The sequence below is a fragment of the Aquila chrysaetos genome, chromosome 12, assembly GCF_900496995.4.
Source record: "Aquila chrysaetos chrysaetos chromosome 12, bAquChr1.4, whole genome shotgun sequence".
Classification (NCBI taxonomy): Eukaryota; Metazoa; Chordata; class Aves; order Accipitriformes; family Accipitridae; genus Aquila; species Aquila chrysaetos.
The window spans coordinates 23,000,535-23,072,623 of record NC_044015.1 but is presented as its reverse complement, the minus strand read 5'-3'; the positions used below and the strand labels follow the sequence as shown (position 1 = coordinate 23,072,623).

General features: G+C 41.1%; 1 long non-coding RNA gene across 1 annotated transcript; it reads left to right on the top strand.

Moving 5' to 3' along the window:
* Positions 1 to 35,459: 35,459 nt before the first annotated feature.
* On the top strand, positions 35,460 to 57,596 carry LOC115349113. The gene is made up of 3 exons (XR_003926002.1): positions 35,460 to 35,542; positions 56,145 to 56,263; positions 57,458 to 57,596. It is a non-coding gene; the product is annotated as an uncharacterized LOC115349113 (long non-coding RNA).
* Positions 57,597 to 72,089: the final 14,493 nt, after the last annotated feature.

Sequence of the window (72,089 nt, the reverse complement as noted above, 5' to 3'; positions counted from 1 at the left end):
TTTTTTTTTTTAATCCCCCAAACTTTTACAATAGCTGCAGTGGGAAGAGCACACTCACGGAGTTTTGGGGAAAAGGAGTTTGTCCTGGTTTTATTTTAGTTCTGAGTAGGCTTCAGGAGGTTTGTTAGTAACTGTGCTGAAAGCATGTTTGTAACTGTGTAATAATGGTGTGCTCTGTTGTCAAAAACCTTAACAAACCTTTAAGTGAGTCTAATTAAAGCAGCTTTTGATAATGGCAATAATAAAGGATTACTTTAATTTACACTGTAATGAAAGGATTGCGCCATTAAATGTTACAGGAAATAGTGGAACTACTTTTCCAGAGTAGATAGAAATTGCATGCTGTGCTTTTATGATCTCGGTGAAGTCCAAGTGATCCTCTTTCACACTACCAGCAAGAACTTCAGAAATGAGGTAGTTTCTCCCTCTTCTGAGAGATGGACCTGTGTAGTCCAGTTATCCTGTTTGGTGTTTCCAGTGTGTGTTTGTTCTGTAAACCTTGCGCGTATGGCCCAAAAGCCGATCATTTTAACGCAGATCGAGCCTGACAGCTTTTGTGGTGTCTGAACACCAAGCTTTGGGCTGGAAACATTATAGGTTTTGTTTGTTTGTTTGTTTGTTTGTTTCCCCTTGGAGTTTCTTTAGCTGTACTTTGTTTCTTGGCATCTTGTCCATTAAGCCAGGATTGTTCCAGAGACATGAAATGACAGCTTCTTTTTCGGAGCACGATTCTAGATACCAATAGGATTGCCCTTCTCAAGTAAACAGGTTGCCAGCCTGTGAATAATGGCATGGTATGATAGACATGTCAGCAGGACATATGGCTTTACGCTGCAGGTTAATCACCAGAGAGCCTCATGTCACTTCGCTTTTCTGCTGCAGGTTCTGGTTTCATTTTTGTAGTTTACTGAATTTTGTATTTATATTCATGGGACCCTGGATGGAGCCTGAGTTTTGTGTTTTTGAGAGGGGAATCCAGAAAAGAAAAGTAAGCAACACATCCCACATTACTTCCTAAGGTAAATTACAGCCTTGAAGTTAAGTTATATTTAATTTTCTAAACTTCAAGTGTTCCAGTGAATGAACACATGAAGTGGCTGAAATATGACCAATTGACACATTGTAATACTCTTTAAATGATAAGCTGTTAGAAGGACTAAAACCATATATGTTTAAATATTGAGAAGCAAGAATAAGATAAGAATCAGCAACCTCAGAGCGGAATATAAAATGCTGCTGCTGCTGCAGCTGCGACTCATGCTGAGTCTGTGTATGGTAAAGAAAACACCATAATAACAATATTAAAAAAAAAAGGATAAGCAACTAAACTGTGGATTCCAGGTGCACTTTTCAGTTCTACCTAACTCTTCATAACTTTACAACGAAAGATTCAGAAATTGGAGCCAATTACCATAATATGTGGTGGTTTGGTGGGAGCATGTTCTACATCAGACAGTTAAAAGGTTTTATTGCTATTAGGAGCTTGTTAATGCCCTTGATAATGTCTCTAGTTGCTTTGTAATGTCTCTTGTTGAAGTATAGAATTCTTTTATCTTCTTATTACATTATGCAGAAACTTGAATTGAAACGATATTTGCAGGAACATTTAAAGTACTGCATCAATCAGTTTCAAAGAAGAGAAAATGTTCTCAGAATAGCTTATAAAAGGATAACTGTCAGTTTTATTTTGGATGAACAAAGAAACCGATGTAAAAAGCACTTTATTGTAAAAGCACACTGTGCAATTCAATAAATATTCCGTATAAATATAAAGGAAAAGAAAGTTCATAATTATCTGATGACTTGAATGTAATTTAAGTAATACTTCCAGAATATAGCAAGCAGTGAAGCACCTTCTTCTTTCCTGTGTATTCCTACCCCCACATCAAGTCCTCAGTAGGAGATAGCTTAAATCATCTTGTTAATGATTTGAATGGATAAAGTATAGTTATAATTTAACATTTTCTTCCAGGAATGTAAAGCTCCTCACAAACCACCTCACTGCATGAGAAAAATAGCAGCAGCACCTTCCCTCACTGTTCTTGGTGGTTTTTTTTTTTTACCTTCCCCAGACATGATTTCTTGTTATTTGTTTTCCCTCTAGCATTTCTTACCTGCTTTAGCACAAGGTTATTTGAGTATTTATGCATTTGGATTATAAACCTTCTATATGACTTGGGTATAAAACACTTGCACGTGGTCGTATTATTCAGGAAAACAGTTGCAAATAGTATGCTCCCTGAACCAGCAGTAGCTTGCTAGACCACACAAAATATGGCATGTTGCAAATCCCGTCTTGTAGCCTGTAAACCAGAAGCAGCTCTCCCCCCTTCTTTATTTTCTAAAAAAAGAAAAAAAAAAAAAAAGAAAATGCTGAAGACTGCACATAGAGGGTTGTAAACGCTCTGCTCATGCAGCAAACACTTCCCAGAGAAATTTGACCGTGTTTTGCCCTTTGGATCTGTTGTCTTTTCAGAATCCAGTGTTCACCCCTTGACTTCAACAGAGCGGAATATTTCTAGTTTAATAATTGTATGTTTATTTCTGGAGAGTTTACTAAGGCAAAGAAGTAATTGACTTGAATTTATTTTATTTTATTTTATTTTGGTAACTAAATTCTATGCACAAAGGATTTCTAACTTATTTTTTGTAATTCTGAAATTTTTGTAATGCAGTGTACACCTGCATTATTAAACTGTTTATTTTTCACTTCTAAAACTTTGAAAAGAGCATTTATTTTCATTTAATAATCATACCAAAGTAAATCCACCTTGTTCATGCCTTGTTCTCAGTCCTCAGCTTCAGCCTAGGTATGTTTTTAAACTTGCGGGTAATTTTTAAACTTACATGCTATTAAAAAAAACCCCTATGGGTTTTAAGGACTTATAATAGTGGCTCCAGTGGCTGCTATAATTGATCAATGAAGTCACAATATTCACAAGGTATTTAAGTTGAAATTGTATTTCCATGGTACATTTTTCTACACAGGACATCCCTCCTTTAACTGCTTCCCTTTATTTCTGTGGCTGCGCAGGAGCGCCGAAGCTTGGGGTGCCTAATGGCCTCTGCTCCCCAGCACACCCCACCTCCTGCCCCATCACTCCCCTTTTCTCTCTGGGCAGACAGCTGCCTCTCTTGGCACAGGTGGAACTACAATACCCCCAAAAGGAGTGTATTTAGTAACACTTCAAGCAACTTCTGGAGAGCAGCCCTCGTAAGTTACTGAACCCTTGAGAAAGCAATAATTTACAATGAGCGAGTTGGTGGGTTGCACACATCTGTGTACTCTGCCTGGGAAAATAAAGGTGGTTCCCATGGCAACCACCACATGCTACGTACGTAACATACGTTACTGGCGAGGTGGGGGCTTCATGCGAGGCGAGCCCTCCCCGGCCCTCGCGTTGTGGGGTCTGCGCCTTCTTGCCGCTGCACGGCCGGGCTGGCGTGCGTCTCCATCCCTGCCTCGCTCCTACGCCGCTCTTCCCAGCGAGCACAGTCTCTCCCTTAAAACATGCAAAAACCAGCCCTGTGTTAGAAACCCCAAACACCCAAGGTAAACAAACATCACGGTTTTTAAAAAAAACCTGCACAGAAATTGCAGCCAAGCCCATGATAATCTTGGGATCTTCCTATCAGGAGGCACTGTTCTTCCAGAGCGTCAGCTCTTTCCTCGTTTGGGAACGTATATTTATTTGCCTCAAATTTATTTGTCTTTTAACCTTAGTTATTAACGAAGCAGACTTTGCTGGCCTGAGGGCACCGCAAGGGGAAAGCGGGGGAAGAGCGGTGCTTTCTCCGGGAGCATACATCTGAAACCTGGCTGGAGAAATACATTGAAAGCATGCAGAAAAAGCAGCTTACACTTTATCTAGGATCTGTTCCAAAACGTAGGTTACTATGACTAGTGTGATGTTGACTGCTTTCATTTTGCAGGGGGTACCTGGTAACTAGACGCAATGCCGTTTCAGAGCAGGACTTTGGTTCGGGGTGTCGCTGAACTCTGCTTTCCACCTAAAGGCGTGAGAGGGGTGAAATACAGACTGGCCTTGGGGAGGCAGTGGTCAGGGGTTTCTAATCCAGTATGGTTTAAAGAGAAGAGACCTGTGGCACATAAGGAATCACACAAACGTATGTAAAATTGTTGCTGGTTGAGCTGGAATGCCTCTTGTAACATGTAAGGCTTTAAATAACTCTGAAAAGAAGAAAGGAGGAGGAATCTGGCTTTCCTAGACAGGAGCATTTTCAGATATGAACTGGGAGGAGGAGTAGAAGTTACGAATAGATATGACAAAGGCAACAACAAGATAGACATTTGCATAAAACACAGAAAGTTGATCTATAGGAGAAAACACAGTGGCTTGGGTGCCAGTAGCGTGAACCATAAAGAACCTTAAAACTAAGAGGTTTTTCTTGTTTTACAATATGACAAAAAAAAAAAAAAAAAAGGCATGTAGCAGTAGCACCCGCAACACCCAGCCAAGAATGAGAGACATGAGTGGCTGTTCCCCAGTGTACCAATTTCTAAATCAAAATGGAGGGGAGGCTTGAGGAGGTAAACCACTAGACTGAGGAGCCTTGCCCGGTGTTTATGCTGGCTGCTAATAATGCTCCTACAGGTGTGACCCGACTTACGGTACAAAACCTCTGGCCCAGGTATCAAGCATTGCATCGCTATGGCAGAACAGGGTTCAGTTGAGATTGCAGCAGAGGAGAAGTGATGTCTTAGCAGAAGAATTGAGTGGGAAGTGACAGCTCTTGCTGTAAAAAAAGTGGAGAGTGTCTAAGAGTTAAAATAGATTCTTCTCTGAAATGCCCATGTAGCTTCAATAGCTCCGCGGGAGTTTTAGGATTACAAATGACAGCAAAATTTGTGCCATTCTGCATAACTGTATTCTCTACAAAGAAAGTTTCCTACATCTCCTAGCAAAGATGGTACTTTCATTAGAAGGAAAATAATTTCAAAAAGACATCTCTTTGTGCCAAGGATTAGAAAGGTCTAACAAGCAGTTCCAAAAAAATAATGAAGCATTTACATTGAATCCTTTGGTTTTACAGGTAGAATAATGACACAAAAATAAAAGAAAATTTTAATTGGTGAAGGGAAGGGGAAACATCTTAGTTCCTGACTTGTCACTATGTTCATCCTCTCTCATAGCTCCCACCATTTTCACTGGCAATATACAGAACTATATTTGTCTTTACCGGGGTTCAGCTCCGTTAAAAAAAATCCCGTTTTATCTCTCTGCTAATGTATGATTTCAGCCTTCCTTAATATGGGCCTCCAGTCAACAAGGATGAACCCAGAATATCTTGGTTTGGCAATGGTTCAATCCTTTGTAATTTTATTAATTTAAATTTAGTCGCAGGCAGCACACTTAGGAAATGCCATCTCTTTTTGCCCCATTGCAGCCTAGAAACTCTCTGTGATCACTCAGTTGTCATAGCTGGAGAGCACGAACCCTCTGTGCTCAGCTTACAGTTCCGACTGCCATGTATGGACATTTCTAATTACTTTGGAGGTGCTCCATTTTGTAGTGCATGCATAATTAGTTAGTTATTTACATTTTATTTTAGCATCTTTTCTAGCCGGTGCGCTAATGAAATCCTGGTGTGACATCAGAACCTTCCTGTTGAAGTGGGTCTTCCCTTCAGGGATCAGCCACCCTTTTAAATTAATGAGCCGCTTTACAGAAATGGCTTCATAATTTTATGTGCCGTGTCTGCAAGGAAATTTATAAATGGCTTGACTGTCTTCTTAGGGTCTGATCCAAAATCTGTTGAAATTAAAAGGAAATCCCCCACTAGTATTGCATGCTCTGGGTCATCTCCTACATGGATTTTTTTATTCCACAGGTTTACAATAACTCAGTAAGGGAAAAGGGTCCTTCAGCCTTCACACACATGAGCAGAAGTACGGGTGGGAAGGAAAGGATGGATGTAAGAAAGCTGGTTAGCACTGGAGCCCCCAAAAGTATAAGGTGGGCTGTAGGTAAGAATTAGTAACATCATATTATTAACAAACAAACTTGTTTTTCATTTGAAGACTGAGAAGTATATAGGAAATACAATTAGTCTCCCACACAAGTGAGCTTCTTTTGAGGCATTGTTTTGCTAAAAATTTTGAATTGTAACTTCTTTTTGTTAGAGAATCTGTGATAGCATTAGTAAAACTTTAAGCAATATCTCTCTCTCTGCTCACATCCAGCACATCCTGGATTTTTAAAGTGTAATTGAACAAAAAAAAAAAAAAAAAAAGAAAAAACCAAAAAACCCGAAAGAGACAGAGAAAAGGTGTTGCTTAGCAACAGCCTCATTCAAATTATCAGAAATTGGTATACTTGCTGGAATTTGGGAGACATCTCAGGGAGCTTGCCAGTTACACGGGCTAAGGAGAGAAAGGAGCCAATGTCCAAAATGGAGAAGGAAACCTCTGCTGTGATCAGTTTAAGCATGTATGCTTGATTCAACTTGGTTTGAAATACACTTCTGGTTGCCTAGGTTAAGCACATTTGGGCTTCCTTGTATGCCCTTGATCATTGTTTCAGTAATGGAAGACTTATTTTGTGGCAGGTAAACGTGGATAGTTTCTTTGTGATGTTTGTAAACATGTATATTTTCCTTCATTTTTAAGTATGCTTATCTTCTCTCTCCTCAGCCTGGTTTACTTGACAAGCAAGCTTGTCCTGAAGACGGCACTTTCCCTTTGGTAGAGTGGGAGGACCTGCCAGGTGATGCGTTTGCAGCACCAACTTCTGCCTTGCGTTTTCTTGCCTGAATTCCCCTTTGAGAGTCCAGCTCAGTGCGGAAAAAGAACAAAACCGCAAATGCGTATACCTGTCTGTCAAGGTGGAGGAGTATCTGGAAACAAGTAGGGGAGAGGAGGGCTTGAGAGTGATGATTCACACGTGAAATCCTGCACATGCCATTTTCTCTTTCTCCTGGGAGAGGCAGCCCTTGTGCTGCAGGCCTGGGAGAACAACCTTGTTGCTGGGAAGGATGTCCACAAGGCACAGTGTGTTTTGGCCACGAGCTACAGCCTTAGGTGTTTTTTTGTCTCCATGTAATGCTGTCACTGCTTTGTGCACTAGTAGTTGACCACCTCACTTTTGGGCTGCCGTGTGATTGTTGTTTTGTGACTTGGATTTTTTTTTCTTTTAACCTTTTGAATTTCCCTCCCTTTCTTTCTGTGGTGTATGAGAAAGGAGAGAGAAGCGACTCAGTAATTCCTCTCCATGTAGTCTTGATTTGCTGTTCAGCAGCCTGGGGAAGGATCTCCAGCCGCCACGTGTCCTTAGGTCAGGCAGGATGAAGAGAACCTGTGAGACCGGCACTCCAGATACCTGGACTTCAGGAGAAGCACCCTTGAGGATGTGCATTATCCTGGTGTCATGGGCTAATTAAGCTTCTTCTGGTTTCCCAAGTATCACTAGGGATTTCTTTAATATCACTGTACATAGTATTTGTAAGACTGGTTGTCCTTCTCTCTGGAACCTGACGGGTGGATTTCTGTGCGCTGCAAGAGCCGGAGCATGTTGCCTCTTTGTGGCAGCATCGCCTTAAGTATATACACTCTCTTGTACGATACAAGGAAGGAACTGCAGGAGTCTGAATGAAACACCACCTCTATTTTGAAATGGACCATTGCTTCATTCCTGCCAGTCTTGTTGCTTTTTGGGAATGGCTGCCTTTCCCACACAGCTCCAAGTAAAAAGGCATGCAAAGGAAAAATTAGCAATTTTTCCCTCGCACGTCATGAGGGAAGAGCTCCGAGAGAGGAAAAGTCACCAGGGCTCACAGGCACTAAGAAGGAAACTAGTTAAAATTCTGCAGCTCCTTCACTTTGTAGGGGGAGAATCCCATCCCTGTGTGGATTGACTTGCCAATTCATTTGCAGGAACAGTTATAAAATGCAAATATTTATGAATCACTGTATATGTTGTAATCTTATTTCCAAAACAAACATTGCTTTGTACTGTGGCTCCTAAGTGCTGTGAGTCGAGACATTTTCCAGCATCTATCCCATTTCGAGCAATAAGCTGCAGGGAATAAATGCTGCTAGTCAGATCGAGGGGTGATGCAGCGACTCCTGGAGCATTATGTGCTCCTGGCAAGTTGTTGTCTCCACTCAACAAGTGTAAAAAATATTCAAATTAGAGTTAAAACTGGGGTTTTTTTGTATTTCATTTTTATTTAGGCAAATGTCATAGCCAAGCAGGTGGTAGCATTCTTGTTAAATGTGGCTTGTAAGCCCTGGCCGGGGTCTTTGCGCAGGCTGCTCTCCGTCTCGCAGGCAGGAGCCTCCCTGCCGGTGGCCACTGGTATGGCTTTTGTCCTGAGGCTGGGTGTGGACCGCAGGGTGTGGGAGACTGTCCTGGTTTCAGCTGGGATGGAGTTAATTTTCTCCCTAGTAGCTGGTATAGTGTGTTTTGGATTTAGTATGAGAATAATGTTGATAACCCAGGGATGTTTTCGTTACTGCTGAGCAGTGCTCGCACAGAGTCAGGGCCTCCTTCTGCTTCTCACCCCCCCTCCCCAGCCAGCAGGCTGGGGGGGCACAAGAAGCTGGGGGTGGACACGGCCGGGACAGCTGAGCCCAAGTGACCAAAGGGATATTCCGGACCCTGTGACGTCACGCTCAGCACATACAGCTGGGGGAAGAAGGAGGAAGGGGGGGGACGTTTGGAGTTACGGCATCCGTCTTCCCAAGTAACCATGACTTAGCGTGATGGAGCCCTGCTTTCCTGGAGACGGCTGAACGCCTGCCTGCCAACGGGAAGCGGTGGATGAGTTCCTTGGTTTGCTGTGCTTGTGCGCGCGGCTTTTGCTTTACCTATTAAACTGTCTTTATCTCGATCCACAAATTTTCTCGCTTTTACCCTTCCGATTCTCTCCCCCATCCCACCGGAGGGGGCTGGGCGAGTGGCTGTGTGGGGCTTAGTTGCCAGCTGGGGTTAAACCACGACAGAGACACCAGGCATCTCTCCTGTCTGCTGAGAGAGCTCAAGGTAGAAATAGCTGAGAGGGGAAGAGAAGATGGGAAGAAGACTGAGGGGACTGTGGAGGTTTAGGATTTCATCTCCTGTGCGGTGAGGCCCCAGGATGGGGAATAGAGCACTTTGCGTGCTCGGTGTTTTTAGGAAGGCACGGACTTGTAGTCAGGATGGGCTGGATCCCTGCCAAGTGGGTGCTCGCGCCGGCGTGAGGTGGTACCTGGCTCTTTGGTGACGGTGGCAGGGCAAGCCCCTGTGCCACCGCCACTGCCCCTCACGCCCCTTGCTGGCAAACCATCCCACCGTGCGGCACTGAACAGGGGACTCTCCCCGTTACTGGGTGTATTGGAAAACCTTGTGAGGAAAAAATCAGTTGTACTGATTTTGAGAAAAAGCAACTTGTGATCCGATATATTGGCAACCGGCAGGAAATAAAGCTGCTGCCATAAAGTTATACAATGAATATCGCTTTGCCAGATGAATTCTAGTGCCTTGTCTTGATTATATTTCTCCCTATAAGAGAAAATATTGAGGCTTTTTAAAAGGGTAGCCTGGCTGCAAGGAGCTGCTTTATTTCTGCAGCAGTCGGTAATATGTTTGTATACAGATACTAATGGTTTGCGTGAAACCTGAGTATTTCAGGAGCTGGGTTAGTTACAAAGATTAAGACCAGCCCTGATAGGCATGTACAATGTCCTTTATCAAAATACAACACAAAAATAAGAGAGAGTAAATCAAAGTGTATGGAGGAAGCGGATTCTTTCATTGTGGAAAATATCTCAAGCATTAATCACTAGCTTCCTTTTGCTGGATAGATGCAAACATGACAAAGGAGGTTATTTCCTTCCAAATTACGGTGCACAGTGTTTTTTAAATAGAAAATTCATCCCTGTGCAGAAGGCCACCACAGTAGGTGCTGGCCTCTGAGCTGAAGATTATTATGTGCTTCTTAATTTGTCTCTATTTATAATTAAGGTCATCACATAGAGTTTGAATAAATCAGGGTATAAATGCATTATTAGAATGAAGTTATATAATATGCATGTGCCTCTAATACTATTATGTTATATGTCTGCTATATACAGCTGCATGACACAGTGTATTTATTAAAAATCTACCATTTGTATATTCCTATAATGGCAGATCTTTTCTCAACTGCTTGTGAGCCTGGGGGTATGCAGCATCCGTTTATCATTGTACTCTGATGAAACACTGATAAAAATGAAAATGCTGCAAAGAAATGTGGACCTACAGTAATATGGGAAGCTACAATTTCAGGGGCTAATACACTTCTGTATCTCATAAATTGACTTATGCCTTTGCTTATTTTCAAAGAGCTCCTCTGTAAAATAGCAAAGAATATGTAGTCTGTACGCATGGTAAGGCAGAGATAACGCAAATAGCAAAAAAAAAAAAAAAAAGTAAGTAAATTGAATGTAATATTATGTATTTAAGATGGAAGGAAACAATTTGAAGAAAAAAGCCCTTGGTTGATAATATACCTACTCAGCTTGTACCCAATGCTTTGCAATACTCTTACAAAAATGGTGTTTACTTGATTATAAAATCATGGGAGTGAAAAACAGGAAAGTCTGGTAATGTCTTTGGCAGAAGAGGTTTAGATCTCTTTCCTCTGTGATCCCGAGTGTTCTCACTTTTTGTTCAGATCAAGCGCTTGGAGACAGAGTAGCAGAGACTGAAAACTCCTCGCTTTCTTTAAAAGCTCAGAAAATCCTGTGGCGCAGGCTGGGTGAAGGACTCGGAGCTCGGCCATTCCCATTTGAAATGACTCTGTGGCTCAAGTGTGACTCAAAGCACGCTGTCCCGTGTCACCTCTTGTTGCAAGAGGCTCTGCACATCTGCGTGCAAAGCGCTTTTTGGGTAACTGGCCCTGCCAAGTGCTGTGTGCCCCATCTCACGTCGGCACTCGGGGCAGTGCAGCGTTGGACCGTATGTCGGTCTGCGTCGTACCTGGAGGGGCTCTGGTGGCCTCTCTCGCTTTTCAGGCTGGTTTTGGCTGCTCTCATATATTTCCCCAGGAAGTCAGACTGCTTTAGGAATAAATAAAAGTTTGGATTACAAAGTCCAGCCATTGTCAGAAAAGATGATGAGGGGCAATAAATTGTTGAAAGTCAGAGCTTTTCAAAACTTTCTTGTTTTTTGTTTTTGTGGAAAGCAATAAATACTTCCTTCTAGTTTTGGAAAAAGTGGTAAAAATCTGTTAAAAAATTTTTTTTACTGAAAGATTATGAAATGGACTGCAAAGACATTCTTTATTTTATTGGATTATATTTCTAACAATTTAGCTTTTGGGAAAAAGACTAAACACAATAAGGTTGTTGCTGTTTTGAGCAGTCTTACAGCAAATAAGTGAACTGAGGGCAACTATCTTCCCACATTACAATCATCAATGTTTTTCTTGGAGTACAGAAAATGCAATGAGGAGAAGTTTGATTGTGAGTTATTGGAGGGAATAATCCACATGCAAAACAGAACATGCATGTGCTTTCTGAGACATGATGGCTGTTACTGCTTGCTGAGAATGTGATTTATTGTCAAATACTGTAGTATCCCTTCACTTTTATCAGGTCTGACAATTTCGCAGGTGTGGGTACAAAGACAGACCTAAAAACGGTCGGTTATGTAATATAGAAAATAGAACAATTTCTGTGACACAGTCCAAAATCTTTTTATTCAGCTATCATGTGGTGTCTCTTTTCTTCTTTTTTTTTTTTCTTTTTTTTTTTTTTTTCCTTAAGCCAGACTGCTGAATGATGAGAGCTGGGTTTGTGCTTCATCATTTTCTCTCACAGGAGCAGGGAAGCACAATGCGTTTTATTTCATGTTATTAGCTGGGCTATCGCTGGGTTGCTTTGTGATTGCAGGTCTTTTCCTCTTGCCTCATCGTTTTCTGTCATAATGGAAAAAGCACGGTGGTGATGAAGGAAGCAACCAGCCATCAGGATGGGATGTAAAGGCAGTAAATTATGGTAGGGCAGGAGGATCTGTAAAGATCCCTTGCTCCCCTTTGCAGATATCTCTATTATTCTACTGGTCCTTGGAGGTGATATGAGAAGGGAGTAAAATTTTAAATAGAAAGGACTGTCAGCTGTTGCAGCACATTATTGCACATGCATGCATGAGTGAGAATACTCCTCTCTTCATAGCAATATTCAGTGCCATATATCATCCTGTCTTGCAAGGTCTTATGTACCTATGCAGGAGTACTGGAGTAGGCTGAACCTACTGCAAGGAACGAAGATTTCTGAGAACTGCTGTGGTGGTCCATATGCTGTCAAAGGGATGGCTTGGAGTAAGCTTTGTTTGAAAATGCGTATTCCTAGCAAAAAAATCTGGAAAGTCTTAAAATTAGGGGTGTATTAATGAATGAAAGGGGAGATTCACCTCCTTTGTACATATGAGATGTGAGTACATTGCACAGCTGGAACCAGAAGCAGGTAAAGTCCTTCTATCAGTATTTGCCCTCATCACTCCACAGTTTGCAATGTTTTGTAATGGCTACCGGGCTTGTATTCTGCATTCTAAACCAGAAAGGCAAAAATATAGATTGCCCAAACCTTCATAAGGCTGCTGATTTATAAAAAGTGCCTGAATATTGCCTGTGTTCAGGATAGCACCTAAGCAAGTGGTTATTTTGAACTTGTCCATGATTGCCTTCCTGAACAGAGATGCTTCCCTGAAGCGGGCCAAGGCAGTGGTCACAAAGACAGCTATATGATGGTTTGTTCTTTGTATTTGTTTTAGCTTAAAATACTTTGTGCGGCTAAAACTTTTCTGAGTTTCTGGATTAAAACAGCCAATGTGTATCTTTGCAGGACTTACTTAGACTACCTGAGTATATCACTGTTTTAAAAGCTAATTTTTGACAAGACCTTGCAGAATGGGAGTAATAGACTCAAAATTATTGTGTTGTGTAGCTGCAATTAAATCATAGTGCCTGGCCTGTGCTGTTATCTGTCCAGAGGTGGGCATAGTGGGTCAGGGTGGAAGAGAAATCCTAACCAATAGTAGAGAAATGCAAATATTCTGGTCCAGAGGAATGTGTCCATAAACAAGTATTTCCTAATGGAGTTCATGAAACAATTGGTTCTGAACTGGTGAAGGGTAAAATTGAGCCTTTATGCTTAGTTTTCCTGGGAGTAATTGTCACAGCAGCTAAGAACTGAAATGAAGTATTGGTAACTACACAGTTTGTAAAACCCCTCGCTGGGATAAAACACCTATTGTTTGCATGGGAGTGTAATTATGCTGTATGTACCTGGATGTATTTGCCTGTAGCACCATCAGTAAGAGGTGATGCTCTGTTGACTTTTGGGAAGTTAGCAACCTTCAGGGACAAAACACAGGATGGAAAAGTATATAAAGAGAAAAGGCTCAGCATAGACTTTGGTGACGACCCATTGACTCAAAGCGAGAGAATAGAAGGTCAATCCCTCTGACAGGGCTTCAAAAAATAATACTGAAGGACCATGCCAAAAAGTAGTACTGCTGTGCTGTATTTAATGTGACAATTAAAAGATAAGTTGTTTGAAGATTGAGCATCCAAGGAACATCAAATCAAGAAGGAAAGAGTTGGTCCAGAACAGCAAAATATGATGAGCCATGGTACAAAAGAAACAAAAGGCAGTTTTAAATGAGCACCAAAAGCAAGAACTGCCATTCCAAAAACATATTATTGAAGCTGTTTGCTGGCAGCACAGCATACCGTTTTCCAGCATTGTGTAAGCTTTTAAAGAGCAATACAGTACTCTGGATCATAGGCTAAAATAATTTTTTATTGTATCCTCTGGTGCTAACCTCTTTTGTGCTTGACTTTTGAAACTTCCTGCAAGTAGCTTCTCAAGTTAATCTTTTGTCCTCTGAATTGCTGAAACGGACACCCCAGCCAACCAAAATATTATTTAATTATTCCCTGGATTTTCCATTAATTCCCTAAAGCACACCAGAAGAAACTTTCATATTATCTCTGTATTTGTTTGTACTCAGTAGACTTTAGTAAAGAAATGGCTGTTGCAACCAACCCCCACACTAATCACTCTGTGGATGGATAGGCAGCCTTTAGGTAGTTTTTTAATTTTTGGATTTTATACCTTTCCTGCACTGGCTAGAGCATCTTCTGGGGGAGGTTATGGATTTTCTCCTCATTAAACCAGTCCATAGCCTGCATATCTCTGCGTATCCTAATTGTCATTAATATCTGAGCAGTGACCCTGTTCTAAAATGACATACTGTGTTTAATTTCCCTGCCTTCTTTTAAATAGCAGTGACTCTATTTGCACTTAATGTAGAAACTTGGACTTAATTATTTAAGAGGTTGGGATTGGGCTGAAGAAGGAAGTAGGATACTCTGGTGTTTTAGGAGTGTTGAAAAGCCAAATCATGATTTGGACCTTAAGGTGGAAGTGCCTTCTTATCTGTAAGTAGACCATGACTCCTACAGAGGACGGAGTGGTATCCATCAGATTTGCAACAGATTTATGGTTAGGCTGTCAGAAGGGAAAAGAAGAAATATGTCTGAAAAAATAGTGAGTGAGCATGCCTTAAAACATTAATCGCTTATACTTAAGAGAGATATAAGCCCCATTTAAGTATGGTTTTCTTCTGAAAAGCAGCTGTCATCTTCTAACAGCTTTCTAACAGATGACCAGAACATAATAACCATTCAATGTTATTATATACTATGCTCAGCTCCTCAAATTTTATTTTTAATTTTTTTTCTGAATCATGCAAAATCTACCAGTCATCCACCAGCGGAATGTTTTGTCAGTGACTTGGAGGAGGGTTGCTCCCCATGCTAGTGCACCAGTAGTGCAATTTTCTTGCAACCAATGCTTTTAGGAAGTGCCAAAGATTTGAGTCTTAATTTTGTAGATGCCATTTCAGTCACATTTGTGTTTTTCCGACTGTCATTCAGGAGCTCTTTTGTGCTAGTTGTTAGACACTTCATACATGTGGTTATAGATTGAAGGATTTTGATGCTTGAGCTCTCTGTATATTCTTCTCTGTTTATGGTCAAAGGCAAATGCATTCCTAGATTAAGAAAGGAAGAAGAAAGGAGGGAGGCTGGGCCAGTGAGGAGCTGGGGAAATAGGAAATACAATGATCTCGTAACACTACAGCCTTTTGCACTTCCAAATGGAAATCCATTTCCCAGTGCAATGAGTATTGTGGTTTCCCGGTTTGGGCGAGCACCCTCCCTTGCTGTGCGCCTGGACCATGCCCCGGTGCAGGATGTGATGGCTGGTGGGTGGCGGGGGGGGGCTCTGCCACATTGGCCCCCGGTGAGGAGCCTGAGGGCAGCCCTGCTCGCCTCCGCTCCAGAGGTCTTTACCTCGGTGCCTGGTGTTTTTCCCCGGTGTTTTTGCTTAAACATGCTCAGCCAGGCAATAAAACTGGGATAGTAAGTGGAGCGTTTGTGATGGATACTGAATGCACGAAATGTTTCCTTGTGGGATGGGAGCCTCTGTGTCTGCAAGAACAGCACTTTGAAGAAGCAAAGAAAACTCGTACTGATATTTCTCTCTTTAATACATTAGAAGTTGTGTCGTAAGTACAACTCAAAAGAAGTTTTTAATGGCCTTAGAAAAGGCAGACTAAGAAAGAAGACTAACAGAGATATAAACTACCCACATAGTAGTAAATCTTGTATTTTTCTGATCGGCACTACCCAGGTACTGTAATGTCTGGCAGATCCAATCTTTTCATTTAGCTGACCAATAGAAATATGTGTCACCATAAGCCATTTAGACTGAAATGAAAAAAATCCACCACCCTTTTGAGTTAAAATCATTCTTCAAAGTACAATTTCAAGAATTATGTATAGCCTAAAGCAAGTCTCATTGCTTGATCAGACTCAGCGAAGAGTGGCTGGGGCAGTTTGCCTGGCCCAGAAATGGAAACTGATGCTGTGAATGTTCAGAGTGTCTGTCTCCAGCAAAAGGAGGACATAATTCTGAAGGCATAGAGTTTTGCTACCTCCATAAATACTTATGCTTATTCTGAGGGTGTGAATTAAGAAAGCAGGTGTTATCTTTTTTCCTTTTTCCCCTAAAGGATGAGGAGGCTGTTTGAAGAAGCGGAGACTTTAGGTGTGACAGTACAGTCAGTTAGGCTAGGAATACTGAGGATTGATTTTATAAAAGTTAATTCTTCTTCCTTTCAAGGACTGAAGGTTGTATACAAGGGCACGAGAATATATTGACTGGCTGGGAATGAATGCAGGGTTTAAGGAGTATGAGGTGCTTTGTGACACATGTCATTTCTGGAAAAATGAGCCATCCAGAGAAACAGTTTGTCTGCCCCGATGTGCCAAAGAACTTTATGTATTGGCAACAGTGATGGAGTGAGAGTGCAGCAAAAGCTAAGCAGCAAAAGCTAAAGGACTTGAATTTTCATGAGGGACATAAGCAAAAGACAGTCAACACTGTCTGAAACACAGACCCTAGAAACTGTGCTAATGTAGTGAGTCCAAGAGGCATGCTGGGTAGGTACTGTAACGCAGGTGTACCAATAACTAAGTCAAGAATGGTTACAACCCACTCAGTTACGTAAACGACCAAAAAGGAAGCTTAGGAAGATAGAGAAGGTTGTTGGTTGTTCTCCTTTTTCTTTTTTTTTTCTTTTCTTGTAACTAGTCATTTACTATCAAAAGATGTTTTACTCTAGAAAGATTAGAATTTTAGCTGCCTGAGGTCCTATCTCTTAGAAGGGGTCTTTTGAAACTAATCTTTTTAGTTCTATTATCTGCAAGTTTGGGAACCATTTCCACCTGATGGTGACTTGGGTTGCCTCCTTCTTAAGGTTGCATATCTTCCATATCTTCTCAGCACTTTAAACATTGAAGCAGAAAGAGATTTTTTGCTAGTCTACCTGCTTTGCAAACAGTTATCTTCGATATGCTTAGACTATCTTTGATCTCATGTCCTGGAACTGGTCTTTTTTTCCTGTTCAGGAGTAGAACAACATCTACTTAAGCTCAGCCTCAGACTGAAAGATGGCCAATGGCTCTGTCTGTTTGGACAGCTTTTAAAATACCTGCTTATAAGGGTAATTCTGCTGAAATTTCTTCTTCTAACTCACAGACGTAAGTCTGCTGTTCTTGCCTTTGTTCTGGCAGTGTGGAGGCATGGAGGTGAGTGTGGTAGCAATGGATGTAATTTCTGTGGCTGTTTATTATTTTGTTGAGGGAAAGGTGTGCGTTCATTGCAGCAAAGAGAAGAACACAGAGAAAGAGAATACTGCAGGGGTTAAAATAAAGCACAGGAAAAACAAACACACACACAAAAATACCCAACCCCCAAATCCCTAGCATCAGAGAACCTTCAAGTTATGACTCTAGTTTTGAGCACAGTTTTGTAGACCATTTCGTATGTGATGTTTCATTTTAAGCCATCCAGTCTCTCTTAATTTCCACATGGACTGACTGAATGCAGCAGTTATCATGATCAGTGGTTTTCAGGCTTTTAACTGGACTCCCATCCTGTGTGCCTCTGCTAGTGCATTTTTTTTGCATCTGACTTCAACAACAGGGAATCTGATATCTGTTCTTTTTTCCTGTTGAGCAAAGGCTTCTGTCTTTGAATCATGCTTTAATGTGCAACTGGTTAAAAGAAAAAAAAAAAAAAAAAAGAAAAAGGGTGGTAGCATCTCCCCTGCTGTGATACGTATGGAATAGCACTGGACATCATAACAGAGTGCACGTCCCCTTCTATACTGGTACTGTAGGACTAGTGGGATGTGGCTAATTTGGAAGCCACAACAGATGAAAGCCTGATATTAGAGGTTAAATCTCTAAATGTTTATTCTCCATTCCATACTACAATATAAAAAATGTACTCCACTCAGGAAGCAAAACATGCATGCAAAGTTTGAATCTCAAAGTTAATGTTTTTGGCATTATTTTCCTAATACAGGAGCCAATAGTCCTTTTATTAAATATGCACAATGGCTACGCTTTTTTATTTTTTGAAGAACAACACATTACTTTTCTGAATACAGAGGTAATCAAAATTCAGTCAAGTGGGATGACTCTGTGAGTTCTGACATCAAAGGGCAATACATTTGATTGATATCAGTCAGATGGCAATATTGTTTGAAGAAATGTAGTCAGAAGACTGGCAATTTAAAGGCTGTAAAAAGTTAGGGGAGATGCGAGTGCAGTGTTCCATACTGATTTCCAGTGTACAAGCCTGTGTATTAGAGAATTGGCAGTAACATGGCAATCTTGTCTCTCAGACACATGCATTGTTTGAAAGGATGGAGAGGAAGAAAATCAAGCTCCTACTTTTCAGGCAAGACAGTCAGTGGGGCATTAAAGATACAGTAGTAAATAATTCTTCTGTCATTGTGTTCCTTGCTGCATGAGACTCGGGTTTGCATTTTTCTTGAAATATATAGAGCACATAATATTACTGGGCATTAATAAGCAATGAACAACTTTTTCTTCTTTGTCGTAGGTTTATTTGTAGAATAGTATTGATTCCACTGTCTGCATACAGAGAACAAAAACTCTGTTACATCTTTCTGACAAATATCAAACATCAGCTGTACAGATACAGTTGGTTTTACTGTATTTACCAGTCTTGCTTTTTGTCTTTGTTTCTTAATATAAGTAATGCAACAATGTCCTTTTACTGTAAATGGTGCCTTTGCTGAATATGTCACGCGGTCGTTACTCCCTGCAGGGTTAAAAACAATGCAGAAAGCTACCTATGGGATTAGAACATTGCCAGCAAAGCAGAGTGAAAAGAAATCATCACAATTACTAAAAACCATTTTCTACTGCTGGCAAACAGTACCAAAATTGCATCAAAATGATTATAAAAAATAAGTTAGTTGCACAATAAAACATTATGATAAAAAGTTGTCAGAATAGCCATAGAATATCACAAGACTTCAACGTTAAGGTAAAAAGATTAAAGGCTATCAAATAAAAGCTCAATACCATTTGATGTATAAATGCCAAACTAGTCATAAAGACTAACTTGAAGTATACTGGTCTGGGAGGAATAAGCAAAGAAATTATCAAAGAATTTCACATATCAAGGTTGTTCTTAGAATAAAGTAATTGTTACTGTTAGTAGAGTTATGCCTAGAAATCCTGGCTTTCAATGTGGGCCTTGCTATGCCAGGCATTGAGCAAATGTGAGGTAAAGAGGTGACCTAGTTCCAAACCAAAATTTAAAATGCGAAAGATGGATGTAGTTGAGGCAGCATAGGTTCAGCGTGGTCTCAGCATGGGTGGTTTCTTTCTTTTTTCTTCTTGAAGGAAGTAAATCAAAGCAGTTTTAAGGAAACTAGAGATATTTATGGGCAGCTGCCACTTGAGCATGAGGAACAGTTAGAAGGAAGCAGTATATCTTTGGAAATGTAACAAGTGGAAGACAGGGAGTCTTAAAAAATACCCCACTTCCATATTTTTACTTATCAGCTTGCTTTATCAATATTTTTTTTGTATCATGAAAGGTGAGATTGGGCTCAGTGTCCAAATGATGCTAATTTACAGAATCACCAGATCACAGAGTAGTTGAGATGGGAAGGGATGTCTGGAGCCCATCCAGTCCAACCCCCTGCTCAGAGCAGGGTCAGCTACAGCAGGTTGCTCCAGGCTGTGACCAGCTGGGTTTTGAAGATCTCCAGGGATGGAGACTCCACAACCTCTCTGGTCAACCTGTTTATGTTTAATCATTCCCACTGTAAAGATATTTTTTTTTCTTATGTTTAAGTGAAATTCCTTCTGTTTCAGCTTATGCCTGTTGCCACTCGTCCTTCCACTGGGCACTACTAAGAAGAGTCTGGCTCTGTTGTCTTTGCTCCCTCCCATCAGGTATTTATAGGCAGTATCTTTGGGCCTGATCCTGTGAGAACTGAAGAGTAAGGGCTAGTCATCTTTATTTTCAGAGAATTCAGTTGATGTTGAAAACCATGAAAAACTCAGGAGTGTCGTTCCTATTGCCATTTTCTTCCTTGCTGGGGAAAGCTGCAAACCCAAGAGTGGTTTCCGTTCCTCTTTCTGTGTCACTTTATCCCCATTTCCTCACCTGAGGTCTGCAGCGAGGGGCTGTTATTTTGAATATCGGCATTTGCCACTGAGGACAGTGTCACTTTAGAAGCTCGGGCCTGACATGGTTTGAGCCTGGACCGGAGAGGAGGGTCTGGAGTCAGCCTGGACACCGCAGCGTTTTTGGAGACAGCTGGAGGGGGCTTGGCAGGTGACGGGTGCTGGGTTTCTTTTGGATGTTGCTGCCACTCGGGGCGAGAGGGACAAGGGGAGCAGGGTCCTTTACAGAGTAGGAGCCAGCCAGGCTCGTGGTCCGGGGCTGAGAGGCCGGCACTGACGCTTGCAGCATCCCCTTGTCGCTGACTCCCTCCAAACACAAAAGGGATGGGAATAACTCTCTGTAGCTCCCTGCTTCCCAGGCCAGGCGCTAATCCACTCCCACTGAGCAATTCAGGTCTTTACACCCTAAGTACATGTCACTTTGTATAAAAGGCTCATTGCACCAAAGCTGTCAGTGGAACAAAAATAACGATCATACACAATGAGCAACTTCTGAGGCTGGTTAGGGGTCACACTGTATTTTGTTGCTGTTGAAGAAAAGATAATCTTTCTTGGAGGTAACTTTACCATTTCTGGCTCTCAAATATTAAGCTGTGCAATCTCGCCACTCATGTAATTTAGGGGTATTTTCTTCGTAAGTGAATGGAAACTTTAGCTTGGATTTTCAATCAGGCAAAACGACTGGCATTGCTGTGAAAAGAGATTTGTTAGGATGTAAAAACCAGAAACTTAAGAGGATGGTAACACTGTATACCTGATTAGTGTTCTGTCTTTCAATTCCAATTAAGTTCTAGTAAACCCATTAACCTAAAGTTTTTGTTGCCTCTTTCTTTTTTTTTTTTTTTTACCAAAAAAGAAAAAGAAAAAAAAAGAAAAAAGGAGTTTGGAAACTCCTTTGGATATCTCAGCATAGTTTTGTTGCCAACAAGCTGGGGGATGTAGGCTGACATGCATTCTGTTTCTAATAGCACACACACTGTTTCTTTATTTAGAGCCTCTTTACCAGTATCAATTAAACCCCAGTTAAATTTGACACATCTTAACCTTGCGTTGGATCCAATTCATTGCTACAGCAGAACCCATATGGCACTGAGACAGTTGCAGGCATCAATTCATTGCTTATGTAGAGTTACTGGCTAAATGCCAAGCAGTAATCACTGCTTTTTGTTAATAGACATGTTTGCTTTTGCAGTCGTTTCTATACACAGTGCTCTAGATTAATTAGAACAAAATCTGTCATCCATCTAAGAAACAACCAGAACTCTTGGGTTTTTTTTGCCTCAGATTTAAAGAGAAATGAGTACTGGCAACCAAAGCTGGTGGTGGTGGGAGAGTTACTTTGTTTATTCTAGAATAACCTATTTTGTTTATTGAACACACATGTATCTGCCATTTTACTTAAATAAATAAAAGAGAATGAGGGGAAATTGCTGGTAATCTAAAATACACATACAACTTGAGGCAGTAATCACAGAAAGACTAATTGTGATTTTTTTTTTTTTAAAAAAAAACCCTGAAGTTTGAGGAAGAGCAAAACAATTACTGTTAAAGAGGTCACAATTTTATCTGTTTTCTGCAATTAAATGACACTTTTTACCTGAAGAGCCATCCGAATTATGGAAGTGCACATGGAGGTGGACTTGCAGAATCATGTAAATATCTCTGATATTTGGGTTATTGAGGCTTCCTTTTACAGCTGCCTGCTTACAGTTTGAAATAACATCAGCTCTGGTAGGTAGGTATGTAAAAAACAAAATAAAAAATCTTGCATTACTGGTGTCGCATTTTAGAGAAATTTTAACTTGTGATTATACAGTTTTGTCCTCCCACCCCCAGCTTGATGCCTGAATAATTAACACAGTTGGGGGAACTAGTGGATATTGAAGTCTTCTGGTTAAATCATTAGCATTTTAAGGTCATGTTACATTATATCCAGATCTGTTGTGGTGGTGGATACATACATGGTGACCTATGCTAAGCCTGGAATGCGCTCAGGAGTATTTTATGGCGGTGAAATAGGGGAATACTTTTAAGCTGCTGCATTACGCGATAGAAATACCATAAAATTTTTCACTACAGTTTCTTATATTGGTGCCTACCATCATCAAAGTAGTTTAAGAAACCCTTTTGGGGCACGTTATTTAATCAGTTGTGTAGTTTTTTATCTCCATAAAAACATTTTTGTGGTGTTTTCTTCAGGTTAACTATTTCTGTTTACACACGTTTACAGAAAATTATTTTGGTTAACCTGATTTGGAAGCAAAGCTTTCTGGTCCCCAGTTCTTCCATTCATAAATGTGTCACATAGGACCAGATTAAAAATCCACTGGGGCTTTCCATTTGATTCATTAGGATTTGGATGGTGTCCACTGTCCTGATTAAAGACCTCAGACTACTGATTGTCAAACTACTGCTTACTTGGCTGTTACTTGCTAATGCTTTGCAATGACCCAATGTTAAAAGGAAGCGACCTAAACTTATTCAGTAGTCAACAATTCATGGTAATCTCCAGTTTTCATTTAAAGTAGCAATGCTATTTATAAGCTTTGAGGTATTTCTGTTTACTTAACTCATTTAATGTGATTTATACCTTAGCAGAGGATCCTGTTAACAGACATCCTTAACTCTTCCTCAGTATTCCTGATTTATGCTCTGTATATGTTACATAAGAAAATGTGCGTATATACATATATATGTATATATACTATATAATTTCTCTTTGCATGAAAGGACAGTAAAAATACCTCTATTTTCTGGAAGTTATAGTCTCTTTCAAAACTTTTTCCTAATGTTGAGCTAATGTTTTAGTATTCCAGTGCTGTTGGTCCATTGTTCGGAAGTACAGCTTTATCAGCAGAATGTGTGGCAGATGGTTTACATTTGCATTAGCCTTCTGGAAAAGGAATCAGCTCCCACCAACATAAGCTTTGGCTTTTCTTTTCAAAATTTACAACAAATTCGTCAGAATGGCATTTTTAGAGGAAAAAAATCCCAATCTGACTGTCTCTGCGTTCCCTTTTTGAAGAGGAAAAATGAGTCCTGTTCTAATGCCCTCATCTGCACATATATCTTCCATCCCCTCCCCCAGTGTTTGTTAAAATGATTTAAGTATTTCATTATGCAAAATGACTTTTATAAAAAGACCTTCCTTTTTGCCCCACAGTCATTCTTAATTTCGTTTGTCACTTGTTATAGAGTGGAGTTATGTGAAGCTAGGATATATTATTTGTTCTAGTCTGTATTGGATAATTTATTACATTAAGAAACCAATAATTTTCAAATATAATCAGATGTAAGTTTTTAATAAGATTCATCCTCCCATTCACACTTGCTTAATTTAAGGATATTAAATCTGCTCAGGAATGAGCTGCCTCTCAAAGCCTCATGTGCCTATTAAAGGATTTTATTCCTGATGTGTTAATAGGATTTAATTATATTAGTCCTAGGGTCCAGAGACACACCACAATTGTTAAACTTGATAAACCAGACAAATACATGCTAAAAGAGTGATGGCCAGCTCCTTAAAAAAAAAAAAAAAAAAAAAAAATTTACAAGGTGTTAATATTTTAATATCTTTGCTATTTAACTATAGGTTTGCATAATGCTGAAATTTTAATTCTTGAATGTTTAACACACTGTAAATACTTTTTTCTCAAAAAAAAAATCAAGGCTAATTCAGAAATTAATAAGGCTTTCTAATGAGTGTTTATCTTTGTTTCTTATTTCTGATTCCCAGAGATTAATTTAGATAAACTTTCAGTTTTTCTCTTCTTATGGCATCCTCTTGTCGGGTACAGACAAAAGCTGCAGCAAGTCATTCTGGAATTCAGCATATTAAACACTGTCTCGCTTTCTTTGTTTCCTGTGGCTAATTAGGTTAATGGCATAGTGACAGAAACAGAAAAACAATGGCTTGGGACATTTTGCAGAGACGTGGTTAGGGAGAGGGAGAGAAAAGAAAGGCGCAAACTCCTGTAGTCTGTAAATCTCGTCAAGATCTCCTTCGGCAGCACTGGCATCGATCAGGAGTGCTGGCTCTTGTCAAGCTCACCCGAATGCTAAATGTACAGGAGTCAGCGCTTCTGATGGCTGCAGATATGGAGAGAAGGAGGGAATGACAGGGTTTGCAGAGAATCACAGGGAAAGGGGAAAAATTAGCAATACGCCATCCGGTTGGACATTTTGCTTCCAAAATTAGATTGACGCGTGTTATGGCACATTTCCACTGGTAATCACAGACACTCAACATGTATTTCAAGAAGATTTAGGCCCCAAGTTTTTCTCTCACTTGCGCAGAGCTAGACTTTGGGCCTCTCAAAACATGGTGTAGGCTGCGTTTGTTTGGAGAAGCTAAACATGCAAAGTAGGCATTCATTTTAAAAAAAGTAACTTTCTGGCACTTTTCCTTGCCATGATAGCCTTGGAAATGTAAACTGATATAAACTGTTTTTTGGGTTAGAAAGGAAATAGAAGCAGAGCTCTGCTTCGCCCAGCGAGCGGTTGGTGAATGAAGCCGTAAGGCATCCTGTTGGCGTTCCACCGGTCCCCCAGCCTGCCTGAGCCACCAGGGCGAAGCCAAGGGCTGGAGAGCTGATGCTCTGCCCCGAGAGCGGGAGGGAGAGGAACAGGCTTGCTCCGGGGTGGAGAGAGCGAGTGTGGGGTCTACGCATAAGATGACCCCATTCTCAGCAGTCTTGTGCCTCTAAATAAATGAGCTTTTTGAAAATCTTATGATTCTAGGGACTCCAGCTTGTGACTGAAAATACCAAGGACTGGCTGTGGTGGGAACGCGATGGGCCGAGCACCAGCTGAGGCCAGCCTTGTCAAGGCTCTGGGCTAGGCTGCCTTTGAACCACCTACTTCAGACTTTAGTGCCAGCCGATGTAGGAACCGACCGTGAGGTCTGCGTCCAAACCTGCAGTGAGGAACTGAGGGGAGCTGTAACCCAGGGCTGCCAGACCTTGGCTTCCTGCAGACAGTGCAGACAAATAAGCATCTATAACAGGTAGTCTGAATAACAGGCAAATAATTGTGGTGGTCTTTTAATACCTAAGGTGGGTTCTGCTTTTTTGTACACTCGTAATGCCTTGGCTAGCCACGTCGTTCCTAATTTATACTGGCTATGAATAGCTTTTTAAGACAACGTTGTGTCTTTCATGTTTATAGTTTGAAAAACTCCTGATAAAATTACTCATTCAGGCTTGCTATCTACTGTTTGAGCAGTATTATTGATCACTTTGTATGTCTGCATTGACATATATAAACAGCTGTGTATCTTTATTAAAGACAAAAGGTATCCTGCTCAAAGATGAGAGGCTGTAAACATGCAACTTGTCACCATTTATACATATATTCACTTTTTTCTTTGCCTGCAGTACTGTGTGAGAAGGTCTTTCCTAATTTAACTTGGGATTTATGGCTCTGTAGTGCTTTTTTCCAGTTAGGTGCCCATATTTCTTTTCACATGAATCTCCCAGGCATTTAAAGGGGTGTTAGCTGCCTTGTGTTGCCAGCAGAACCAGAAGCCGAAACGGTAGCTGCCAGTGGGGATTAGCCGAGTGTGCTTTTGTTGTATCAGATACCAGGAGCGGGAACACAGCTGCCTGCCAGGTCAGGCGAGGTAATCGCCCCGCTCTGCCTCCCCAGTGCTCCCTGGGTTTCGTTGCTCTGTTTATAAGTTATAAAAATTGAAATGACATAGGAATTGCGATCCTGTGAAAAATACTGAGATTTTAAAATTCACCTCTGTTCTTCCCCCAAAGTTTCAAGACTTTGCACTGAAGCAGGAAGGATGGTCACCCAGCAGAGATCGCTGCGCCCAGGGGTCACAGGGCTTGTCTGGGACATTGGGGCCATGCCTCGTGGAGTCAAAATGCCAGAGAAATGCTCATGTGGAAGAAAGGTCTGAAATCACATATCAGGGCTGTAAGCAATGCCAAGGAATTCAAACATAAAAGTTTAATTGCAAAGAAAAACAGGAGAGGTGAGAGTAGGAGGATGTATTTCACACAGACTCCCAAAGGAGAACTGATTTACAGTTTGAAAAATAATAGCAGGGCTGAAAAAAAAAATCAATGTTCTTGGGCAGATACAATGATAAAAATTAGAAGGCACTCTCAATAGAGACAAGGATTAGACTATTATATGGGCAGAAATAGATTACTGTGCACGCTGAACTATAAAAGCGGGATGAGTTTCATAGCACGAAGTGCAAGTCCCCTGGCGAAGGCCTGATAGGGAGTAGAGAGAAGAAACCTTTGCCCAGGGACGTTTGTGATGAGATATTATAGCCCAAGAGCAAAGATACCTGCAGTTTAGAGGAGGCGGGGGAAAGATACAATCTCCCCCTCCCCAAACAAATGTCCCATCCTTGCAAACTGTAGCATGGCTTGGGAAAAACCGGCAGCTTGACCTGCGCTGCTGGTGGAGGCTGTTGGCAAACACTGCAGTCTTTAATACAGCTTTGAATTTACTCTGCATATCCTTTTTATATGCACTGATGCTCCTCTCTAATTCCTCATACGTGTGGTTTGGTGGGGAGAAGTATGTATTTGCACTTGAGATGCCATTGTTATTCTCATGACCTGTATCACACGCTTTACCTCTCGTATTAGACTGTCAAGATCATTTTACCTGCCTCTCATCCTTTCAGTGCTTCCTTTTAATTTGCTTGTCAGGCTCCTGCATGTCTTTGGCTCTTTCTAAGTCTCTTCATCCTGACTTCTGAGTAGGACGTTACTGGAGTACAATAGGAAATTCACATTTCAACTACTTTTCTCTACATCTCTCCTTGCCCTTCCCTGCAGCCATCCAGCCTGTCTGGCATGTTTCCTAGATGATGACCTCCTCTTTCGTAATGCATTCTTCCCCCCCCCCCCCAGGCCCTCGCCCCCGCCGAGTAACTTCAGCTGCTGTTTGGATTCCGTTCCATGTTTTTCTTCAAAATGGAAACCATCTGGTGCTCTGCTTGGCATGTTTCCCACAGAATTTGGGAAGGAGCAGGCACAGCGGCAGTGCCCCGCACCCAGCCCTGCCGGGTGCCTGGTCGGGGCTGAGCAGCGGTTGCCGTTTCTGCCTCCTCCTCACACCATGTTTGCCACTGGCGAGTCTTGGTGTCTGTTGCAGTTGCTCCTGAATTCTCATCCTTACCTCTCCTTTTCCTGCAGACTTAAATTGGTGCTGAGGAAAAGGTCACATTAATAACAAAAGTATTAATTTCTGTGAGACCAGAACAGCTCGCTTCAGTGCTACCAGGCACTGTTTCGTCTTGCTTGTGTGGTTCATGAACTACATGCTAATTTTCTTTATATTTAATTACCTTCGAATGTCTCCTGTGCTTCAGGGTACAAGCCATCTTCTGACTAATTAGGGCTTTTTCTCTGAACAGGCTATTCCCTATAAGTCTATGAAGGGTTTCTTGTACTTTCCTTTGAAGCATGTGGTAACTGGCCTCTGCCAGCAGTAAATGGATTGCTGGACGCTCTGCTCCCAAAGTTCCTCTGTTATTAAATCCACAAATTTACACAAAGCAAAGTTAATAAGTGTAGCTGATTGAGCGGGCTTGGATCAAATCTTTGGCATGCAGATGTAATGGAGTGCTTATTGGGTAAGCTATTGTGTTTAAAAGAAAATAAATATATTTTATCTTAAGACAATTACCCATTCTTTTGTGATAACTGTGCGCTACATATTAACTTCTCCTGATCCAGGCTTTGTCAGACAAGTCTCCCTTGTCGTTATGTAAAAACTGTGCAGGCATCAGAATTTTGTCCTCAGTACTGCTTGGTCAGTGATTAAATCAGTGCATGCTGCATGCGAAAAGCACCACAGCAATGCTAAATATTATTATTGATTATGTATATAGCAGTCAATACAAACATATTGTGTTTCGACTGCAAAAATGATCATCTTAATTAGCTAACGATTTTTAGCCTGATTTCTCAACAAAATGAGACATTATGCGATTGCTCTTTCTGTCTGACTGTTCTCCCTCTCCCGCGTCCCTGTCACTTCTGGACCTGTTGGGTTCAGTCAATGTCAGCCTGGTTTGACTGACGGTGGAGATTTCAAAGGCATCAAGTCCTTAACGTGTTTAAATAGGGCATCTGAAAACCCTCCTGACACACCAGTGAGGGCAGTGCTGTGTTAAACCAGATTAGACACTGGAGCCGCCTGCAGGCACTCACCTTGGGAAGAGATGTGCGCAGGGGCGAGGTTTCACTGATGCTGTTACTCACTGAACAATTTAGAGGATTTTATCAAAACTTTCAGCTTTTGCTTTAGGAAGAGATGGTGTGTCCTCTGCTCTCTGTTAAGCATCTGAAATGTTGAGATCGTGCAGAGAGCTGAATCATGGTTACCACTTGCTCAAAAGCTAAACTTTGTATTTTTTTCTCTGCTTTGTAGATCAGGTTATCCATTTCAATAAATGAACCGAACACTTATACTAGGCTGGTAGAGTCACACTTTCAAAAGAAGAAGAGCCATTTAATGCACCAAGCGGTTTATAATCTAAATGACAGAAAGCTGCCTCCCCATGCAGGACTTCTCTTCAGGACAGATCGTGCCGGGCTTCCTCAGCTGGCGGTCGCTTTCTGCCAGCAACTACGTCTCCAAAGCCTTTGTACAGACATACAACCGACTCATTTTCCCAAGTTGGGTCATGTCCAAGCATATGAGATTCTTCAAGCATGAAATTCCACTTGACCCTATTAAGGCTTTCTCAGCATCAGATATGTACACCGCAGAGTGGATAATGTTCATAACTCATTTCACATTACCCCTGGGTAGTGCCAGTGGAGAAATCCTGTCTCGTCTAATGCAATCAAAGCTGTGAATATGAGGAAATTGAAACATCTGGCCAGGTTTCTGTGCTATGCCCCGGGAGGTGTGACATGAGAGATTCAGGTCAGAAAGAGGGGGGACAAAGGCACCTCTCCAGGGATGTGTGTGCTGCAGAGGACAGATGTCCCAGCAACGTTGCCAGCAGCACGAGGGTGCATTGGCTGGGCAGGTCACCTCAGCTAATTTCTTGTACCTGTGCTGAAGTTCAAAGGTGCAACTGCAGTTCATGTAAACTTGTCTAAGCTTAACCCGGGAGTAGGGAATCTGAGCACAAATAACCGTGATGCTGTAGGCAGGTGGAGCTTGTCTGGGCTAGCCGCGTGAATATTTGAATACACTGTACCACACTGGTGGTACAGAGGGGTAAAGCGCACAGATTGGCGTGGGTACTGGATGCTGAGGTAGACCCAAGGGTAGGGGTTCGCTCTCTGCCTCCTGCATTTGCTGGGGGTGTGGGTAGGATCGCAGCCACGTGGAGCCTGTGCAGCCAGTGACGGTACAGGACCCAGCTCCCCTTGCAGCTTAGTGTGTGCACGTGTGGGGATGTCCGTCCAGACGTTCAGCCTCAGTGTAGACAAAAAAAGCCATTGCCTTGGGCAGCTGTTTTCCTTCTGTGGCAAAACAGCTGTGGCCTTGTGCCTCCTTTGCCTGTGCCAGGGGTGGCTGAGGGTCGCAGCTGTGGGCAGGGGTATCCTGGTGCCTGTCCCCAAGCCCTTTCATCACTCTGTGGTGGGAGAGCAGTGAGCCCAGTCTCCAAGGCTGTCCCCCCTGTCTCCATCTCCAGTCCTCTCCTTCCCTCTTCCCACGGCGGGCACAGCCAGGCCCCAGCTCCACAGCCACAGGGCATGAAATAGGATTTTGTGTGCACACCAAGTGCCTTGAGCCAGCACAGACCTGTCCAAGGGGACTCCAGTCTTTCCCGTCATGGTGCCTCGCGTCAGGAGAATCCCTCCCCTCAACTGTACGTCTCTTAGAAGATGCTGAGATTTATAATTTCATTTGCTCCACATTTTACATTTTCTCCATCTTAAGACCAGCTTAAAAGAGAGACAATTTTTCTGGTTATTATTGTTTTGAGGACAGAGGTATTATCTCAGGAGGGTATCTGGGGAATTCAGTCTTTCAAAGTTTTTGGTACTTTTACAGGCTAAGGGTACAAAATAGCTTTAATGGGAGTTACCTACAAAAAGATCCCAGTATCAAATGGAGAAGACAGTTTGTATGGCTCTGTGACAAAGTCAGCTACTAAAGAATTATAATTAATTTAAGCATAAAACTTAGAATTAAGAAGGTACATGTGTGTAAACAAAAGTCAGCTATGAAATCCAAGGCTTTGTTGAATGTATTTCTGAAGGAAATGAAAGAAGGCATATGTCTTCTTTCCTCCTTGTCCCTCTTTGCAGGCTACTTGACTTTGGAATTAACCTCTGGTCAGGAGCCTCATATATAGTCATATCTCCTCTACAGTCCTGGAATTAGTCTAGAGGCTACTAGGCTGATGTACTCCTTATGCTCCAGCAGTCTGCTGATGCTGGGAAGAAGACACTATGAAGACATGTTTAAATTCTTTCAGAAACTATTTTCATTATGCTTAAAAAATTGTTATGCTTTTATTTAATGTCCAAACTCTAAGCTTGGTCTTGGCCCCTCAGCTTTGCAGTGCTGGGGGACACCGCAGGTGAGGGTCTCCAGGCTGGTTTCTCACTAAAGAAAACAGTTATTTTGTTGGAAGCCTCCAGGACATGCTGCCTGTGCCTGTCAGGTATGCTTTTACAGTGGTGTTTTTGCCTATGCTGGACAATTCTGCTCATGCTCTTGTGGATTTTGTCCTTTATGTTCATAAATATTTTCAGATCTTTGATTAAAATTACTGTATACAAGATGCAGAGTATTATCCTTCCATTGTTGTTTTTCTTAAAACACGAGGCATTGCTCTCTGCCTGCAGACCCTAAAACCTTAGGCACTGTCGTGTTCTTCCCCATAATTATGTATTTTTGCCAGAGTTTCAACTGTTGTGAAAGAAGCAGTTCCTTCTGAAACCACTGAAACTGACTGTATGCCTGGAAAAGGAGGGGAGAGAGTGGAGAGAATGGTGATATCAGACTTCAGTTTTTAAAACCAATAACATTTTTATCGTGTGTCTTCTAAAGTGATGCTCTAGCATCATCATTGATCTAGGATTGATGAATTGATGACTGGATATTTCTAGTCTTACATCTTCTAGCTCAGTGAGTTTCAGCACAGAAGAGACCACAAACTTGGTCTTGCACAAGAGTCATGATGGACAAAGTAGAAAATAAATAGTTTGTAAAACTCTCCCTCCCCCAAGTTTCGGGGAATAATACTTTTACCATTACTGTTCAGCAGAAGTCACATTAGCTTAGCTGGATGTGATGGCTCAGCTATATTGCCTTAATTAAAGCAGTTAAAATGTTTATTCACAAGTGCCAGTGTGCCTGTGATATGTGTTTGGAAAGAATAAAACCTGTTTTTTTCATAGAGGATGCTTTTTTTGAAGGATGTTTATAGCCCGCTCCCCAGGTATACTTCCTTTCTGAACACATCCAATTTTTTCAGTTATCACTGGCCGTTCGCCGTGATGATTGATAACAACGCAAAACCAAATAGTTATTTAACCATTAAAAAAAAAAAGCCTTTCAAAACAAGCCTTGAAGAATGGCTCACTTTGTATGAGTAGGGAGTAGAATTTTACCGGGCTGTCTGAACCAAAATTAACCTGCTTCCTTCTGTGTCAGGGAGGACATAATGGATGGCTCTTGGGGCTGGCAGGTTACTCCTGCCTGTCTGCCCAAAGTTACTCCTCTGAATCTGGGCCAAGCTGACATAACTTGAAAGTTACCCTCAGGCAACATTCAGGACCGTATTTGATGATTTTTGGGCTCAGTCCTACTCTCTCTGGGCATATGTTCACACAACAAAAATATGCTCCCCTTCCCTGACTTGACACTAATTGCTCAGCCAAGAAGTGAAGGATTCTGACTCTGATTTAAGCACGTACTGGAAGCCATCACTCTTAAGCACAAAAATCAGAGGCAGGTAACATATACTTAGCTACACTGTAAGTGCAGAAGTATACTTTAAACATGTGCTGAGGTACTGTCCTGAGAAAGGATACTTTCTGGGTCCAGGCTGCAACCTGTCATTTCTTACTTAGAGCTCACATGTTGAAAATGATGAGACAACATGTGGGAACATCCACGGCATTCATGACTTTTCCACAGCATAGGGAATGATAAGAAATCCAGGGTCGTCAGTGAGGCACTTTCTGGAACAAGTAACATTCCCTTTTATCCTCTCTGCATCTCCTGGGGGATTTCTCTTGTTTCCCCTCCCCTTAAGTTAGGTAGCTGGAGCCCTGGGACCTCCACATAAAGTCTGGAAACTTTTTTTCTGTGTTTTTCTTTAAAGCCTCCAAAATTTACAAACAGAAAACTAACCCTGCAAAGACAACTAGTCAACCCCATGCTGCGTGATCACTAGCTCCAGCACAGAGGGGTGAGCACAGAAACCCATGCCTGGAGAAATGGGTTTCAAATTTTTTTTTTTTTTTATTAATGTTTTAACTTTGACTTTCACTGTTTGTCTTTAGACTGTCTGTAGTTTTTGACATGTACATTTGGCTGTCCCAAAACACATGTGGCTTCTTGAGTGCTCTGTAAGAGGGATGTGTTTTTGTTAGTGACCACCTCCTTAATCTTCTGCTCTACAGTCTTCTTCAGTGGGGATGTTCTATTTTCTTTCATGTCGCTAGGAGAAATGCCAGCAGCATAGGTCCAAAGGGCAAATCCTTGGGGTCCTCCCTACAAGTACACCTGCTTTGTGACAACTTTTCAACAACCATTAGTTACTTCAAATTACTAAGTGTTTGCTGTGTTGATCTTGTATCATTTGATCTCCTTTATCATTGTAATGAAAAGGCATATAACAAAAAAAAGAGAGAGGAATAAAACCCAAGAAAAGACAAGTGATGCACAATGCAATTGCTCACCAACCGCTGACTGATGCCCGAGCAGTGATCTGCCCCTCCCAGCCAGCTCCCCCCAGTTTATATACTGAGCATGACGGTCTATGGTATGGAATATGCCTTTGGCTAGTTCGGGTCAGCTGTCCTGGCTGTGCTCCCTCCCAGCTTCTTGCGTACCTGGCAGAGCATGGGAAACTGAAAAATCCTTAACTTAGGATAAGTGCTACTTAGCAACAACTAAAACATCAGTGTGTTACCAACATTGTTCTCACACTAAATCCAAAACACTCTGTGCCAGCCTTTAAGAAGATAACTAGCTCTATCTCAGCCGAAACCAGGATACCTTCTCACTGAAACTCATATTTTTCTTAAGAAAGGTAACAACTGCTTGAAAAGATGTATTTTTTCCATGAAACCATATTGTTTGACATCACACCACCTTTCACCACTTTTTTTAGCTGCGTCCTGTATCAGCCACTTCATTATTGTCCCCTGGTTTCACGTCGGGCTGAGAAGTCTATAATTATCCGGGTCATCTCATTTGTCCCTGTTAAATATTGACGCTAAATATTTAATATTAAATATTGATACTAATGGGTGAAATGCAGAATTGATGACTGTACCAGATTCCTGGCCCTAAAGCAGGCCAGACAGGTTCGTGGCCCTGGCTGGGGGGCTCCTGGAAAAGAGCCAGGGACCTGCGCAGCTGAAGAAGACGTGGGCTTGAAAGAAGGCCTGCCTCCAGTGTATAAAGCCCCTCTGTCATTTTTAACCATTCCAATCGCATGCTCACTTTTTGTTTTGACAGGGTCTGAAAACTATTTAGGAGTCATAACAACAGCATCATTACTCCCAGGTGAGTTCGTGGTTGTCTGCAGCGTTTCATGGTTTCAGGCACTCTTACTGAAATCCGAAGCACAAGGCAGACTCCCTTCTGATCAGCATCCCTGGGTGATAAATGTAGGGCTATTCATCAACGGCATTAGGAGACATCTCGCAAGTGAAGCAGCTGTAGTTACATCTGTTTGGAAAGTGAAATCAGATCCCATAGGTACTATACGTGGATGAAAAATAGACAAGGGGTTTGTTCTAAGGTTTCCTCCTTTTGTATTTCCAAGGGAGTGTGTGTGAAGCATCCAGCATCACCAAACAGGTGCTCTTTACTGCCTTGACCTGTTTCTATTCATACATTTTCACTCTGATTGCTCTTTCAGGGGCTATCCTACTTGTTAGCCGAATTAAGGTAGTCCCAAATTGGAAGGTCTGCTATCGCCAGGTTGACCTATATCAGCAGTTGTATTACTTTAATTTCTTCACATGACCTCTTGCTCTTGCATGACAGTTTTCTAGTACGTGGATGTTTTGTAGTGGAAAGGTGCCGAGAGAGGAAGAAAAAAATTGCCACTCACCCAGAATGTGAATCATGAAAAGCTTTCCCAGAGCTGTCCGTTCTTAATTTCCTGTGGTCAGTCTGTTAGCAGCATTGCTGGTGAAAAGCCAATATGATCTGTGTTTCAAAACGAATGCCTCTTCATCCAGTAAGGTTATGTGTTCCTTCAGCTTTCCAGGCAATTCTACCAGGAAAGAAAAAAAATCAAATGGCATTCTTCTCTTCTCTTTGCTTTCATATTATTTTCCTCACTGTTGGAAGCAGAAATGCTTAAAAAAATGCTTAAGGCTTAAAAAATAATAGTAGTAATAATATTATATAGAGATATCTTGTCTGTAAATCAGTGGTGACAGTTAACCTGGAGTCCAAGCAAAAAAAATGTGCAAATGGCTTTATTGAAAATCAATGTGCATTTGTAAGTGAGGATTGTTTTTTAAATCCTTTGTGTTATTGCTGGTTTTATAGTGATGACACTTGCAGGGAATGCTACAGCTTTGTTTCCAAGAGTTAGTCTTAAAGTGCCAGAGCAGGTAACTGAATTTCCTCCCCTTTATCTTTTCCCACCTGCCCAAACTGCCATTGTGCTCGGGTAAAAGGAAGCCACGTGGCAAATGCTCTTGTAGTTTACAATACTTCCTATGGTACGGACAAGTTAGTAAATACAAGTAGGACATCATTCACTGGGCATGGCTGGCAATCGCCTCCCTGTGCCCGGTGGAGTATTGCCCTAGAGGAGGACATAGTGTAAAGCAGGAGGGTAAGAAGAAGCCTGGCGTTTGGCTTTCCTGCTCAGGACACTTGCTCTATATCCATGCACGTAGCACTTCTGGCAGCAAGTTTTCCAGCAGCAGTTTAAGACAGTGGTGTCTCTGGTGGTTTGCTCTCTGCACAGAAGAAAACCACACTTGTACCTCAGCCTGTCCAGTGAATGTAGCTTATATTGATGTCAAAGGTAGATTTGCATTAAAACCCTGAGTTTGAGGAGGGGCAGCTGAGATTTTGGCATGTGAACTTTCCTCTGACTCCCTTGCAGAGCCGGCAGCCTCCCACAGAGGTGTGGCAGCAAGCAGGTGGAGGTGGCAATCCTGTTAAACCAGTGCAGCTGTGTGCTGGGGCACCAGTCCCAGCTGAAAGGCCTATTAGCTCCAGGTGTCAGAAGAGCAATTTAGGGATCCCTCAGCTGAGTGGCTCTGCTGAGGTCATAGGGTGTTTGTAGTACTGCAGTGCTTCAGGCTGGACTGTCTAAGAAAAAGTAGGTTGCTTATTTTTCTTAATTCAGTTTTATATTTGTGTATGTCAGCTGTTTGTTAGACAACTGTTTTCTGGTAATTTCCACTTCTGTTTGTGTTGGCTTCAGGCATCCCCTTACCAAAATGCATCCAGGCCCAGGGTCAGAACAGGAGGAATCTCTGTTACTGTGCTGTGGTCCAAATCTGATGGTCTGACTTCTAATTTTTCATAATGTGCTGCTTCTGCTTTCCATTCCTCCTTGTCCAAAACTCCCCCCCCCTGCTTCTCTACGAGTCTCTCATTAGACTTACCTATTTCATTTTTAGTTTATGCAATCTGGTGGACTTTCAAGGTTGTTTTTCTCAATCAAGATCTCTCCTGTATTGTTATTCCATCCATGTGTACACTATAAACTTTAGGTGGCCTTTCCCTATGCTCATCTATCAGCTACATGTGGATCTCTGGAAATGCTAAATCACTGAATTGCTATAATCATGTCTGTGCGCTCTGCACAGTTGTCGGTGTTAAGGTGCCAGGCTAAGGTGCATTTTTAGAAACTGAGTAATAGAAGTCGAGTAAAAAAATGTTTCATCTAGGGAGTGTGGTAATAGTCTGTCAAGAAAAAGGACTACCCTAACCTTTCTAAAAAATATGAGAAGACCATCTGACTGGAGACTAAAACAGGGAATGCTGCTCTTACTGGATTTTTTGCCTGATCATCTAAGCAGTTTCACATATATGCCATACACTTACATTCTTTATACTTTCACATCTTGGTATGTATGTATTAGTTCATCGGTGGCTTTTTTTCCTTTTAGTCTTACCATTCTGCATTAAGATTGTACTTGAATACAAGCTTGTAAAATAAGTCAAAACACCTGTTTGACTACTTTAAGTACAGCACAATGTATTTTTCAGACAGGAGTCCTAGCTAATGTTTTTCAGGTTTTCTTACAAGGTACGTTCATAGGTTATGCATTGTGCATAGAAATGCTATCTTAATTTATGACCTATTGGCTTGTTAAAACAAGACTGAATTAAAAACGAAAAGCAAAACATTTGCTATAATAAAGTGACCAAGGATAACACGAGTTGATTTTACCTGAGTAATTTTATAGATAAAGTGGTAGCACTCTGTGGGCATAGCAAAGGGTTTCTGTAGAATTTCTGAGAACGGTAAAAAACATTACTCTTCACCTAGCACGTGAAACACAAAATACATTCTCAAAGCAGGCTATTGTTAGTTATGTTCTGTGCTCAATGTGTTGACTGAAAAGCCTCTATCACCTATGCTGCTGTATAAAGAAAGGATTTTGTATGATGCATCCTTTAGCTTCAGAAACCTTTCTATCAGCAAAGGCAATCCCTTTGAAAAGACAAGGGAATGAGAGAGAAAACCAAATGAAAGATACTACTTCAAATGATATGTTTGAATCCTATTCTAGCTGCTTACAAAACACCAGTTTTCCAAAAGGAAAAAAAGTTAGAAAAAGCTTTCATGCTCTGCTGTTGGAGATACCACAGCTCATTAGCACCTCTTCTCAAAGAGGAATGAATTAAGGACAGCTGACTTGGATACCACAATGACGAACATGACGTAGAAAGCCAGGGAAGGAGAAACCTACCAAAACATGGTGAACTTGATCTCAGAAGTCCTTCAGGGCATACACAAAATGAGATAGAAAGCTTCATGTAGTATAAGTATTTTTAGTGCAGCAGGAGGAAAAAATGTTGTTTCTCACTCAATTAATGTACTGGAATGAACCGGTGCTAAGGGTTCAGTTGATGGTACTGTAGCTACTGCTTCACCAAACTATGAACCTTTTGAAAGCTCCTTTGTGGTGAAGATATTGAGTCCCATCTGATAATCAGCAGGGTTTTGGATATATCTGTTCTACATGATGCAATTACTTGAGCTAGCTGTAAATTGGGTAGATAAAATATCAGAAATTGTTGAGCTGCAAAAACATGGCATATGTGGAGAGCTACTTAATCCCATTGGGCAAACAAAATAGTGCTGCTTTTATGCAAGTTAGCTGCTGTCTAGACATACCTGTAGCCTCCTAAACCGCTTAGTACTTCTGAAAGTTTTACCACTACACTCATCAGTCATTTTATATGCTTTAGAAAGCCATGCAATGACTGTTTAATTATGCAAAGTGAAGGTATAATTAAATTTCACTGGAACTGTGGGGATTTGAATATGATGAAATAAAATGGGTTTAGTTTTACAGGCTCAGTATGCCACAGAGGAATTGCAAAGCCTTTTGATTTTCTTTTTCCATATCTGTAATTCTCTCTGGGGGAACGGAGAGTTTGGGCCCAAGGTGGCTTTCCGTCTTTGTGACAGGCAGTGTAGATGTACACGCGTAAAAGTTAGATGTTGCCAAGCACAACTCAAAGATGAGATTTGTTTTTCTCTAGGACAGCTGCCAGCACTGTTAATACGTACATCTGGAAGTTCTTGAAACCTGGTAATGAGGACAGTGCTAAAAGCCAAATAAAGAGTCAAAATAAGCAGATCTATAATACAACTTTCAAAAATAGTGGCATGAAACTGGGCGCCTAGGCATGTGGCCTGAGTGCATAATACTGCCTCTTCACAACCTGAAGAGCTGCAAGCTCAGCTGTTCTGGAAAACCGGGCTGCTTGCTGAAAAATGGATGCCAAAGATTGGCTTTTCCCTGATATATAGAGCTTTTAGTCTTCCTCCTTCAGCCTTCTAACAGCAGAGCTGGCTAAGTACCTTCTGGATACCATTGGGTATGGTCCTCCCTCCATATTTCCTTCCATTCTGCTTCCTGACTTCACCTGTGGGCAGGCTTTTTGGGAAACATGCTTGTTTTGTGTTTATCCTTTCGAAGATCTATCTGAGCACCACTGTGTGATGATGGACCATCCTCTGAGAGAGCTGGCTCCTGAAGCCTCAGTAGTTTTGACCATCTTGTTAGTTAATATCTGTGGTGTATAAACCGTTTACTGACTTAACCTAGCTTGAGCCCAGATCAAATGATCACGTATGGATATACTCAGCAGCTTATTCTACACTTAATAATTAACAGTTTTTCTTTAAAAGAATGAGATTCACCAGGGATAGGTGAAATTGAAATACAGTTGCAGAGAAAAAAAGATATTTTTTTGAGACAAATTAATTGTTTCCATACATTCTAAATCTTTTGATGTAGCTGACTGTGTCTCTTTAGGTTTCTCGTCATCTTTGTAGACTACAAAGTAAGAGGAAATACTGAAACAGAAGTAGTATGAGGTTACAAGCAAACCAAGTACTTTTAAAGGATGTGTTAGATGTGCTCGCCACACTCCTGCATAAAACTGAAATTATAACATGAGAGGGAGGGACAGAAACCAGCAATGTCAAAAAACCCAAGCAAACAAAAAAACCCAAGTAAAATGAAACAGTTCCTTTCAGAAAACACAGGTGCTTCTTTATTCTAGACTTTTTTGTCAACATCCTTGCAGTGGGGAAAGGAGGAAATCCTGATGGGTTCATCTGAATTTAGTATTTGATACTATAGTCCTACTCCTGTGTCGTGGTTTAACCCCAGCCGACAGCTAAGCACCACCCAGCTGCTCACTCACCGCCTTCCCTGCCCCCCCCCCCCGCAGTGGGATGGGGAAGAAAATCAGGAAAAGAAGTAAAACTCATGGGTTGAGATAAGAACGGTTTAATAGAACAGAGAAGAAGAAACAACTAATAATGATAACGCTAATAAAATGACAACAGTAATAATAAAAGCATTGGAATGTACAAGTGATGCACAGTGCAATTGCTCACCAACTGCTGACCGATGCCCAGTTGGTTCCCGAGTGGCGATCCCTCCCAGCCCCACTCCCCCCAGTTTATATACTGGGCGTGGTATGGCATGCTGGGCCCATGGTATGGAATACCCCGTTGGCCAGTTTGGGTCAGTTGTCCTGGCTGTGTTCCCTCCCAACTTCTTGTGCCCCTCCAGCCTTCTCGCTGGCTGGGCATCAGAAGCTGAAACATCCTTGACTTAGTCTAAACGCTACTTAGCAACAACTGAAAACTTCAGTGTTATCAACATTCTTCTCATACTGAATTCAACACATAGCACTGTACCAGCTCCTAGGAAGACAATTAACTATCCCAGCTGAAACCAGGACACCTGTCTTAAACTTCTGTATACTCACACACCTTACTTCATAACTGCCTTAGGTTTTTTTTGCTCTTTGTGTGAATATCTTGAATATATCTTGAATAACTGCTGAATTGAACATTTTAAATGATTTCTGTCACCTTGCCAGTGCTACCTGGTTCTTTCACCTTTTCAAAAATGTGAAGTTATCTCATAACTTGAGCTAGCATATATAATAAAACTGGTGATATTTTTCTGCCATATGATTAAACTTTGAACAAAACTCTTTGGGACTTGTGTATGCATGAGCTATAATTCCTGCAGGGAGCTTATGGCCAAGCTTGCATATGACTAAACTGATTTGTTTTCAGAAGTGCTGAATGGGTAGATAGCAAGACTTCCCACCCAGCTCTTGCTTGTCCATGGTGGTTTTTTTTTTTTCTTCTTTTTTTCTTTTAAATATTATTTTTCTCTAGAATGCAGAGCAGGTCCTTGTTAATGTTTTCATCTCTATGTGGGAAAGCTCACCGAGGGTGACCTTATAAAAGAATCATCTTTCATTTCTATGAAAAGAGCTTGTCTACCAAGGAAATCACTTGGCTTGAAGAGTTGTGATTGTATTTAAGTAAGTTTATATTTAACTGAGATTCTACAGGAGAATAAAAAAAAACTTAAAATAAATACAAGCTATTAAAACTGTAATAAAAATGGTTTGTCAGCAACTGGTGTTTTTTCATACTGCCAAATATCTGTTTGTTACACTGTTGTCCATCTGTGTAGGTCTGTTGCTCTTGAAGTTTCCTAGTAAAATGAACAGGATGTTTTTCCCCCTGAAATTGGTATTCTGATGAAATCTGCAGACCGGCATAGTTCCAGCAGCCATGTTTTGCTTGCAGTGGGTGGGTGGGGGTAGTGTTACAACACATGAAAGGGGAAAGAGGGTTTGTGGTAGCACTGCCTAGGGGAGAGGTGAGAAAGGAACTCTTCAGTACCGGAGAAGTGTGCCAGAGGTGGAGAGGACCTGAACTTTTTATGTTTTTCATTAGAAGTGTCTTATAGGGAGGAAGCCAAAATCAGCAGTAGGCAGGGTACCTGCTCTTTTCCATCCTCTCCGAAGGAGGAGGAAAAATAAATGATAAGCTCCAGTAAGTACATAGGCTTTATAGCCTATGGACCAAGCTGTTCAATGACGTGAAAGCACATCTTTATGAAGTTAGAATGCATTTCTGGTTTGGTCTGTGGTTACCACTGAAGGCTTTATACTAATACTGTTATTGGGGGCAGCTGCATTATAGCACTACTTACTTATTTATTCACTGTAGTGACAGTTACATTTCATGTAGCAGCTGCTGAAGCCAAGACTATTCAGCAAGGGCAAAATGTGATAATACTTCAATGAGGTTTTCTTCTGCAATATTAAGTTTTAATTTTTTGTACAGGAACAAATATTTTTCTACTGCTATGTTCAACTTTTGTCTGTAGTATTATCAAAGAAGTTCAGTAGCCACTAGTTAGGAATGTCAAATTCACTTTATTGCACTTGCCTTTCTTGCATGTGTATCTGTTCTAGATACATAACCAGCTTTGTAAAACCTAAGTGCATGAAAGTCATTATTATGATAGAAACAGCCCACCCCATGTTCTGAACACTTTCAGCTTTTCTTAATTCCTTTTAGTGTAATGAGGTCTTAGCCTCTGGGCAGGGGGAAGAGAAAACCATAGCGTAGTATACAAATGATTTAGGAAACTCTTGACACATGTAGAAAACAGTATCTGCTCTGGAAGGCTTATTGATTGCTTCTAAATTTTAACTAAGCATTTGATGGGGAAAGGGTAAACTCTACCTTGGAGGATACCAGTGAGATGCTCGAGTTAGTGCAAATGTGGCCAGGATGTCTGCAGCTTTAGGGTCTTTATTCTTCTGTTGTTCGCCCAAGGTTTTTGGTGTAGTCATTTCTGTTTTGCTGGAAACTAGATCAGGCAAATCTGTGGGTTGTGGGTTTTTTTTGTGGGCGTGTGGTTTTTTTCTTAGGTTGTTTGTTATTCATGGGTTTTTATTTTGGTTTTGGTGGTAATAACTTGTGCTGCTGTAACTGAAAGTCTTGGGCTTGGGTCCTGCTGGCAGCCATGCTCTCATGAGTGGTTCCAATATATATGGTCACCGGTGTAAAAATATGTCTTTGCCTGGGCTGCGTTCAGCCTGTCTGGGGGAGTTTGTAATGAAGTGGCCAGGCGTGTGCTTGTGGAGCCTTGTGGTGGCTGGCTCCAGACAGACCTGCTCCCTGGTTGTGGCAAAACTAATGGTACCATGGGCCAGCCTGCTTTTAGGAACAGACTCCAGATTAGAGCGTAGACAATTCATTGTGTTCTCCGCATCTGCGCAAGGAGTTTGGCTACTGCCCAGCAATGAATGACATTTACAGGAAAAGGTTGTTTGGCCCACTTCTGTGAATGACATGTCACATCCTTCACTTTAAAGCTGATACTAACCACTCTATTTGTTTTATACACTTATTTTCCTCTCTGTCCTTTCTGAGGACAGTTTCTAAAACTTCTGGTGAACTACCAGCAGTAGACTCTGTAGACACTAAGCACCTTTTTGAAGATGACAGATGCTGTATGTATAATCAAATCCTGCCCTAAGTTGCTACCAAACACTTTTCAGGCTTGCTCACTGTTGAGCCACAGCACCTCTGAGATGAAATACCTTCATTTCGGGATTTGCTGACCTTCATAAAGGAGGCAGAGTTGATACTTGCATTTTATGCGTCAAAGGTCCATGAAAAGCAGTGATTTTTTGTCTTCAGCACATATGACATCCATAGGACACCAGTAAAGTGACCAGAGTAAATACTAATGTGCTGTCTAAAGATGTTGCCCTCATGTCTCATTTTGCACGAGCTGTTACGTAGCTGTAGTGATGGAAAACAAAGTGTTGTATTTAACTGTATTTTTAATATACATTAGTAACAGACATATTTTATGTGTTTAGCTGTAATTAACACTTCCATATTTATGTTATGTAGCTTTCTGTAAATGTTTACCTTTGTACAACAGACTTATATTCACAGAACTGGTCGGAAATTTTTCAACAAAACAAATGTCAGAAAGTGGCAATTTGTTGAAACCAAAACTTTCTTGGGGAATGTGGCATTTTCTATGAAAAACTTTTTTCCAGAAAAGCTTTGACATGCCTTCAGTGTGGTTTCTGCTCTGAGGAAGAAAGAGACTGCTACCCTGGGCTGTGGGAAACTGAAGACACTGATACAGGATGTGTCCTGTGTGGCAGAGCAGGGAGTCTATCCTGGTGAATCTCATCTCTTTGGCTCAGTTCCATCCCAAGAGGGTATGTAGAAATCTTAAGTCTCAAGCAGATCCCATGTGGGTCTAATCACAGAAAAATTTTATTAAGTTTCTGCAAATGGTAAAAACCCCATTTGAACTGTTGCTGGTTTTGTGGGATAGCTGGCACTGAGTACTGCATGCAGAGCTCGTGGGCAGTGCTGAGCACTTGCAACTTGTCTCTGACTGCACGGGGAGGTCCTGGCTCGTCCTTCAGCTCAGCCGCACTTTGGAAACCAGACCCAGCCTCTGTACAGACCTACTCCCTGCTGGGATGGTACAGGGATAATTCTGTATGAGAGGGCTTCCTCTGGGCCGGGTGTCAGGGGTGGAATAAATAATGCTGCCTTTTCCTAGTGTCTTTGAAGATACCTGGGGAAAAGCCCCCTCTCCCCCCCAAACCTCATGCTCATTTAATTCCTTTTGAACTTTGGATAGCAAACATAAAATGCTGGGCCTGGTTGTCCTCGCTCACACTGGTCTCAAAGAGCATAAATTCATGGGAGCTGGTTGAGAAGTTTGCCGAGCCTGTTTCTCTACCTAAAGGGTTATAGCATGAAGGGTACTAAAACATCTTTCTTTGCTCCCCAGCTTGTGATCTGTAAAAGGCAGCTGCCTCTGCTGATTGCTGGCAGGTCCCAAAGAAGGGTTGCATTCAGGTGAGGGTGGGACAGACTCACAAAGACGCTCATGAGCCAAAATGCAAGTCTGCATCAAGTAAAACAAGCTCATGCTTGCAGGGAGTTAGTGACAGAGATGGTCTAATTTGCCTAGACTGCATATATTTACCCTTTTATTTTCTAACACAAAAAGCTGGCAAATTCTTTCGCTATGGAGAAATTTCTTAGAAATAAGCTTGCCCTGTCCCCTCCAAGACAAAGTGTTTCTGCAGTGGGGTCTAGCGGAGCTAGAATTTGATGTGGCTGGGCTGCCTGGGGTGTTCAGAAAGGTAGTTGTTTTCTTCACTGGACTATGGAGGTGGCATTGCTGCTTCTCGTGCTTGCTGAGCTTTCCTTTAGGACTGGAGCTGGCAGTTCCACTTTTCTGATACCCCAGGCACATAAAATAACTTTTAGTTGTTTGGATCCCCGCGTCTTAGCCATGCTCTGTGCAGCTACTGTCCTACATGACAAAGGTGAAGAAAGCAGCTGCACATCACTTCTGGCTCCCCTACTTGTTGTGAAAGTTCTAGTAAATCAGTGCGATGTTCTCTGCTTCTATTGCATTTGACTTTTTTCTTTTTTTTTTTTTTTTTAAACCTCTGAGCTATGTATCTTTGAAATGGGATGCCATGGTTTCCATCATTACCTTCCCTACATAGGGTCTAACTTTGAAACACACATTTTCACTACGGTGAAACCATCTGCTGCGTGTGGGGAATTAGCAGTACTAGGCATAATGGTTCTTTATAGCTACCTAGAAATGTGCCCAAATAGTGCAATATAATCAGGCATAATAAGATATAAATGCCTGTTCAACACATAGACCCACAGTAAGGCCATTTTCACATCATCTTGCATTGGCTTACATTATGTTCTATTGAATTTCATTTCAGGTTTTGTTTGCTAGTGCCGTACAGGACCTGCTGTTGTTATCATCTCAGATACATGTGTTTTTAATGATAGTGTTCTGAGATTCAGATATAGTTGAATTTACATGAACTGGACAATGAATGTGATATAAGTTGTCTCGCATTTACTGGACACTAAAAGCATACATGTGGGTAGATACTGTAGAGTAGTAAATGTGCTGTAAATCCACACTTAACCTCCCAGGTGGAACCTGTTTGTGGAGCCATATTTAAGGGTTGTTGGGAGTTAGAATAATATTAGTTGTTCTTTTCATAAATCCACAGCATTTGTAGGGCTCTGAGCTTGCTGTATACTTTTTTCACAATTGCTATCTATCTTTAAAGGTTTCCGTTTCTTTTCTTTCTTTTTTTTTTTTTTTTTTCCCTGCATGTCGCATACAAACCAGGGTGCATTCTTTTCATACAGTATTGAATTACACATCCATGGGCATCATAGAAAACTTTTTTTTTCCCCCAATACTTGGTGGCAGTTCTGTGCATTTTCAAGCCTTAGGTCCCTTTAAAATATTAACTAATCCCTAGCCCATCATTTATAGGTTACTGTAATCTGCAATTTGCAGAAGTTAAAATTGAGGCAGAGAGGTTAACTTGCTGCAGATGTCAGTGATATAGCAGTAAAGCATGAATTAATCATTGCAAGCATTCTTGTAGAACCACTAGTGCAGAATCCTGTTAGGTATCTGAAGTGTGGGGCTTTCTGGCTCCCAAATCTCTAAGTTGCACCACTAATCTTCATATCTTTCCCTCTGTGTTTTTCCTGCGTCACTGATGATGACTGTTCATCAAGAGTGATGTATGCTAAGCTGTTAGTTATGTTCCCATACTGTCAGAATTTAAAAACTACTGATGTTGAAAGATGTGGGGACACCTTTTGCTCCCTCCCTCCTTCCTTTCTGCTAGCCTCATTGCAAATTATCAATGTTGAAAGAAGTCATGAGGAAAGAAGAGAGAATGCATGACTGAAGAAAACTTCAGATGCTAGAAACCTGATAAGCTTCTAATGTCCTTTTGCTTCCTGGCAGGCTGTACAGGACCAGAAACCTGTTTTGAACACACTATTTCTGATTTTGTGAAATGCTGTTGGCTGAGAAAAAGACTGTTGAGGCCAAAATATTGGTTATAAACTATGCCTAATCTCTATTTTTGTTCTGGCTGGTAGTGTCCAGAAAAGTGACTGTCTCGTGTGGATCCTTGGTGTTCTGTGCAGAATTATAAAGAAACGCAACTCCGTTCTCAGCACACCAGAACGGCAAGCAGCGGTTCTCTCACACACTTGCCATCACAGATCAGGCCCTCTCTGTACCAGAAGATTGACGAGCTCTCTAATAATGCTTTCCATGTCAGAACTAAAACATGGTAGGGAAGAACATGAAGAAACCTTCATAGATCTGCCTGGCTCAAGAAAAATAAATAGTTGACCTTGGGTTCTGACCATTTTCCTTCAGTGAAATTATGCTCACAAGAAAAATTGAATCAGGTTTTATTTCCCTTTATAATGTCTCCATGCCCCTACTGCAACCACCACAACTAGGAGGAGTGGGATCCTGGCTATGGAGTATTGCAAGTGTTACAAAGGTTCAGCTTGGCACCACGCTGAGCAGTTAGAGAGCATTTCTCTCCATCTCTACAAAGAGGAAAGAAATACAAAAATCCAGTTGGAATCGGTGCATTATTGGGGAGTGGAAGGGTTTAAGGCTTATAGTTAATAACAACAAGCTATGTTCATCTGCCATTTGTGAAAGCAAAGTCCTTGGAAAAGAAAGATGGCTGTTGGAAGAGTTGCTACAATAATGTCTCAAAATACACGTTGAAAATATTTTTATGTCCAGAAGAAGGGTCTGAATCAACTTTGTGCTTTCTTTTATTTAAAATCAATAACGAAAACTGGTTTTGCTTGGCAGGTTCCACAAAAGAAAAGTACTGCCATCCATTGAAATACCAGAAATCTTTTTCCATATCTCTTTCTCCAGACCCTTTAAATACATTTGGGTCTACATTGGGCCTAAGCAGCGTGAAGCACTATGCTTAGCATTTTCAAGGGATCTATGACTTATGGGTACTGTTGGCTGGGCTGCAACGTCATTCAATCCTGTTTCGGTTGTGTCTCTTGACTGTGAGCTGGTGTTATAGCTGGTGAAGGGAAGTTCAGGTACTCCAAATGCATTGCTCTCTATGGTCCATGTGGTCAGCTTTTTGGGAAGGCAGGGCTGTGAACTGGATTGTGGTTTCAAGCCCATTTTGTGCAAGCTGCTGAAGGTGCACGTGAGACAGTTGGATGCTATTTTCCAGTAACAGATTCAAATGGGTACCCTAGAGCCAGGAGGCTTTTATCCTGTTCTCCCCCTCCCACCAGCTTTCCCTGCCCAGTAAGGATCCTCCACTTTTGCCTCCCTCCTCTGCTTCTGCAGAGCTGAGCCCTGGTGCCTGGGGGGGGGGTGGTACGCAGCTTCTGGCAATGCAGCTCTTCCAAAGGTGAGCACCAGAATAACTGGAAAGTGCTGAATTGCATGCACCCAACAATTCTTGGCACTTTGCTTTAACGTTTCATGAAAAAGGATATTAGTGAATTATTTAAAATTATTTTGTGGCTCTTGGCTGTTTTTCTTGAGGTTTTTTTCTTTCTTTTTTCTTGTATTCCTAGTCAGTTGCTCAGTCTAGCAAGGTGGTTGGCCACAAAACCCTCACATACTGATAACTATAAATGGTAATGATAGCCTGACTGACTGACGTGTAACCATGTAGATAAAAAAAAAGTTGCTACCAAGCACACGTGGCTTTCACAGCATGTGCCAAGAACTCCCACAGTGTCCTACAGCTAGAGGTAAGATGGACAAGATGCGAGGGAAAGAAGAGAGGGAACATAACGTTATCCTTGTCGAACAAGATGGAACACTTCTGTTTATTCCTAGAGATATGTAGGATTACATTTAGGACTCTTATGAGAAGCAACTGCTAACGTCAATCCCACTTTCACCTAGAAAATGGACAGACTGTCCCTTGGTGATAAAGACCCTCTGACAGGTATCAAAGCAAGTGAAGCTTCCTGTGTCACACTTTGTGGAAAATAAAATTGGACTCATTCTATCAATCTCCTTCTCTAAACCTCTCTGTTTTGTGTGGTGTTGTTTTTTTTGTTTTTGTTGTTTTGTTTTTTTTTTTTTTCCTGCTGCACACCCCAGAGGTTGTGATTGTTATTGGATATATTTGTTTGCCATGTCAGTTGAGTGAAAAGTTTTACTCTGATGTTGTGGCTTGTTTCAAGCCCCTGGTAGTGCTGCGTTCAGCTGAGGCTTCCTTCTGAGCCTGCGGGTGCGTGCGTGCACACGTGCAGAAACTGCCCGTGGTTGCCAGGCACAGTGAAAGCTCACTGTTATTCCTGTCTCATCTCCATGACAGATTTATTTTCCTCTGCACAGTTATGGTGACTCTTGCTCATGTTCTGTCCTTCTCGGTGGCACTAACCGCCCCCTCTGAGGCTGGTCTAATGCAGGCAGTGCCCTGCTCATCGGGTTACAAAACGGGCCAGGAAAATCTCCTTTGATGCTGGTCAGAGGCTGCTGTTGGATTCCTTGGCTTTGTTCCCCTGCTGAATAGCGGCTTGCATTTCTTGACATCTTCTCCAAGGCCCCACTTAGCTGCTCCAGAACATGCCGGGCTTGTCTGGGTTGCAGCATCTCCTGCAGCCATCAGTACGTCTCCCAGTGCGTGGGTGCCTTGCACCGTGCTCTGCCACTCCTCTGCTTCCCGGAGCTCCTTGGGGAACTGTGTGACTTGCAAGGCCTCCAGGAGACTTGCAAGTTCAGCTTCCTGTATTCTAGAGCTATGTATTTATGAGAAAGTAAGTAAACATGCCATGAAATGCTGCTGTGTTCACGTGCGGTCTTAGTGGCTTGTCTGATGTTTTCCTTCCTCCCTGCCGTTGCGTCCAAAATGTTTCCAGTCTCTCTCCAGACTGTGTCCTGCCTGGCCCCCATCCTGGGTTGGCAGGACACCCATGGGTGTAGCAAATGTGTTGTATTTCCTTGGTGAAATTCTCTGGCTGCGGGTCTTGCTGGGGCGTTTTTCCCAACGTTATCCCAGAGTGATGGGGGCAGTCCTGGCACTTGCTGGAAAGGGAGATAAAATAAAAGTGAGGCAGTAACAATGGCTGGTTAACTGGGCTGTCTTACAGGCAGTGGCTTGATTTTGTCCCCAGTGAACCAAAATGTAGGCTCAGGACTAGGTCTGCTTTCAAATGCTTATGTACAAGATCTTAAAATGGAGCCAAACCCCCTTCTAAATAGGGCTCCCTGGCTTCCAATTTAAAGAACATCTGAGCTCTGGGAGTCTGTCACAACACAACCCGGGGCTGGTTACTGCAGTCTGATATCAAAACCTACTGAAGCTTTCCTTTCTTAAAAACCAGCCTTTGGGATCTGTCACAGCCGCTTTTGGCCAAACTGAAGATGTGCTGGTGGTCTGGATAGAAGCACAGTCAGCTGCAGAAGGGACTGTGAGGTGACCAGGTACCGGCTTAAAGCACTAGATAAAAATGAAACTGCTTAAAGAATTCAGAAGGAAAAGAGACTTGACTCTGTGTGCTCACTGATTCTTTGAAATAAACCCAACTCAAACGAGCTTTGCAGTTTAAAACCACTCATTTAACTCTGTACCTAGTCATTTAATGCTTGCTCTTGCATTAAATGCACAATAGTGTTACAAACTATGCTAGCCCTGTTAGCAAACACACACATATTGTCCCAAGAAAGCCCCTTCTCTGAGAATTTTACCTTTATTTTGCTCTTTCTGGATCCTAGAGTTTCCAATAAGATCCAGACGTGTTTAAATCAAGCTACTTGGTATTTGACTGTCACTTTATTAACACAAGTTCTTCCCCAAAAGTGCTGCCTACACATCCTGAAATAACAAGGGCAGTGCCTGGGCCACCTGGTCCTGCGAACAGTAAATAACAACCCAGGAAACGGAATTGATTCCTGCTCAATGAAGAGGAGTGAAGGAGTTAAAACTTCTCAAAAATGGACTGTAGATGGAACTGAACTGTGCCGGTGCCGAGCCTCTGAGATCTATTAGTTTTGACAACCTCAGTTATTCTGGTGCTTCTCATCATCTGTAAAGTTAACAAGGGCTGATAAGAGATGATGAGGCACCACATGGGTTTGTATTTCAGAACTCATAAATATCTCACAATACCATTTTTCTTACAATCAGATACATTAATTTGTCGACTGTAGATATTGCTGAATATTCACTTGGTGCAGAGATTTAACAAAGGCACTGCAAGGATAAACATTTTTAAATCAGCAGATAGAAGCCATGGGTTGTGCTGTGTGCTCAGCTGTTACATGTTTTCAAATGCATGTTCTAATTTTACTGAAATTGTTGATTTTTCAAGGAAGAAAGCAGGTCAAAAAATATATTATGATTCATAGGCAACCCCCTCCTCCAGCTGTATTTTTATCCCTTTTTGGTGTGACTTCGTAATTTCATACTAGCGAGTCGGATACCCGAGGGTGAATTTAATTTGAAACAAACCTTACTCTTGGCAGAACAATTTTTACGAGGGGATCAAACAATGTAACATGCAATTTTCTCATGCTGCATGTCACCTGGAGATGCCTGCAACTCAAATTAAGTAAAGGTGCTCTCTGAAGCAAAAAAATTCTATGAAATGTAGTGTGGACAAACTCTCCAAAGTAGCAGTTATTCTTTTTCCTGCTATAATAAGATGGAGCACACAAATATCACTTGATTAACAGCTGCAGTATTAATTTCCCTTTTTGCTTGCTTGACTCACAGCAAGAATCATGTCAATGCAGCAGAGAAGCAATTAAATTGATTTTAATCTTTGTCAGAGAAGATAACATGCCTCTTTCTCTTCTCATTTAAATAATTAAAGTTTCAGCAGGTATTATTTCTGGCTTTAAAGAAATTGGTATCTTAATGTAATAGAATCCTTGTAATTATACACTTAATGGGTCTTAATAAGTTAATCATGGTTTTTCATTTAAAATGTTTTTTTTAGTTATTAAACTTTTATTTGCTTTGATGGTTATGCTTTTAAGAGGGTAGAAAAATATCAAAAAAATAAAGTTCTAAAAAAAGCCTCACAGCTTTTTTTTTTCACATGCCTACATGGCCTTTCAAATTCCTTTTCAGTGCAATAGTCAGATTTCAACACACGCTTTAAAAATTCTTATCCAGTGAAGCTTTCTGTTATGCTACAGTTAATTATTTTGTTGAAAAAGCTTCATATAACGAGGAAAAACAAATATTCTTTTATCTTTGTTGTAGTGCAAACTCCAATTCAGCTGGAGTACAGCAAATATTTCTTTGTCCTCTTTGATCCAAGCTGTTAGGCAGTATTTGGGGTCTTCCAGGTTATTCCCATTAGGCGGAAAAATGGCTGGTGGAGTCAGGTATGTCTTTGATGTGATGCTCTGTGTTTACCCAGAGAGCACGTAAAGCCTCTCTCCCCGTACCAGTGAGGAGACGCTATCTTGCCTTGCCGTCCTAAGCTTGCCTGTTCAGGCAGCACTTTACCCCAAAATCTTTCTCTTGGTAGTGACTTGACATGGCAAACTACGTTTAATTCTTTTGTTTTGAATTTTTCCCCCCCTTCGCTTACAGCAGGATTGCCAGCAGTCTTATGTTACTTTTCTGGTTTTCTGGCTGGGAGAGTCTTAACCCTTCTTGCTGAGAAAAAAACTGAGCTGACAGCAGACCATGTTTCTCTGGAGCGTGCATGGATACTCTCCACTTCGTAATGACCCACTGCACGCAGGAGAAGCCCCAGTGAAAATCTTGTTTGCCCTTTAAAGGTGACAGGTGCCCCAATCTGCCTGGGGAGACCCGTGGCTCTCGGGCTGGGTTCCAGGAGTCCCCCGGTCCTTCCAGGGGCTAGAGCCAGCCTGAGGAGCCGCGAGCAGCTTGTACTTGCCCAGGGCAGGTGACTCGCTGGTGCGGAGCCACCTTCTGCTTTGGAGTTGCAACCCGTATCTCTTGTGGTTCCTCTTCTAGAGGCGAGGCAAGGGGAAAGGCAAAAATATCGAGGATGAACTACTTTGCAAGGTTTAGTACAAAGGACTCTAGAAATATTTGGGAAAGTGAAGACAGTTCCATCAGGAAATCTTTACGTTTTGAGAATTAAAACAATACAAAAAGAAATAGTGACAAGTCACGTGAAGCTTCATTAAAAAAATGGTGAACGTCTTCTTGTACAACTAATATACTTTGTATTCTCTAAGCAGAGATTGAAAACTCCTGTGCCTGCTGTATGAATTACCAGAATTTAACAAATCATGAAATTGATGTTTTCCCAGACAGTGGATTTGGTCATGTTCTCTGAGAATTCCCAGTTGCTCAGTGACCTCAGTGGAAAATATTTTGTTTGTGATTAGCATCATTCAACTTTCTGAGTTTTTACTGAAATTGGTTTTACCCTAATTTTTTTTAAAGGGATTTTTTTTTTTTGTCAAGTATAAATTATGGTAGTGATGAGCAACACCACACATAAGCAGCAGGGAGCACACCAGCATCTGATTTATGTCCATGCTCAAGAGCAGCGTTGTATTTCTCTTATTTATTACTGTATCATTAGGGTTCTTGTTATGTTGGTTTTTTTTTTTTTTCTTTGTTAAGAAAAGTACTTCATATTTGCTCTTTGCTTTGAATAGATATAAAATCTCTTCTAAAATACCTTGCTAGTACTGCTGTGATTTGGAAGCTGTATTAAAGTGACAGATTTCTTCTTCCTTGGATTTCATTACAGGCAATGCTCAACTCAATTTGGGCAGGGGCGTAGACTTAACAGGCAGTAAAACTACACAAGTGATCCTTGTGGGGCTTGTGTGTATCCCTCCACCCCAAGATACTCAAGTGGTTCAAAAAACCAGCACAGAAAGCAGAGAAAGGCACTTGTTTGCAGTCTTTCTCAGCCTGGTTCAAGTAAAGTTACTGCAACGTGATTGCTGGACTCTCAAGATTTACATTGCTTTGCTTGGGAAAGGCCTTCACGTATCTTTTGAGCTCTAGATATGGCTGTGTCTGTTCTTACGTATGCACGGTCTAGTGATACAAATATATTTTCACAAAGCAAACATAAGTAAAGTCTGCTGCTCTCTTTCATCTCCAGTTTATGAAGGGAACTGGCAGGTTGGATGCGGGAACTCGTGAAGGAAGAATTCCTCTTTTCTGTGCACAAATAACTTACACGTGCAAGAGGCTATTGCTCCACAGCTCAGGCAACACCTCTGTGTTCTGCATAGGTGCAAAAATGCTCATAATTGAACTTAAAATCTGCTTCATGGTGTCTAATATGACCAATTAACTTGGTCTCATCTCATTTATATCGTTGTGCCATATGGTGTGTGTGCAGGCAGAGATTTAGTCCAGGCAGAAATTTTATGGAAGAGAATTGCAAATGGGGAAGGGAGGGAGAAACAGGGTGGTTAATCAACAGAGACGGGGTTCTTGATGAATACACACTGTTTACCCTAAATAGTGAAAAGATACGTAACAGATGCTGAATTCTTTAGCACACTTGGCAGCATAACACATTTGATATCAACAGAACTATGAACAATGTAAGTGATGTAGCATATAGGAAGGGATACTCTTTAACTAAGAACCAAGTTGGAAAGGATATTGCTTGTTGCCTTGCCTACCAAGTCATTACTGTGAGCGTTACAGGCAGTCTGCAGATAAAAGATAATACTGTCTGAATGGACCGACATTAGCAATTATTGTCTATGTTTTGCTCTTTGTTTTTCTTCTTTCAAAATCTCTGCTCAAAATATGATTGCAATTGCTTTCCTGGTATAAGTTTTTGTAGGACAAATCTACTGTGCCATGTATTCCCAATTGCATTCGTAGTTTTTGATCAGAAATATAGAGATATAAACTTTTATCTGAGTGAATTTGGAGACATTGTTTTAAGAACAATCTGTCTTGGTCATCCAGGGCTCTTAAATGTCAGCCAGTGGATATTTACCACTAGTAGTACAATGCAGGAATTGTTTAACATGTTTAGGGAGTGCCTCTGAACTCTGTTCTTTTTTGTGATGAACACAATTGTGAAGGCTTTCAATTTTACTAAAAAACATGTTGCAGGCTGAGATTTCCTTATTTGTATAGTTCTTTCAGTGCCTTCCTACATGCAGGACAAATCCAGAAGCCCCAAACCAGGAACCTGAATTCTTGCTTTCAGTCAAAATTTCCATAAGTCTGACATAAAATGATTTCTGTTATGAAAATCACATGGTAGCAGACATCACTGATAGATGGTTTTGTAGTATTTGATGAGGTACAATTAGGAACCAATTTGGCAGAAACCCTTCACCCTCCACATAAGGCAGTCATATAAAATATTATAGTCAGCAAAAATCCGCAGCAAATACCTTTAATGGCTTTCTTTTATGAAAAAATTTACAAACTCGCATATCATATATAGCAAACCCTCAAATCTTCATCACTGGGTGTATGCGTGTGTGATAATAATGCACTCAGTAACCATGTGTGACACACACTGTTATCAGAATGCAAAAGATTTTCAATCTTCTTTGTCAGTTTGCTTATTTGAATATTTTATCTAGGAGTCAGTGATTGAAGTCAGCTGGTTTTTCTCTGGAATGAAGCTGTACTACACCTTACAGCTTATCTGTAGTTGAGCTGAACAGCCTCTGCAGAAAGACAGAGTTTTCTTTTTTTTTTTTTTTTTTTCCAAAAGCAAATTCAGATGTCTTGTTAGTAGCATAGGTTAGAACCATTTCTCAATCATAGATGCAATAATTTCAGTCTAATAGTAGTATCTTACCTTGCCTGCATCTACCCCCTCAACCTCTCCTCAACTAGTTTTAAGATGTAGTTTGAGAGGTTGATAGGTTTTAGAAAAAGGCGTATATGGTATGACTGCCTGATGACAGGAGAGCACACTTGATGATCCAGACAGTTCTTGCCCATCCTACCTTCCCAGTATACTGAAGTTTGCGGTAAATCACGTCTGGCCAAGCAACGCAGCTCACAGCAAGGTGGCCTTTGCTGAAAGTGTGCCTGGGCTGGGCAACAGCTCCACAGGTCTCCGTTCCAGTGCACTGTGCGACTCAGGGCATGTGCTTCTTTCCATGTTAAATATTGAAGCATGTCCCGTGGGTTCCTAATGCGCTATGCCAACTAGCTAAGATGGAGCACTTGGGAGCTTAAAAAAACCCTAAAAAATTAATGGGTTCACATTTCGGGTGTATTTACCTTTTGTGACCTGCAGGATGCTAACAGCTTGTACGAGAGGGAAACTGGAATTCCAGGTCTCCATGAGGCTTGGTTTTCAGTGTCTTAGGCCACTGGCAGTACCAAACACTTCAGTGGAAAATGTAGCACTAGTAGTACTAATAGTATGAATGTAGTTTATGGTACACTTAATTTGTGTGTTCCAGACTGAGCATGGCTGGCTTACTTTTGCCCACCTTGTGAAATGGACTGTTCTCAATACTATGAATAGAAAGTGTTTAAAGCAGCAGTGGGAGGATGTAATGTGGTAATAGGTGTGACAGAGGGCAGACATCTGTTAAAAAAGGCAGAATTGTGGTTGTGGTGCAGAGGCCTTCAGGGCACAGTGGTTACAGTACTGGTAAGTTGTGAGCCTCTGGGGAAGAAGTAGAGAACATGTACTGACAGTTAGTCTTGCTTTTCTTTGCTTTTATGTATTTGTGTTAAGTTTTACTAAGTCACTCTCTTCTTTGCCTTATTTCAAGGTTTTATTTTTTTTTGTCCTGCAGTGCTTCGGTTGGGTGGTAGGCAGGGTAAAAGTGTGGGCCCTTCTTGGGAAAGGGCATATTAGTTGCATAGGACACTTTTTTTGCATGCGGGACTGCATGCAATGGGTCCTTACAATCCAGCAGCTGCACACACAATGTGATCCACCAACTTTTGTCTTGTGTAGCCTGTGGATAGAGTAATGGTTTATTCCATGGCTATATGACACTCTTGTTCCTATGAACTTGACCCTCACTTACATGTTTACCTTCTGACATGGGACCTCATCAGCATCTGGCCAGTTCTGGTCCTGCTTTCCATTTGAAATGCTTAGCTGTTCAGATTGGCTCCTGTTTCCTTACCTCATACATACTTGGGGTCCAGTAGCCACTTCTCCTCATTTCGGGTCTCCCAAGAAGGACTCCACAGCAGCCACTCTCTTTGTACAGGACTCAGCAATTCTATCACTTTGACTCCCAAAATAGTCCTAGACTCTCCCCAGGCATGCTGCTTGATCTGACAAACACATGCTTGCCTTATAGCTTTGGTTACACCTCTTCAAGGAGAACAGATCAATAAAGGATAGAAAACCCCTTTATCAAATTAATTTCTCATTCACAAAGCTTAAATGAGAATGGGGAATTTGCAGGTTTGTGGAAATGTGATCGAGAGCGCGAGCCCTGCTCTGGTTTTACCTTCTTGTGAGTCCTCAGTCTGGTGCATTTCTTCCAGCTTTCCTGTTGTGATGATAGTGGTAAAATGGCTTCTCTTTCACAGCGTGTGCATGTAAAACAACTCTTATTTCATTCTGTGCTGCTTCACTTCTGCAGGGCAATTTTCATGTACCATCTCCTGATCTGTTTGTACCATTGACAGCAACAGAGTCCTAACTGCCTGAGTTCATCAAGAACTGTCCAGTGGGTGACTCTTTGCTCCTCCACAGCAAAAGGTAAACAAACCATAACTGGCAATCGGCAAATAAAATGAAATTCTGGATTTGCCAGGTACAACCCAAATGCTATTGCAGTAACTTCTGCAGGCTCGTTTTATATGTCACTTTGCCCACTTTAAAATGTGTTGCCTTCTTATATCATTGGGAGCACTGTGTGATAAAAAATGTTCGAAGATTGAAAAGACAGCTGTATAGGTGCACCTGGCTGACCTCTCTCATTCCATTCATTATATTTTATGTCATATTGTGTCATCTTTTATTCATCTCTTCACTAGTTAACTTTTTCCTCTTTTTTAATTGCTCATTATAAAGAGGACTTTCCAAACTTGTAGTACTTTTTGTTGCACCTCTGTGAACCTATTCTATTTTTGCTTTGTGGGTTTTTTCCTTAAATAATTGACCATGAAAGACTATGGTATCAAGATGAGGAAAAATGATATAATAGCTCCAGTCGTCTTCTCTCTTATACAACCTAATGGTTATCACTAACGTTAGGAAATGCATCTTCAGAATTCATGATTTCTCCAGGAAAAAGAGGTAAGAGAAAAGGAAGCAGGAGTTGGGGCATGCAGATACTAACTGAGGAATGACTTCAACAGAGATAATATTCTTTCTCACCTTGCTGTCTTTTTATCTAATTGACATGTTTGTCTGCTGTTCCCTGTGGATTTTGCTGTATGGCTAATACAAATCCAAGTGAGCCCATTTCTGAGATTTAGCAGGTCACAGGTGAGAAAACATGGGTTAGCCTGAGCTTTCTTCTCAGTCTTGCTGTCTCCTACAGCACCATGCGGTCTGCACCCGGCACTCCCTTTATCACCAAAACTATTCCTGCTCAGCGTTTGTTGAGGGGAGCTCCAATGCAAGGACGCAGAGGTCTCATTTCCCACTGACTTCTGCTTGATGGATTCTTGATCAACAAACTGAATGAATTATTGAGAAACAATAGTGGTGTGCAAGCAAAGTGCCCAAAATAAAAGCATTTTGTCTTTCTATAAATATGACTTCAACATTTCTAGTTTTGGAAGTCTAATTTAAAAATAATTCAGTGCTTTACTGTTTAATTCTCTTGTGCTGTTGATCTGGGAGACTTCAAATCTATAATAAAAATAAGGTAATAAAAGCAGACAATGACTTTGGTTATGTATTGTGTATCGTAAATATTTGTGTCTCTGACTGGTTTCATTTTAGCTGGCTGAGGAAATACAACTTGCTGAAGGCGGTTACCTTTGTTCGAAGCCAACTGAGACAGCGCCAGCACTCAGTAATTACAGCCATACAGTTTCCAGGAGACTCCTTCTTCACCAGACCTGTCGTCTCATGTCCCCATTTGTAACACTGTTCATTATATTCAACCTGCTGCCGTCACTCCAGAGCTTTCAAAAGGTATTCTGTGGGCTATCGTGCTGCAGGACAGGGATAATGAAATAGTTAGACGTGACTTGTATTATAATCGGCTCACCTAACTTTCATTTGGCTTGAAAAGTAGACTTAATAAAAGCAAGAGTGAAAGGCATTTTATGTTTTTAATAAGGAGTCTCATATGGTATAACCTGCTGTTTTTCATTGTGTGTCTCTTCTCATGGTTTCCTTTTGAGGCACCTGACAGAAGAAGAGCAGTGAATGTCTCTTAATCTTAAAGCTTTTTGAAAAACTACAGTGGTAATCAACACTACCGATCGGTAATTTCCAACTGCAGTAAGAGTGACTTAAAGTTTTTACATCTACATCTTAGATTTTAAATGGATAATTATTTGTTTGCTGGTGAAGATAGTCCTTTTCATCAAAACCAAACCCAAAATATCTACACACCCCAGAACAAAATATTTGTTTAATCCCTTATTAGCAAATTTGTTTTCAATATCTAATTATAAGCTTGTAAAAATCCCTCTACGCTTGTAGTGTCTCAGGCTGGACTGTAAAAGAGCTGAAGGAGTTTGTGCTGCTCTGTCCTGTAGCAGGACAGAGCCACGTTCCACATAAAGCTTTAGAAATTCCTGGAAGTGTAATGAATGGAGGCAAGATCAAGCAATGAAACCTGAGACCTGGGTGTGACAAGAGCACTGAAAAATAGCTTCCTAATGTAAACGAGAACTCCTTATTTATTGTAGTGCTGTAACCTTTTTTTGACTAGACAGTCATTGCTAAAGGTGATCCCCGTAGCGTAGTTCCAGGGAAGCCCCGTCCTTGCTGCTGCAGACCTGGATGAGCATGTGCACCGCAGCACAGGTGAGAGGCGGGAGGCAGGTCTGAGGGCAGGATAAATTGAAGGTGAGGTGGGGAGGCAGCCTCTGTAGGAACTTCTAAACAGAAACCTGATTTCTGAAGTCGTATGCATAACGGTAACAGCCCAGTTATGAGGAAGAAAAACCCCGTTCCCCCAAAATGGGCAGCTGTGCTTTCAGTAGAATAGGTTCAATAAATGCAGGCATGACTGATGTGATTGTATGAAATGGGAGCTGGCTGAAAAATATGTGACTCGGTGTAAAAAGTGGAAGTACTGCTGGTCAGTGGTGGAAAGCACTTTGAGGAGTGGGCAGCTAGTTACCTTTCCCTTTGATTAAGGACATCTGTGCTTCGGTGCACACAGCCTCCCAGTTCTGTTGCTGCTTGTTCCGGATACAGAACCGGAGAGGCACCACCAAAAATACTACTTTCCAACTCTGACTGTTAAATGATGGTATTCATTTTTCTCCTTGTCACATAGAGAGTCATGTTTCCTGTAAACTTCAGACATGTATTTCGCACCTTCTTCTACTTAGAATTGCCCTAACGTCTGCCTAAAAGCTGAAACTGATGGAGCGCTCTGCTGCTCATAATATTAGTTGCTTTAAGTAGATGGTAGTGTTACTAACCACTGCCTTGTTTTGACAGTTCTTGATGGATTGGTTCAAGTACTCCTGTCAGTACCTTGTTATGTAAATGTCTCTTCACCTCTGCAAGAAGTATGCAGGTGATGGCTGGATTTCTAGCCTGTTTACCTTTGGGAAAGGTGTGTGTATGGAAGACAAGGATCTTTGTGATCATGGAAGAAGATCTTGCCTTCATAGGTTTATAAATACCCAGAGAAGGAACTGGAAACATCTGGTAATGGCCTTAGACCAGAGCTAGCCAAAAATATTTAATAAAAAAAAATTAAGAAGTATTTTAATTTATTGCTTAAGAGAGGACCTGGAACAAGAGCCTTGATCGTGGTCTGTGGAACCACACTGGCCTCTTTTAGCTCCCATCCAACCTCTCCCCCTGAACACCTATGACCTGTCATCCCTTCCCCACTCACAGCTGCCAAGATTTCCTAAACTCCTTTCAGCTGCACTCACACCTGACTACCCGCTGACCTCTTATAATCCTCTGTTGCTCCTTCCTGCCACTCACAACCTATTCTGCAGCCCCAGCAAAATCAGACTTTCCCTTCCCTGCTGAAAAGCCTTGAGCTGGCTCAGAGTTAGTCCTTAGGAACTCAGTGGAGTCCAGCCATGCCTCAACAGCCCTTTAACCACTGCCACTTGCTTTGACATCTCATTCTCAACTTTGCAATTGTCATGGTTGCAGCAGGTAATGGTCTGTTTTGAATTCTTCTAGCCAGGCGGTGCTTGTGCAGTGTGAAAGGGAATGCTGCCTCACTGCATTAAGTGATCCAGCTATTTGGAGAAGTATCTATCCTTCTTTCTAATTACAGAAAATTTTCACATCCAAAAGTACTGCTGGAACTTTCCATTGGTGATGGTCAATACCTCTGTGGTGTTGTGTACCCCTATGTTAGAAAAGGACAGAATTGTATTAGACTAAATCTTTGGTCTACAGGGAAACGACCTACTGCTTCATACCCTGTGTAGAAGGACTGCTGGACACTGAAGTGGACATACGTCACTCTATTTATGGGTTACTCTGAGGTCTGAGTTACTTATGGAAAAACTAATGTTCCTTGGAAATGTCAGTTGGAACTTTTCATTTTAATAACATGCCTGGTTGAATTCAAAACCGGCATTTTATATTGACACTGCGCATGAACTGACATGTCATTATACACATGCTAACCTAGATTTATAAAATAATAAAATCATTGTGGTTTAAATTGCCACAAAATATTGATGGAAAAAGTGTTATACACTTATGGGAGTAGCTTACTTGCTAATGTGTTTGCCATTTTTTACTGACCTTATTGTGAATGCAACCTTGCTGCAGGCTCCTGCAAATTGGAGCTCTGCTACAGTATTTCTGTTCAGTTAATACCCGCAGAACACATACTTACTGGAAAAGCACTCTATTCTTCCTCCCTCGCTTCTGGAATACATTAACCTAATAATCAAAATAACAGTCTAGAATAATACATCTTTATTGATGTATTTCTTGATTCTGCTCTGTGATAAGAGGCATAGTGACTTCATTCAGGCAGTGTATGACATTGACAATTTCTCTCCATTTCAGTGTTCATCTACCTGAAGGAAAAATAGCCTGAATCAAGAAGAAAAAGTTTTCCTTTATTTGCTATGTTAAGGGAACATGGAAGTTGCAAAGGCATGCTTTCAGTAGGGGGAGGAGATTCCAGGATTAATGTGGTCAGTACCGTGTTTTAGGACTTTCATACTCATGCATTACGATACTGCCTTTTGTTACAATTTGCATACTGTTTCAGTTGTACAGTAATGCTAATAATGTCACTTCAGTTTAAAATGGTTTTCAGCTGTGAGAGAGATAGGTGTTTCAGGGAATAGTAAAGACAGAAATCTGATATTTGTATTTACTAAGCCAGAGAGGGTGGAATGATTGGAGGAAGACAACAGGGGTGGTATTCATTTGGAAAAAGATGGGCTCTTTTTGGTGGTATGACATTACTTATCTCCCAGAGGTAAGAACTTCAAACTGGGAATGAGGTTACTTCATGGCAGATCCTCCACTGTAAAGCAATTAAAAATTTGAAAAGAAATTCAAGAGCTGCATGGAATTATTGTCCAACTTGAAAAAAGAGCAAAAAAATGATTGACCTTTACTTGAGCTCTTTTAGCTTCAGTTGTTCGTTGTATCTTTATTTTATTTGACTATGGTATTTGGTAATTTTAGGTTGAGGATGTCTCTGAGTTTTATAGAGTTGAATTACAATTTTATTGTTGTGGAAACAATTTTTTTTTTTATTAATGCACTGAAACAATCGTACTAAAACTATATCTAAAACTCTATGACTGAGTGTCAAAGTCTTGATTATGTGCTTAAATAAAGACCACATTTTTAGAAGGGGCTGCACGCTCGGAGATTCCCCCAGCTATTGACTTTGTGCTGTTTCCTCTTCCTCTGTTACCTGAACTGTAGCTTGGCTTCCTCCTGGAGGGGGTTTCTTGTGTATTGGGTACACACAGCATGATGCTGGTGAGTTGTGTGTATTTGAGAAAAAAATAATAGAGAGAAATGGCTGTCCGGAAAAATGACTTGTAATTTTGTCCTGAATTTTCAAACTTTATGTAATTTCTGTGCAGGGAATTTCTACTTTTGTGTTCCAATACAACAAAGTGGGATGACAGCTAGAGAAATTTTTGTAAAGGTAATTTATTAGGCATTTACATGGTAAAAAGGAGCAACAATTTAATAGAAATATGCCTCTGAGCGGGTGAAGTCATTTTGCCCTGAAATGATTGTGTCAGATCAAGGGCTGTGAAGGAATACAGACGAGCCGATCAAAGTTATCTTGGGCAGTATATATCAGGGTCATTAAAGCCAACCTTCAGATACAGTAAAGAATTAATTTTCTAACATAGTAAGGACAGAAAGTGAAAGAGGAACTGAAAGTATGACATTTGTCTCTGAATTTTAAAAGGACGCAGAAATTGGAGGAGAACAGTACTGAGGTGCTAAGGGAGGCACAGGGAGCTTGTAATGATCTTGTCGCTTGTATTCCACGATAATGTGCAGTTCTTCCCTTCCTGCAGAGATTTCTATTGAAATTTCCCATATCTATTCTGTTCTAATAAACCTGCTTGTAATTAGTTGGACCTGAGTTAGTTTCTGAGATTCACTTTGGAAAGAAAAATAGAACTAGCTGTTCTCAAGTAAAATGAACTTGATATTTGCCTGCAGAAGGGGCTGAATTAGGATAAAAGTCCAATAATTGGAGATTTTGGGAAAAAATAGAGACTATTAGACTTAACTCTAAAGAAACAGGAGCAAATTAACTCATTTCTCTGGGCTGGTCAATATAAGTACTGCAGTTCATACAAAAGCTAGTGGTTTACATTTATTGGTAAGAACAGAAAAAATATAGTGTTGGGTTAGTAACGTACTGAGTTCAGAAGTATTAGAATATACACTAAGAGTTGAAAGTCAAAGGCATTTTGGTTCAATAAGTCATTTATAAATAGCATTGAAATAAAATAATGATATTTTAGGAATAAACATGCTATGCATTTTGAAGAGGTAACTTTAAAAATAGTTCAATAGTTTTCACATGATTAATTGCTTTAGACTTGAAACCTAATGGATATTTTTTCCTTCCTTTTTAGAAATGTCAAAGGGAGACATATTATGAACAATAAAGGAAATGGCAAGACAGACTGTGTTTCTCTAATTCTTTCCAGAATTATGTATAATTTTACTAATGTTATTGTTCTCCACCCGCCCACCCCCTCTTTTTATAGATGTACATGGATTAATGTGCTAAAATGGAAATTTAATTTAGGGCTAAGCAAACTATTTCCATGGAAATAATAACATTGTTGATGTCCTTTGGTTTGGGAAGTGTTCCAGAAAATGCAATCCATCAATTTTTCATCAGTCTAGACACAGGCCAGAAATAATGATGATTTTTGCAAATGAGTGCAGTATTAATAGGAACCTTTGTACTTGGATTTTCATGATTTTGAGCAGCTGCAGTTTATGGGTGTGTGTATGCGTATATCTATATATGCACGCACATGGATACAAATTTCTTAAAATTCAGATTTTTTTTTTTTACCGCTTCAGTTTTTCTTAAATACAATAGATGTTCATCAAGCCCGAAATTTTCTTTGAACAGCTTTTAGTTTGCAAACTGTTCAGCGTCATTTGTAGTCAGCCATTTAGCTAGTTCCACTTAAGTAAAAAGTAAGCAGCACTGACTGTATAAATGTATATAGTCTTGCATGAAACTGATGGCTCTCTTGAGATTACTCACAAGCAAAATTCTAAATCAATTTAAACATTTGAAGAGTTAAGGATAAAGTAGTATCACACTCACAGTTAAAATTTGTGTTCTATTTCCATGGTGTTGTGTGCACTCATACTAGGTTTCACTGGTGGATGCATGCTGACGGTGCTGGTAGAGCTGAGAAATTATACCACATCTTGGCTAGAAGCATGTTAGCGTTCAGTATGCTTCTGCCTGGTTCTCTTGGGTACTTCCAAATGGCAAAACCAACATGGGAAATGTAAATGCACCATAATCTGGTGTAATCAGTTGTACTTATTTATTGATAAAAATATTCAAAATACTGTTTTGCCATAAGTGCTGGCATTATTTCATATTGTCTACACTAATACGTATAAAACTTACGGACCAAAGACGATTGTTAAACTTTTTTGGTTTTTTAAACATAAGAAAAGGTAAAGGACAGTGTATATAAAACGCTATTTACAAAGCCTTTATAAATTACAGTCTTTACCGATGAGGCATATTCACACTGCTGCTCAATTTATTTACCCAGGAGACCAATTTATTTCGCTACCTCAGTGCTAACTGTTTCCATTGACATCCAGGTCTGCTCTGACCAAGCAACTGTGACAAGTTGTTTATTGAACTGTAAACGGGCACTGTCTGACTCTATACAATGGCTTTATCTAATTATGAAACCTCATGCATCATTTTAGTCCAGTGTTGTTGGTTATACAAACAAGATTTTAATGTTATTGAAAAATTAATTTAAGTCTGGATACACTGTACCACAGTGAAAGATATTCTGCATTGCAACTTTATAGACTGGTAGCTCACACCCGAAGTGAACTGACTATAATGTTCTGACTTCAGTTTGTTGGGCATTATGAATACCTGAGAAAGGGCAAAAGAGAGAAGCGTCTTATAAGAACATATAAAGGAGATGGAATAACTGAACAAAATCTATTGCTTATGCTTTAAATGAATCTGATGTTATCAAAATGAACTCTTAAAAATAACATTGATAGAAGAAATACAGGTGTACTATGGAAAGGAAAATTGGATCCTCAAGAAGAAGTTAACTTTCTGGCTTGGAGAAGTAGCAGCAAAAATTGAATAGACCTACTTCAAAAAAACTCTGCTATTCTCCCCATTGCTTTGTCAGAAGATAATTAAGTGCAATCAAAGCTTTTGTCTTCAGTTGTCAGTAAGTCAGCTTCCCTGAGAGCTTTATCCAATAATGACAGAAAGAATTCAGAGGGTTTACTCCCCTTTGTTGGTGTATTTTATTTTTATTTTTTCTTTGGCAAAAGGAAACTAACCCAAACTTAATGAACAGTTTTGATACCACAAAGCATATATAAAGGAAAAGAAGGGGGGGGTGGGCGGGGGAAAAGAGCGGACTATATGTGTCTGTTAAAGAACTGAAGAAGACTAATGTGTTAATGTTCTAGTGACATACATGAAACATTTGTGAGTGAGGACAAATCTGCTTTCCAGTGAGAACTTGCACAAACAGTGCTGTTTGTAAGCAGAATTCACTTAATTCATTTTTATCAGTGAAAACTTTTTGGATTGCTTTTCGAGGCATTGCTTAATGATCTTGTATAATTGGTTTCACGCATTAAATCCCTATTGGTACTTTCACTGTGACTTTCTTATGAAATATGAAACTCTTTAAAATTTAATGGTGAATTAATATTAATTTAATCAAATATTTTAATATTAAATCTATTAATATTTCATCTTCTACATGGCTATGCAGATTTTCAAAAGCCATTCCAGTCACAAACTACTCAGTTATTACAAAGACTATTTAGAAATCTTTTACTCACATGATTCCTGCGCGGTAGTCAGGCTGCCCGGGTTGTTGGTTATTTTTATTCAGCCTCTAGAGTGAATGCAAATGAGATGTGGGACACAGAGAAGCTAAAGAAAGTTTACCAAGTCTGATGGAGTCTGTAGTTTCTTTGTGCCTGGCTAGAATATGCTTAAAGAGAGCCCTGCGTGATTTTGCAGGTTAAGCTCGGTTCGCAGCAGGGTTTAGACTCGTATCAAGCCCGGCATGCTTAGGCACCGGAGGGCTGTCGGTGACAAGGGGCTGCGAGGAGATGGACTGCCACCGATCGGGTCTAAATGAGTCAGTTGCAGAGAGCTGATAAAACCAGAGATTTACTGAAGTAGACAGGCCTGCACTAAAACAAGCTCCTCTCTCTGAAACCCTGTCTGTCACTTTAATCAGTCATCTCCCCCGTCGGGCACAGCTGGCGGAGAGGCTGGAGCGGTGCAGGAGATGCAGCTGAGGGATGGCATGGGGTGGTGGCCGGGCCAGCCTCCCTGCTGCCCACAGGGCTCTGGTGGGCAGGGGCTGTGCCATGGCACAGCGCTGGGGGTGTTTCGGAGCCCAGATGTGGTCCAAGAGGTGACAGGCAGTGCGAAGTCAAGACTCTTTTTTCCAGGTGATCCGTGCCTTTTCCTGTGTTTTTAATACAGCATCATTCTTGCCTCCTGACTGTGCTTTTTCAGTAGCTGGACAAGAAGACATGGGCTACAGAGGTTACAGACCTGTCCTGCTGTAAACGGTGTAGTCAGGTATCTTACTGGATTCTTCCTCTTCACCAAAAATAAATTTAAAAAATGCAAAAGTATTTTCGCAAGATAGTAAACTTACAGTGGAGATGGTACATGTTGAATGTTATGTGTGCCATTAGCCTAGGACTGGATCCCTGATGGCAGGGTGCTGCTGCCTGGTTTGGTGTCATGAGCAACGTACCCTCACTGCTTAGAGGGAGGCAGATGAAATCAGTGTTGCTTTGTTTCATTTTAAATAAATTTAATTTTATTTTTACAGAAATGTGTAAGATGCCATGCTCATTTCACCAAGATGTCAAAAGCCAAGGCAGTAGCAGAAATAGAAGTAAAGAAAAAAAAATAAAAAGGAAAAAAGACATTGACCCAAGGTCACAAAACATAGCCGCCACTTGGTCACGGACACAGCACTGATGCTGCTTGGCTTCTTAGATGAACTTCACAGAACACAGGGTCCTCTTTTCCCTAGGAGCTCATGGGAATAAGTTGGTAAGTTCTGCAAAGCTTGCTTTCTGGGAGCACTGAGGGTACGTTGATGAGCAGGTGCTTCTCCTTCTTGAAAACTGACCCCTGGGATCGAGCAGGCAAAGGAGCAGTTAGATCAGGGAATGGAGGAGGAGGAAGGGCAGAAGTAAATGGTAAATAGTTAGAAGTAAATAGTTTACACCGCTCCTTAGCAGCATCTATGGCTGCTCCCCCCTTGAAGGGCTGCTGTCTGTGCCCTCTCCTGGCACCTGGATGAGGATGTAAAAACTTTGTTGGCAACGGTGTGTTGTCTCCTGTTCTCTGCCGATGTTAGCACAGCTACAGCTAATGGGCTGTGCAGCCTGGAAGAGGGGAGCTCTTGGGAAATTCAGATCTAGACAAGAACTGGAAGGAGGAAATGGTCTGAAAACACAGCCCCGCTAGCATCCTCTCTGCCTCAGTCCTTTTGCATAAGGCACAAAGGTCCTGTTTATCTAAGGGTTGGGACAAACTTTGGTACTCTTCTGTTCACTGTGAAGCTTGAACAGCTTGTACTGTTCTGGAACAAAATCTCATTCAGCTTCAGCATAATAGGCTGTGCTTCCCATCTTGTTGGGCAACACATCCTGAGGCCAAGGTATGGCCAGAATGACCCATATGTTGTCCTTTTCGCTTTGAATTGCTACAATTCCTCGTATGCGCGCAGAGGCTTCAGTGGGTACCAAATACTGCCGCTGGTTTCTCCCATCACCTGAATAATGCTAGCAAGGAGCACTTGCTCATTGCTGCATCAGGTCTCTGGGATTTTAAGGAGCCTAGAGAGTGACCGTAAAGGCTGAGCTTGTTGATTCAGATTTCACTAGCAATAAAAGCCATGCTATAAATTCAGCTGAGGGACAGTCCTTGAGTCTTCAGTGACTTGAACAACTGGCAGTCAGATTTGGTTTGCAGCAGGTTATCTAAGCAGGTGTAAATGATGACAGGAAAAGCAGAAACTTAGGGTAGTGTCTGCGCAGGAGCTGGGGCTTGTGCTTCTCAAGCAATGTAGAGCAGCAGTAGCTCAGGGCATCATGTTTGCTGGGGAAGGGATGGGTGAGAAGCACGGTTGGCTCTAGGGGCTAAGCTCAAGGTTTGCGGTAGGGAATGCACAGTGGGGATGAATAGGGCAGGACTGTGGGTAACTGTCCCCAAGAGCTGAGGCTGCAGCCTTGCTACAGTAAGGTGACCGTTATAACAGAATGAAATAGTCACATACAGCAGATTTCGCTGAAACAATGGGCATTCCTGAAGAGCTACCAATGTTACAGAATTGCCAGAGAGGACTTGAGCAAAGGGAGAGATGGTGGGAATTGATGTTTGGGTGGAAAGAAATCCAGTTTGGGTAGGAGATGTGAAAATGTCCTGACAAAGAAAAGGCTATGCAAATATATACACACACACATACATATATATATATATATATATTTACACCTGTATTATCTGACATCTGAAAACTCTGTTTGGGATTTCTCATAGGAATGATGTCATTTTAGACCCTGAGCTGATGGCAGAGCTGAAACATGTTTTACACAGTTAACATTGGAGTTAAACCTCATTGAAGGTGGTGGGCATGATGTTGAAGATAATAACTACCTTGCATAATGCTTAAGTGTAAAAGACAAATCTGCTGCTTTGGGGAATCCCCAGGTGAAGCACCAGCTGCCCAAAAGGCTGCCCAGCTGTTGAGCTTTGCAGCATCAGGTTTCATTGGGCTGAATGCAAATTTGGGAAATCAGAGTTACTTTAGATACCCACGTCTGTGTTTGATAACTGAAAGAAAGGACACAAGACCAGAAACAGGCAGAGTAGCTCTCATTGAGTGTCTAGCAAGAGGAAGAGAGGGGCTGATGGTAGAATGTTGGCTTGGAAGAGGCTCGGGATGACAAGCAAAGGAAAGAAATGGGCTCTGTCTGATGCCTTCTGTGCTCAGAAAGCAGGGCAACGTCTGTGCTCGTGATAAAACAGCTGCAGCAATGAAATACAGGCCTTAGGTTTTCTCTCAGCAGAAGCAGCATGCAACAGGCCAGTACTGGATAGCAGCTCTAGATGAAACACTGGCTATGGTTGGTGTCAAAATGGGTAATGTGTTTATGTTTTTATCCTTACTGAGTTCAGCTCTTCCATCTCTATTATTTCTCTTCCCATATGGAGCTGTTGCTGTACATACATATCTGAATTCTGTAATAACATACTAAAGCAGCAATCAAGCAGTGAATACTGATATAGTAAGGAATATTCAGAGTAAGGTTTTTTTTTGTCAAGTTTGGAAATTTCAGTTTCCTATTCTCTGTACTTTACATTTAGAAATTAAAATCTACAGGGACACATAGACATAATGACAAATTGTGAAAATGCATACAAAATAGCTTTGACCCTAGAAGCCCCCAAACTGCAGCAGACAGACGTACTTGCCAGAGCCAGAAGTAGTCTATTGAATCATACAAGCACTATAAAGTTAGCTAAAGCACTAATTAAGTATGGTTGTCTTAAAAGAAGAATTCATGCTTCATCTTGGCAAGATGCCCATAAGTAAAAAGATAGATCTGTCACAGTCTTGCAGACTGCAGTAATTAAGGTTTAAAATACTTCCTGGTCTAAAACAAGGATAGTTCAGACAGAGCTAACTGTTTAAACAACGTCCCTTATGAACTGACATTGCTCTTCTATTTCCGACTGACACGTTTTAAATTTTTTTTTTTTTTTTTTTTTTTTTTTGCTATTGGCTTCTGTGCAAAATGTACAGAAAAACGGAAATTAGGAAATACTCATCGACACTTTTTTTATAGAAGCTGAGGGGCTAGGAAACAACTCTATAGAGTAACCAGGACATTCTGTGTGTAGGTAGTACAGAAAGTAGAAAATTAAATTTTGTACCTCAGAGTAGTTAGGGAAAAAGGTTATGTGTCTGGAGGTTTTGTTCTTTTCTGTCTGTGAACATGTGATTCTATTGATGTTAACTGGATCCAAACATCTTCAGACTTTAAGGATTTAAAATTTATTTCCAAATCTTGCGTCTCGGCTCGCATCCAAACCTGCAAGTTCTGGAGGAGAGAGATCTCCATCAGTGCTTCAGTCAAATTGCTTTAAGATTTTGATTAGCGAGTAAATACAAAATGAAAGGTCAAGTTGATTGCATGTGCCTTTGACTTAAATAGGATAAACACATCGTATGTGTGTGTGTGATCTCCCAGTATAATTTTGGATAACGTGTTGTCTTGTTAGATCTCTCAACTCACACAATCTATTTTCCTTTCAGAAAGGTCAGTCTAGTTTTTAAGGATGCAAGGTATTCAGGGCCCAAGATCGTGAACCTTTTTGTAGTGCCCTATTATTCTGTGTTACATTTCTGGTGTAATCCAATACTTGTCTCAGAAAAGTCTGCCCTCTGGCACAGTCGTTCCACTGTCATAAGAGTTTAGTTTTCTGTGATCTCGGTGGTATTTAACAATAAGGTCTGAACTGCATGTTTAGCAGAAGCTGTGGGAACATGAATGTCAAGTCCATTAATCATGGATAAAAAAATAAAAATCTCCAGGCTGGACTGTCAGCCAAGGATTAGCTGTGCCCCCACTGCAAAACCTATTCAAACAACCCACCGATTAGGTCAGCTTGTCCTTCTGCCCTGAGATTTTTTTTTAGCTGAAACTGGCAGTTACAGCTATAATCCTTACAGTACTCGAGACTGTGTATAGATACGTGGTCAGAAGACCACAGGCTACTCCTGTGTAGTGTTTACTTCACCCATGTCAGGCTGACACAACTGCATAAAATCGATACAAAATGGCATGTTCTGAGAAGCGGATGAATGCATGAGTTGGAAGTGTTTCAGCAGCACTTTGATAGCAGCTTATGAGCATGTTTCTGTAACTCAGCAATTAATTTTCAGTCTGACTTTATTTGGAAGGTAAATATTAGCTGTATATGTTTATTAAAAGGTATGTAAGACCAAATTATTAGCATGTTTTTAAAAATTGTCTCACATACTAAAACGATTAATTTTTTGCAGTGATGACGTGACTTGATATGTCATCCGAGGGGCACACAAGGAAATTGAGCACACGCTACAGAAATTTTGACTGGTTTTGCTGCTTTGGTTTGGCTAATGAAAACAAGCAGTGTCTCTTTTGGTGGTTCTTGGTGAACTATCTCTGTCTTTTGAGTGATATTGTGCTGGTGATTTGTGGTGGATGAGCTGGGGTGACTTTTGTTTTTTATCTGGTTAAAGAGGGCACAAAGATGTCTCGCAATCCTCTGTTGTGGAAGAAAGTTTTATTTTCCTCTACTGCAGCTCTCAATCAGTGTGGCTGTTCTGCATGGTTAACAACATAGCTCCAGAATCCTATTACTATGCAAAGTAATTTCAAATTATTTCGCAAATAAATTGCTCAGACTCTGTTGGATTTCCTGACTTTCTGGAGTTATCTTGAATTCTCAGAACCATTTGGCCCCATTCATTTTCATTTGCAGAATTATCTGTAATATGGAAATTAGTGTTAATTATTTCTCTGGCCACTATTGTCATCACTAGCCAAACCTGGCACATTAAATCTGTGTCTTATTAGCAATTCTGATATCGAGTCACTTGTTCCGCACGGTGCTGTGATCTGTGTCTCTGGCACCTTCACTGGCCGTCTTACTCCAGGCTGCCCAGAAGGTCAGTGGGAAGGCAGAGCTGGGTGGGATATTCTCACGCCAGCGTTAGATGCGGTAACATGCTCTCGCTGGCTGGCGTCTGCCTGGGCTTCCAGGGGCTTCTCAAGGTGCTTGCCTCAAACCATATGGCGTTAATTACTTCGCATCCAGGCCTGGCAGTTTCTGTCCCCTTCACCAGCTGCAAGGGTAGCTGCAGCCAGCTCCAACAAGCTCTGTGGGTATTTAATCTTGCTGGCTTGGGAACCGGCTTTGGACTGGGGTGTCAGATAAGGGATGTGGGAGAAGTGCCCAAGTAGTAGCTCTCTGCACCGCCTTTTGGGTGCACGCTGAGAAGGGCTTTCGTTCACATTCATCCTCTTGGTATAAAGTATTTTTAAGGTGTGCTCTTGATTTTGTAGTTTGACACATTAAGATTTATATTTAAAATTTAATTATACATTTATTAAAAGGTTGAGGCAGAGCACGAAAACGTAAAATGAGACTTGATATTAAATGTCAAATTAGGGTTTGCTTTAGGGTCTGCAAAATTTGGTGTACCTAGAATATGGCTTTAAAATGTATAGCAGCCTTAATGAGTTCTCAATACACCTGTATTTCTGCAGCTCTTGAGAAAGGAAATAATTTTTCTTTTTTTGTTAGATAACGAATAATAGGCCAAGCAGAGCAAATTCTGAAATTTGATATTTTTTCAAAGAACCATATATATAGCAAAATGATGACAATGGAACTTGTTTATTAAACTAATGTAGTGATTTTATCACTTCATTCTTGGTATCTTAGTACCTGATATTAGCCTGGTATGGTTGCCATGGTAACTGAACACACTGTTCCTTTCATTTGACCTTAAGTTCAAGCCCTGCTGTTGCAGCAGAAATGCCAAGAACACCTCCACTTTTATTAAAAAAACAAAACTATTGAATACATGCAAAGAGAAAAACGGGCAAAAAGAAAGGACAATCT